This window comes from Pseudophryne corroboree, chromosome 1, assembly GCF_028390025.1.
Source record: "Pseudophryne corroboree isolate aPseCor3 chromosome 1, aPseCor3.hap2, whole genome shotgun sequence".
Lineage (NCBI taxonomy): Eukaryota > Metazoa > Chordata > Amphibia > Anura > Myobatrachidae > Pseudophryne > Pseudophryne corroboree.
Window position 1 is genome coordinate 22435740 of NC_086444.1, and position 72089 is coordinate 22507828.

The following is a 72089-nucleotide window of genomic DNA, read 5'->3' on the forward strand; positions in this document are numbered from 1 at the left end:
ATGGTAATTGGGAAGATCTGAGGAGCAGTAATCAGGTAGATTGGAGGAATGGTAATTGGGAAGATCTGAGGGGCAGTAATCATGCAGATTGGAGGAATGGTAATTGGGAAGATCTGAGGAGCAGTAATCAGGTAGATTGGAGGAATGGTAATTGGCAAGATCTGAGGGACAGTAATCAGGTAGATTGGAGGAATGGTAATTGGGAAGATCTGAGGAGCAGTAATCAGGTAGATTGGGGGAATGGTAATTGGCAAGATCTGAGGGACAGTAATCAGGTAGATTGGAGGAATGGTAATTGGGAAGATCTGAGGGGCAGTAATCAGGTAGATTGGAGGAATGGTAATTGGGAAGATCTGAGGAGCAGTAATCAGGTAGATTGGGGGAATGGTAATTGGCAAGATCTGAGGGACAGTAATCAGGTAGATTGGAGGAATGGTAATTGGGAAGATCTGAGGGGCAGTAATTAGGTAGATTGGAGGAATGGTAATTGGGAAGATCTGAGGAGCAGTAATCAGGTAGATTGGGGGAATGGTAATTGGCAAGATCTGAGGGACAGTAATCAGGTAGATTGGAGGAATGGTAATTGGGAAGATCTGAGGGGCAGTAATTAGGTAGATTGGAGTAATGGTAATTGGGAGATCTGAGGAGAAGTAATCAGGTAGATTGGAGGAATGGTAATTGGGAAGATCTGAGGGACAGTAATTAGGTAGATTGCAGGAATGGTAATTGGGAAGATCTGAAGAGCAGTAATCAGGTAAATTGGAGGAATGGTAATTGGGAAGATCTGAGGGGCAGTAATCAGGTAGATTGGAGGAATGGTAATTGGGAAGATCTGAGGGGCAGTAATCAGATAGATTGGAGGAATGGTAATTGGGAAGATCTGAGGGGCAATAATCAGGTAAATTGCAGGAATGGTAATTGGGAAGATCTGAGGGGCAGTAAACAGGTAGATTGGAGGAATGGTAATTGGGAAGATCTGAGTGACAGTAATCAGGTAGATTGGAGGAATGGTAATTGGGAAGATCTGAGTAGCAGTAATCAGGTAGATTGGAGGAATGGTAATTGGGAAGATCTGAGGGGCAGTAATCAGGTAGATTGCAGGAATGGTAATTGGGAAGGTCTGAGGGGCAGTAATCAGGTAGATTGGAGGAAAGGTAATTGGGAAGAACTGAGGGGCAGTAATCAGGTAGATTGGAGGAATGGTAATTGGGAAGATCTGAGGGGCAGTAATCAGATAGATTGCAGGAATGGTAATTGGGAAGATCTGAGGGGCAGTAATCAGATAGATTGCAGGAATGGTAATTGGGAATATCTGAGGGGCAGTAATCAGGTAGATTGCGGAAATGGTAATTGGGAAGATCTGAGGGGCAGTAATCAGGAAGATTGGGGGAATGGTAATTGGGAAGATTTGAGGGGCAGTAATCAGGTAGATTGCGGAAATAGTAATTGGGAAGATCTGAGGAGCAGTAATCAGGTAGATTGGGGAAATGGTAATTGGGAAGATCTGAGTGGCATTAATCAGGTAGATTAGAGGAATGGTAATTGGGGAGATCTGAGGGGCAGTAATTAGGTAGATTTCAGGAATGGTAATTGGGAAGATCTCAGGGGCAGTAATCAGGTAGATTGGATTAATGGTAATTGGGAAGATCTGAGGGGCAGTAATCAGGTAGATTGGAGGAATGGTAATTGGGAAGATCTGAGGGACAGTAATCAGGTAGATTGGAGGAATGGTAATTGGGAAGATCTGAGGGGCAGTAATCAGGTAGATTGGAGGAATGGTAATTGGAAAGATCTGAGCGGCAGTAATCAGGTAGATTGTGGGAATGGTAATTGGGAAGATCTGAGGGGCAGTAATCAGGTAGATTGGAGGAATGGTAATTGGGAAGATCTGAGGGGCAGTAATCAGGTAGATTGCAGGAATGGTAATTTGGAAGATCTGAGTGACAGTAATCAGGTAGATTGGAGGAATGGTAATTGGGAAGATCTGAGTAGCAGTAATCAGGTAGATTGGAGGAATGGTAATTGGGAAGATCTGCGGGGCAGTAATCAGGTAGATTGCAGGAATGGTAATTGGGAAGGTATGAGGGGCAGTAATCAGGTAGATTGGAGGAAAGGTAATTGGGAAGAACTGAGGGGCAGTAATCAGGTTGATTGGAGGAATGGTAATTGGGAAGATCTGAGGAGCAGTAATCAGGTAGATTGCGGAAATGGTAATTGGGAAGATCTGAGGGGCAGTAATCAGGTAGATTGCGGAAATGGTAATTGGGAAGATCTGAGGAGCAGTAATCAGGTAGATTGGGGAAATGGTAATTGGGAAGATCTGAGGGGCAGTAATCAGGTAGATTGGAGGAATGGTAATTGGGAAGATCTGAGGGGCAGTAATCAGGTAGATTGAAGGAATGGTACTTGGGAAGATCTCAGGGGCAGTAATCAGGTAGATTGGATTAATGGTATTTGGGAAGATCTGAGGGGCAGTAATCAGGTACATTGGAGGAATGGTAATTGGGAAGATCTGAGGGGCAGTAATCAGATAGATTGCAGGAATGGTAATTGGGAAGATCTGAGGGGCAGTAATCAGGTAGATTGCAGGAATGGTAATTGGGAATATCTGAGGGGCAGTAATCAGGTAGATTGCGGAAATGGTAATTGGGAAGATCTGAGGGGCAGTAATCAGGAAGATTGGGGGAATGGTAATTGGGAAGATTTGAGGGGCAGTAATCAGGTAGATTGCGGAAATGGTAATTGGGAAGATCTGAGGAGCAGTAATCAGGTAGATTGGGGAAATGGTAATTGGGAAGATCTGAGTGGCATTAATCAGGTAGATTAGAGGAATGGTAATTGGGGAGATCTGAGGGGCAGTAATTAGGTAGATTTCAGGAATGGTAATTGGGAAGATCTCAGGGGCAGTAATCAGGTAGATTGGATTAATGGTAATTGGGAAGATCTGAGGGGCAGTAATCAGGTAGATTGGAGGAATGGTAATTGGGAAGATCTGAGGGACAGTAATCAGGTAGATTGGAGGAATGGTAATTGGGAAGATCTGAGGGGCAGTAATCAGGTAGATTGGAGGAATGGTAATTGGAAAGATCTGAGCGGCAGTAATCAGGTAGATTGTGGGAATGGTAATTGGGAAGATCTGAGGGGCAGTAATCAGGTAGATTGGAGGAATGGTAATTGGGAAGATCTGAGGGGCAGTAATCAGGCAGATTGCAGGAATGGTAATTTGGAAGATCTGAGTGACAGTAATCAGGTAGATTGGAGGAATGGTAATTGGGAAGATCTGAGTAGCAGTAATCAGGTAGATTGGAGGAATGGTAATTGGGAAGATCTGCGGGGCAGTAATCAGGTAGATTGCAGGAATGGTAATTGGGAAGGTATGAGGGGCAGTAATCAGGTAGATTGGAGGAAAGGTAATTGGGAAGAACTGAGGGGCAGTAATCAGGTTGATTGGAGGAATGGTAATTGGGAAGATCTGAGGAGCAGTAATCAGGTAGATTGCGGAAATGGTAATTGGGAAGATCTGAGGGGCAGTAATCAGGTAGATTGGGGGAATGGTAATTGGGAAGATCTGAGGGGCAGTAATCAGGTAGATTGCGGAAATGGTAATTGGGAAGATCTGAGGAGCAGTAATCAGGTAGATTGGGGAAATGGTAATTGGGAAGATCTGAGGGGCAGTAATCAGGTAGATTGGAGGAATGGTAATTGGGAAGATCTGAGGGGCAGTAATCAGGTAGATTGAAGGAATGGTACTTGGGAAGATCTCAGGGGCAGTAATCAGGTAGATTGGATTAATGGTATTTGGGAAGATCTGAGGGGCAGTAATCAGGTAGATTGGAGGAATGGTAATTGGGAAGATCTGAGGGGCAGTAATCAGATAGATTGGAGGAATGGTAATTGGGAAGATCTGAGGGGCAGTAATCAGGTAGATAGGAGGAATGGTATTTGGAAAGATCTGAGCGGCAGTAATCAGGTAGATTACGGGAATGGTAATTGGGAAGATCTGAGGGGCAGTAATCAGGTAGATTGGGGGAATGGTAATTGGGAAGATCTGAGGGGCAGTAATCAGGTAGATTGGAGGAATGGTAATTGGGAAGATCTGAGCGGGCAGTAATCAGTTAGATTGCAGGAATGGTAATTGGGAAGATCTGAGTGGCAGTAATCAGGTAGATTGGAGGAATAGTAATTGGGAAGATCTGAGGAGCAGTAATCAGGTAGATTGCAGGAATGGTAATTGGGAAGATCTGAGGGGCAGTAATCAGGTAGATTGTAGGAATGGTAATTGGGTATATCTGAGTGGCAGTTATCAGGTAGATTGGAGGAATGATAATTGGGAAGATCTTAGGAGCAGTAATCAGGTAGATTGCAGGAATGGTAATTGGGAAGATCTGAGGAGCAGTAATCAGGTAGATTGCAGGAATGGTAATTGGGAAGATCTGAGGAGCAGTAATCAGGTAGATTACGGGAATGGTAATTGAGAAGATCTGAGGAGCAGTAATCAGGTAGATTGCGGGAATGGTAACTGCGAAGATCTGAGGGTCAGTAATCAGGTAGATTGGAGGAATGGTAATTGGGAAGATCTGAGGGGCAGTAATCAGGTAGATTGCAGGAATGGTAATTGGGAAGATCTGAGTGACAGTAATCAGGTAGATTGGAGGAATGGTAATTGGGAAGATCTGAGTAGCAGTAATCAGGTAGATTGGAGGAATGGTAATTGGGAAGGTCTGAGGGGCAGTAATCAGGTAGATTGGAGGAAAGGTAATTGGGAAGATCTGAGGGGCAGTAATCAGGTAGATTGGAGGAATGGTAATTGGGAAGATCTGAGGGGCAGTAATCAGGTAGATTGCAGGAATGGTAATTGGGAAGATGAGGGGCAGTAATCAGGAAGATTGCAGGAATGGTAATTGGGAAGATCTGAGGGGCAGTAATCAGGTAGATTGCGGAAATGGTAATTGGGAAGATCTGAGGGGCAGTAATCAGGTAGATTGGGGGAATGGTAATTGGGAAGATCTGAGGGGCAGTAATCAGGTAGATTGTGGAAATGATAATTGGGAAGATCTGAGGAGCAGTAATCAGGTAGATTGGGGAAATGGTAATTGGAAAGATCTCAGGGGCAGTAATCAGGTAGATTGGAGGAATGGTAATTGGGAAGATCTGAGGGGCAGTAATCAGGTAGATTGGAGGAATGGTAATTGGGAAGATCTGAGGGGCAGTAATCAGGTAGATTGGGGGAGAGGTAATTGGGAAGATCTGAGGGGCAGTAATCAGGTAGATTGCCGGAATGGTAATTGGGAAGATCTGAGGGGCAGTAATCAGGTAGATTGGAGGAATGGTATTTGGGAAGATCTGAGGGGCAGTAGTCCAGGTAGATTGGAGGAATGGTAATTGGGAAGATCTGATGGGCAGTAATCAGGTAGATTGGGGGAATGGTAATTGGGAAGATCTGAGGGGCAGTAATCAGGTAGATTGGAGGAATGGTAATTGGGAAGATCTGAGGTGCAGTAATCAGGTAGATTGGAAAAATGGTAATTGGAAAGATCTAACGAGCAGTAATCAGGTAGATTGGAGGAATGGTAATTGGGAAGATCTGAGGAGCAGTAATCAGGTAGATTGCGGGAATGGTAATTGGGAAGATCTGAGGGGCAGTAATCAGGTAGATTGCGGGAATGGTTATTGGGAAGATCTGTGGGGCAGTAATCAGGTAGATTGGGGGAATGGTAATTGGGAAGATCTGAGGGACAGTAATCAGGTAGATTGCCCGAATGGTAATTGGGAAGATCTGAGGAGCAGTAATCAGGTAGATTGGAGGAATGGTAATTGGGAAGATCTGAGGGGCAGTAATCAGGTAAATTGTGGGAATGGTAATTGGGAAGATCTGAGATGCAGTAATCAGGTAGCTTTGAGTAGAGTGGCAATAATCATGTAGATTAGAATATAGGGGTGGTAATCAGGTAGATTTTAGGGATTGAAATCTGGTATTGTAGAGTAGAGGGGTGGTAATCGGGTAGATTAGAGGGGAGGTAATCTGGTATTTTAGAGTAATTGGATAGATTAGAGGGGCGGTAATCGGGAAGGTTAGAGTAGAGGGGCGGTAATCGGGAAGATTAAAGTAGAGGGTGGTAATCGGGAAGATTAGCGTAGAGTGGCAGTAATCAGACAGATTAGAGTAGAGGGACAGTAATTGGGCAGATTAGCGTAGACGGGCGGTAATCGTGAATTTTATCGTAGAGGGGTAGTTATCGGGTAGATGAGAGTAGATAGGTGGTAATCGTAAATTCTAGCGTAGAGGGGTGGTAATTAGGTAGATTAGAGTAGAGGTCTGGTAACCGTGTAGATTAGAGTAGAGGGGCGGTAATCAGGAATATTAGAGTAGAGGGGTGGTAATTGGGTTGATTAGAGAGGTGGTAATTAAGCACAATGTGTAATCAAGCAATACTGTACATGGAAGAAGGACGTGCAAGGATAAAATGAGCAGTGAACAAACAGAATACCCACAGTGTAATCAAGTCCATGTATCCCCATCCTGCCTTTGTTAGTACCAGGCGAGGCAGCCATGTAGGCCTCACTACATAGGTTATAGCTGGCAGGATGACAGTCCATAGAAGTGCACCACGCAGTGGGAGAGTGCAGAGATAATGGAGCAGTTGCAGTGGGGGGACAGTAGGTGGCAGTATCAGCACAGGGTAAGCAAAAGTACAACAGTGTTGAAACGATAAAGATAAATGATATTTCTGAGGCAGTGTGTTGCACATGGGTTCCAATGTATAGCTAGACCCTGTCTAGTTAGACAGTCAATAGGTCAAAAGATCGACAGTGAAAAGGTTGACTGTGTCTAAGGTCAACAGGTACAAAACGTCGACTGGTTTAAAAGGTCAACATTATAATGGTCGACACAAGTTTTTATTCTTTTTGTGTGTGTCGACCGTTCCCATGTCAAACTTTCAACCCTCTTAATCTTTTGCACCTGTCGACCTTTGACACACTGGACCTTTTCACTGTCTTTTGACGACCATATGGGGGTGACCAATTGTCTGTCTGTCTAATTTGTGAAGAGTCATTATACCACAGCCGTTGCCTGTGGTCTCCTCAGCAGTGGCACAGAGCAGGATGTGTACGGAACAAGAGCAATACGAAGGGGAGTCCGGCCAAATGACAGTGTGCAGAAATAAATGGCAGAATTATAACTGAGAGCAATTAGGAGGGGAGGGCCCTAAACCCAGCCTATGAGCAGTGGCGTATCTATAATGGTTGCAGTGTGTGCGGTGCAAACGGGCCCCTGGGTCCAGAGGGGGCCCACACAGCACACACTGCACCCATTTCTTCTATACTCACCTTTCCGGGGTCCATCGGTGACTGTGTGCGGGTCCCCTCCGCTCCTGTAGCCAGCACCGCCGCTGCTAGCACACTGAGCACTAGAGACTCTGGCACGGCGGCCATTTTAACGGAGTCCTGCGCATGCGCTGTAGACTCTGGCACTGTGCCAGAGTCTCAGCGCTGAGAGCGTTAGCAGCGGCGGTGACGGCTACAGGAGAGGAGGGGGCCCACACACGGAGACTGCACACGGGTCCCCCCCTCTCTAGAAACGCCTCTGCCTACGAGCCTGGTCTTCCTATATACTGTAGGTGAGCGTCTTGTCCCAGTGTTCCGATCTTCCCTGGGTGAATTGGAACTGATCCACATGGATAAAAAGACTACTGTATAAAGTCAAGCAGAATGGCCGTCGGAAGTAAGACACCGGCGGCCATTTTCCTGGTGTTTTGCGCATGCGCAGTTGGAAAATGATTGGAGCATGGGGCAGCGCATATATATAAGGCCCCTTTTTAAAACAAGTGATACCACCCGTATGTCTACACAGAGGGTTCTTTTGTGGGGCATCACACGAGCCTCTCCAGTCTCCTCTGCCAGAGCGCAGCAGATACGGAAGTGTGACCCCACTCTGTGCCCAGCAGCTGTCCCCTCTGTGCCCTGTCACTGTTACTCTGTACTCAGTTACTGGCCCCTAAAATAAGGTTACCATCAGATCATCGAATCATTACCATTCGATGGTGACAAACATTGGAACGCTACCATCTAATGGTAAAAATACCGCCATTGAAAGAAAAACATTGAGGGTCTATAGCCATCACATTTTGATGTCCATCCCTATTACACTATGAACAACACACACCACCTGACAATACACAGGTCACAATAGACTGTACAGCAGACATCCCTATTCACAGGGATTTTTGATTGCTTCATCTATATTCTGACGCCTGCAGGTTGACAAGGTTCCACCTGGATGGCTTGTCTATGGGATGTTCTGCATCCTGTGCCTATTTTGAACGTTTTAGCACCTTTTTGCACTGGTGTGTTGAGACCGATACCGGAGGTTGAGGGATACCTCATTATCTTCATGTCTTCCTTTGCTCTGGGCCCTGCCGAGTCTCCTAGATGTTCTCAGTTGGTGTTTTCCATTCAGGCTTTGTTTTATTGTGTTGGAGTTCCAGTAGAAGGTCAGATGGAGTGTCCCACTTTACGTTTGTCTTATTTTGGTATCAAAATTGATACCGAGGCAGGATGAGGATGTTGCCGATGGCCTTTAGAGAAAGTTGTTAATATTCAGAATGCCATAGGGGCTGCATTAGTGGAAGGGATGGTTACTCTGCGGCAGGTACAGCCCCTTCTGAGCCTGCTTAACTTTGCATGGCGCGTTATACCGATGGGGTGTGTTTTTTGGTGTAAACTAGACACAGCAATGGCATGGGTGGTTTGGCCCCATCATTTAATCTGCTTTTCGGTGGAAATGAAGAGGGGCTTCATTTCTAGCCGACTTCAATTCATAGCCAGATTAAGCGGGGGAGGGGGGGGGGCACAGGACATACTGTACCCTGGGCACCCCTTTCTCAGGGGGCCCCACGGCCAGAGCAGACTGACATCACTAGCTTTCCCTCTTATGCAGCAGCAGAACCAGGCAGCCACAATGCGAGCATGACAGTATGCAGTGCAGGCAGAGACACAGGAGCATCATGTTTCATGAGCTACCAATGGAGCTTTCTGACCAGAGGAGAGATAGGAGGGTGGAGAGAGCTGTAAGTGACACAGGGATCCCAGCTTCTCCTCCTCCCCACCTGGGTGTCTGAGTCCTGTGTAACCTGATTTCTAATGAGAGCATTTGAGTCTAGAGAGAGACACACAGAAAGTCCTCCTGAGTCCTGTCCCAGTGTGTAAGTAGTACAGAGGCTGCTGCTATTCTTGCATGTGACAAGATAAATTATAGATTTTATTTCTCTATGTGCATTTAAAGGTTGTTTAAGTTGTCTTTGTTCCACTATAAGAAAATTTTATAAAATTGTCTCGCAATTAGGTGGAGCTACAGATGGAGCCATGCTAATCGTGGCTGCGTCTGTGCCTAGTCGCGCCTGGCGAGGTGGACCGCCGGGAGCGAATGGGGCACGCGTGCGTCGTAGATGCGCACGCGCCCCATTCAAAGTACCTAGGCATTGTTACACTATTAGTTTAAATCTAATATACACCATGAGTTTAAATTTAATATACACAATCCATACCTCCCACCATGACCCATTCCAGGAGGGATATAATGCTCTCTACCCGGACTTGCTTCTTATGATTTCTTATCAATTAAATACTTCAACACAGGTGACGCCAATCATATATTAAAGAAGTCCAGACAGAGAGTATTTTGTCCCTCCTGGAAAGGGTCATGTTGGGAGATATGCACAATCTAATATAGCCCCAGGCACCCCCAAGGCTTGATCTGGCCGTGCTTCAATGGCATTCTCATTTGGATGGCTCTGACGGCCCCTTTCATGGAGCTGCAGCTATTCACAGACACAGGTTTCGGCTGTTACCTTGATGGATCCTGGTGTGTGTCCCCCTGGCCTGTTGACTGGATTTCCAAGGGCTTCACAAAGTATCTCTCTCCTTTTTGGATCTATTTCTGATCACTGTGGTATCGGAGATTTTGTGCGATCAGCTGCACAACCTTTCCCTGAGTCCCCAGTTCCAGGTTCAATACAAACTCTCCCTCACGCAGCCTAAACCTAATCTCCCCACATATAGCCTGACCGTAACCTTCCCCTCCCATAGGTTGACCCTAACCATCCCCCTAGTGCCTAAGCCTAACCGTTCTGTTTTATATCCTAACCCTCCCTCTCCCGTAGACTAAACCTCCACAGCTACAACCTATCCCTAACCTGTGCCGTCTTTTCGTATGGTCTCAATGGGCAGTTGCCCAAGGGCCCCAGTAGTTTAACCCCTTCAGTGGTGAGTTTTTAATTTAAAAATACACCCTGGGGTGTGTGCTTTTAAACTGGCATGGGAGCAGAGGGGAAGGTGCAGAGAGGGGACGAGTGATGGGGCAGGGCGAGGTTATCGCCTGGTGATCACCTGTGGCGCCCGGGAATCAGCATAAGCCATTATACAGCTATGGCTTATTGCCATAATAGAGTATGCTGATTCCCGGGCGCTTTGCACGCTGCACCGCTGTCCCCGGGGAATCAGCAGGAAGTTGCATACCACCGAAGGGGTTAAGGGCCTTAGGCTGATAGCCGAGGGTCCCCTTTTTCCAGGGGTACCAGATTTTTGAAAATCGGCCCTGAGGAACCAAGGACATCCAACTTCAAAGCAGTGGTCCCCATCTGAGCTGTTAATTGCTCTTCCCAGCCAGATATCTTAGGTTCTGCCTAACCTACTGTGCCCAGACCCAGAGATTTCAGCCTTCCAGCAGCTGGTCCCTGCTCCAGCACCACATGCCTGGTATGCAGTTTTATCTTTTCGTTGGTGGATTGCTCTGGCTCCTGAACTCTGACCTCAAAGTCCCCAGTACCTCCTGAAAGGTGTCCCCAGTACCTCCTGACAGGTGTCCCCAGTACCTCCTGAAAGGTGTCTCCAGTACCTCCTGACAGGTGTCCCCAGTACCTCCTGAAAGGTGTCCCCAGTACCTCCTGACAGATGTCCCCAGTACCTCCTGAAAGGTGTCCCCAGTACCTCATGAAAGGTGGCCCCAGTACCTCCTGGCAGGTGTCCCCAGTACCTCCTGAAAGGTGTCCCCAGTACCTCCTGGCAGGTGTCCCCAGTACCTCCTGACAGATGTCCCCAGTACCTCCTGAAAGGTGTCCCCAGTACCTCCTGAAAGGTGGCCCCAATACCTCCTGGCAGGTGTCCCCAGTACCTCCTGACAGGTGTCCCCAGTACCTCCTGAAAGGTGTCCCCAGTACCTCCTGGCAGGTGTCCCCAGTACCTCCTGAAAGGTGTCCCCAGCACCTCCTGACAGGTGTCCCCCGTACCTCCTGACAGGTGTCCCCCTCACCTCCTGACAGGTGTCCCCAGTACCTCCTGACAGGTGTCCCCCTCACCTCCTGACAGGTGTCCCCAGTACCGACTGACAGGTGTCCCCAGCACCTCCTGACAGGTCCCCCCCAGTACCTCCTGACAGGTGTCCCCAGTACCTCCTGGAAGGTGTCACCAGTACCTCCTGACAGGTGTCCCCAGTACCTCCTGAAGGTGTCCCCAGTACCTCCTGAAAGGTGGGACTCTCTAGTTATCCCATTGAAAGCTAAGAAATCTATTTCCAGGAACTGGAGATATCTGCAGTCAAGCAATCTGCCCTCCCACCTGAATGGTGAATATTAAGCCCACTCCACTATCCACCCCTCCCCTGCATATTAAACACCCCCTACCACCCTGGAAGTCATGTACCGGGGCCCCTTCATTCAGCCCAATGCCCCCTTCTCCAGTTTAGTGTTCTCCCTCCCGCCCCATCTCCCACCATCTGTGCAGTAAAGGAGTAATTAGCAGAAATGGCTGCTCAGGTCCTACATGCTGAGTAGAAGATAGAACACCCCCTACCACCCACGGGACATCAAAGCTGCCGCTGATTGCACCCCCCACCCCTACCGCTGCAGGATGGGTAGGGGGCCCAGTGCATTGCTGTTCCCAGGAGCCTACACTGCTGTTAACATGACGCTGTCCCTAACCATCTGGTCCATCCAGAATGTCAACATTTTGAACATGTCGACAGATGCTTACATCATTTTCATCATTTCGACAATGTCGGCATGATAACTGTTGACATTGTGCACACAGGATCTTGCTCATAAATAGCAGCACATGCGTTCCAATTCCTGAGCAACAAGGTGTTACACAAGACCTTCCAACATGACACTGTGGCCAGTATTTACTAAAAATCCGAGTTTTGCCGATTTGTGTTTTTTTTTCTAAGTCCCAATCCGGGAATTCACTAAGCAGAAAACTCGGCAGTGTCTGGTATATTTGTAATGGTTTGATTGGCAAAGTTCTGAAATACGAATGAATAGACCATCGGTCAAACGCGGTTGTTATTTCATACAATACGGGTATTCACTATTCATTCGTATTTGGGTGTTAGTCTCTGAGTGCTCAAGTGCGGGTCTATCTTTTTCCGAATCGTTAAAAAAAGCAGCAAAAAAATAGACCTGCTTTTTCCAGTCGAGTTTGGATAACCATGCACGGATCAGTGAGATCTGTGCATGGTTATCTATGGGAAAGGGTCTGTTTAGTGTAAAAACAGAAAAAAAAAATTGCGTGGTGTTTCCTCTCCTAAGCACAACCAGCCTCGGGCTCTTTGAGCCGGTCCTGGTTGACAAAATATGGGGGGGGGAATGACAGGGGTTCCCCCATATTTCATCAACCAGCACCGGGCTCTGCGCCTGGTCCTGGTTCCAAAAATACGGGGGACAAAAAGAGTAGGGGTCCCCCGTATTTTTAAAACCAGCACCGGGCTCCACTAGCCAGGTACATAATGCCACAGCCGGGGGACACTTTTATAGTGGTCCCTGCGGCCCTGGCATTACATACCCAACTAGTCACCCCTGGCCGGGGTACCCTGGAGGAGTGGGAACCCCTTAAATCAAGGGGTCCCCCCCTCCAGCCACCCAAGGGCCAAGGGTGAAGCCCGAGGCTGTCCCCCCCATCCAAGGGCGGCAGATGGGGGGCTGATAGCCTTGTGTACAAAATGTGAATATTGTTTTTAGTAGCAGTACTACAAGTCCCAGCAAGCCTCCCCCGCAAGCTGGTACTTGGAGAACCAAAATTATACTCACATAATCCAGTGTAGATTCTGTCCTTTGTATAATCCACGTACTTGGCAAAACAAAAAAACGGAAACCCTGTAGTGTCTGTGAGGCAGCACACGGCAGAGATACAATGTAGCGCCTATGCGCTCCATTGTATCCAATGATGGGAACTTTGCGGTCAGCGGTTGACCGAAAGTAACCTCACCGCTGACCGCAAAGTTCCCACCATTGGATACAATGGAGCGCATAGGCGCTACATTGTATCTCTGCCATGTACTGCCTCACAGACACTACAGGAGCACACAGCCAATCAGGAGAGTGCCACGATTGGCTGAAGGGACCCTCTTTGACAGGAGTCAGGGGGGTCCTGGCAGTCGGGGAAAGGGGTCCCATGTGTAAACATGGGACCCCTTTCAGTGCGTGGTCGAGTTTCCGTTTTTTTGTTTTGCCAAATACGTGGATTATACAAAGGACAGAATCTACACTGGATTATGTGAGTATAATTTTTTTCACAGGTACCCCAAGGATTCCTCAGGGAGAAGAGGACCGAGCCTTGTGGGAACATAGGTAAGTATGTGTGTATGTAGGTGTGCATGTATGTAATAAACTTATACTTTCACGGTGTGTGTGTCCTGTTTTTTGGGGGGTATTTTTTTAGTAGTAGTACTACAGGTACCAGCGGCCCAGGTTTTCCACCGCATGCTGGTACTTGTGGTTCTCCAAGTACCAGCTTGCGGGGGAGGCTTGCTGGGACTTGTAGTACTGCTACTAAAAACAATATTCACATTTTGTACACAAGGCTATCAGCCCCCCATCCGCCGCCCTTGGATGGTGGGGACAGCCTCGGGCTTCACCCCTAGCCCTTGGGTGGCTGGAGGGGGGGGACCCCTTGATTTAAGGGGTTCCCACTCCTCCAGGGTACCCCGGCCAGGGGTGACTAGTTGGGTATATAATGCCAGGGCCGCAGGGACCACTATAAAAGTGTCCCCCGGCTGTGGCATTATGTACCTGGCTAGTGGAGCCCGGTGCTGGTTTTAAAAATACGGGGGACCCCTACGCTTTTTGTCCCCCGTATTTTTGGAACCAGGACCAGGCGCAGAGCCCGGTGCTGGTTGATGAAATATGGGGGAACCCCTGTCATTTTTTTCCCCATATTTTGTCAACCAGGACCGGCTCAAAGAGCCCGAGGCTGGTTGTGCTTAGGAGGGATGAACCCACGCAATTTTTTTCAGAATTTTAAAGACTTTAAACACCTTTTTAAGGTACACAATGAAGCCCTGCATGGATCTCACAGATCCGGCCGGGATTCCTTGTGTTTTGTCAGGCAGTGTTTACTCATCACTCCCGTAAAACACTGCCTGATATTACGAATCACATCGACATCGGAAAATACGAATTGGGAAAAGTCGGCAGCTTAGTGAATGACCGTATCAGGATTCAAAAAGTTGCAGTAAAATGCACCCGATACCATTCGAGATCAAACACCCTTCAAAATGGCCAAAACACGAATCTTTGTAAATATACCCCTGTGGCTGGTGACCCGGCACACATGGTCAATATGGCGGCCGCGACACTGATGGATTTTAACCCTTGTGCTGCTGCGTCATTTTCATATGATCTATCGGTGCTAGGCGCCATGTACTGTATATGTATATTTATGTATTTTAACAAGTTCTATTTATTGCGCTGTGCGCTGTTGTAGAATTGTGTAAATGCATGTATAAATGTATGGATTGTGCACTTCTATTATTTATCCAGTATTTTATTTTGTAAGGACTTGCCATATGAGGCATAGGAAGTGATAGGGTAATTTTCCTGGCCCTAGCAAAGGTTTGCGGCTATGTCCCAGAAAACACTCGTTTTATGGGGTTAGTCGCAAATATTAGGTATCCCTAATATTCCACCGGATGGACACACAAGCTGATCACAGTATAAAGAAACAAAAACATACCAGTCCCAGGAGCTAGTGATCAGTGCTCTGGTGCGAGCTGCCTGGCATCGGGTCCTCCATATGCTGCGCTGTGACCCCGGTGCAGTAAAGTGATGCTGCAAAGCGGTAGCTCACTTTACAGCACCTGGGGTCACAGCACAGAAGAAGGATTCGGCACCCAGCAACCTCCTTTAAGCAGCGGACACCGGCTCCTGCGATTGGTAAATATAAGCCGGGGGGGGGGTCTCTTCTGCGGAGGGAGGGTAGTAGCGATGTGGAGGGGGGAGCGGGAACCTGACGACGGCGGTAGCAACGGGCAGCGACACATGTGCAGCAGGACATCTGGGTATTTTTTTCAATAAAATACCCAGATGATGCTGCGGAGAGGCATCGCAGTGACAGATAATGATAATCAGTGATAATTGATACATCCATGCAATGTACTCAATTATCGCAGTGCGTGTTTGGTCTAGTTTATCACCTGTCATCCGCAACATCAGATGCAGATGGTGATAAATAGATCTCTAAGCAACCTGCATCTGCTTGTATACTGTGACCACCAGAATAGCGCCAAATGCTACTCCGTCCTCCGGCTGTACTGGATTGAGCGCAGTGTCCCCAGGCTGAAACCCTTTGCCAGGTACTCAGTGCAGACTGTTCCATAGTGAGGGGCCAGTGGGAATTAGCCGACACTACCCAGTAGATGTTGCAGCAGCGTGTTCACACACATACCCAGAAGTCGGCGGTTACAGGTTCTGATGCTCGGAGCCTGTGTGTATAGCAGAGGCGTCACTAGGGTTGGTGTCACCCGGTATGGTAACTCATGGTGTCACCCCCATGGACCTCCTTCTGTATCACACCACACAGAACCCTTAGTAATGTTTTTGTACTAGTTTTACTTGTAAATCATAATTCCCGTGTATATATTCCGTGCTCTAACTGGCGCAACATTTATAACGTGCTCTACCTGGCGCAATGTGTATAACGTGCTCTACCTGGCGCAACATTTATAACGTGCTCTACCTGGCGCAATGTGTATAACGTGCTCTACCTGGTGCATTGTGTATAACGTGCTCTACCTGGCGCATTGTGTATAACGTGCTATACCTGGCGCATTGTGTATAACGTGCTCTATCTGGCGCAATGTGTATAACGTGCTCTACCTGGTGCAATGTGTATAACATGCTCTACTTGGCTCAATGTGTTTAATGTGCTCTACCTGGCGCATTGTGTATAACGTGCTCTATCTGGCGCAATGTGTATAACATGCTCTATCTGGCGCAATGTGTATAACATGCTCTACCTGGTGCAATGTGTATAACATGCTCTACCTGGTGCAATGTGTATAACATGCTCTACCTGGTGCAATGTGTATAACATGCTCTACCTGGTGCAATGTGTATAACATGCTCTACCTGGTGCAATGTGTATAACATGCTCTACTTGGCTCAATGTGTATAATGTGCTCTACCTGGTGCATTGTGTATAACGTGATCTACCTGTCGCATGTGTAAAAAATAATAATGTGTAATATTATATATATATATATATATATATATATATATATATATATACATACACACACTTTAAAAAAAATAATAATACTGGATTATATTGAAATTAACCATTTGTTTGTACAAACAAATGGTACTAATTTCAATAAAATCCATGTTTACTTCAGGAAAAAAAATTAATTAATTGACTATATAATATTTTTTTTTACTGTAAATACTAACTTATTATTGAAGTTTCCACAAACGAATTGCAGCCAGCCAAGGAGTGACAGCAGGAGGCTGAGAATGAGCCTGAGGTGCGCAACCAACTTCAAGGCAGACCGTAGGACCCTAGGCTCCCTGTAGTAACCGCAGCACTAACCTCCTCCCACTTCTCCCTCCCAGCAGTGCAAGCGGGCGAGCGGCGGCGTGATGACGTCACGGGACTTGCATGATGAAGACGTGATCATGTGTATGGACCCGGCCGCGGCGGAGTCTCCCAGCCGGGAGGAAGGTATGCAATGATAATTGTGCTGTAGTGGAGTCTTCTTGTTGCAGGCGGGGATGTAGGATTTTGAGTTGATGGGGGCGCGATCGTAAATGTTGTGCTTGGTGCCAGACGGCAAATAGAGCAATGTAGTTACGATCGTACCCCCGTCGACTCAAAATCCTACACCCCCGCCTGCAACAAGAAGACTCCACTACGGCACAGTTTTAATCGCATACCATCCACCCCCTCCCGGCTGGAAGACTCCGCAGCGGCACAGTTACAATTGCTCCCCCAATGCCTCCCCCGCCCCGCTGACTGAAAGTCACACCCCCCGCCTGGAAGACTCCGCCGGGTCCGTGCTGTGTGACAGTGTCATGAAGCAGGGGATGCAGCAGGTGTGAGTGTGCAGCTTAATTTGGTGTCACCCCATTGAAGGGTGACACCCGGGTGCGGGCCGCACCCCCCGCACCCGCCTCATGACGCCACTGGTGTATAGAGTGGTTCCAAGTACCGATGTAGGAGCCTGGTGGTGGCATCGAGTTACCCGCCACTACGCAGTGGGAGGAGTCAGTAACAGGCACTTACTGAAGATGAGAGGGAATCCCTAGGAGTGGTGAAGTAAGCCCACTCAACCCTCCTGGTTTCAGGGGCCAACCCGCTATCAACATGTTCATCCTGATTTACATGGAGGTAAACCTTGGTCAGACAGTCTCAGGCGCCTCCACTGCCTGTACCCTGAAATCAGTACACGGGGGGTAATTCAGATGCGTTTTCACACAGCGGGCGGTCAGATCCGAACTGCATATGAACCGCAATGCGCAAGTGAGACGGACGGCTGCAACGGGGATTAGCGCCCTGCGACGGGATTGTGCAAAGTATCTATTTGCACGGGCATTCGCAAGGAGATTGACAGGAAGAAGGCGTTTGTGGGTGGCAACTGACCGTTTTCAGGGAGTGTCCGGAAAAACGCTGGTGGGCTCAAGCATTTGCAGGGAGGATTCCTGACGTCAATACCGGTCCCAGACAGGCTGATGTGATCGCAGCGGCTGAGTAAGTCCTGGGCTGCACAGAGATTGCACAAAATCTGTTTGTGGAGCTCTGCTACACATGCGTTTGCAATCTTGCACACCTAAAATACCCTCCACCTGTAGGCGGTGTCAATCTGATCGCAGCAGTGCAAAAATCGCCTGTTAGCGATCAGATCTGAATGACCCCCCACTGTTGGGAGACAGGATTTATGGATAAATGGAGAGAACACACACACTCCAAACAGATGCCCCATGACTGGGAATTAAACTCATTACTTAAGTGCTGTGAGCCAGCAATGCTAACCACTGTGCCACCATGCCATCCAAATGAGCAAGGGTCATAGTATATAGAGCAGCGATACCTAATTAACTACAAAACGACCACGGTAAACTCTTCTGCGCTTAGTTTGGGATCTGGGATTAATTATAGTGAATGCGTTACATTTTTCTGGTTGCCTTCTGTGTTTTTCAGCAGTGTGTGTATAACATAAGGCAGATTACGCCTTCTATTGTAGCTGCTACGGGATATGACGCCGTTTTAGTCAACTGTTTGCATTTACACTCCAGGAGCATTTCCGTGTTCATTGGCAAAGGAAATGAACAACTCTGCGCGATGATATAAGAACATTGCTGCCAAGCACAGAGCAATGCCAAATTACTTATGGCAACATATGCAGTCAGGGCATGTACAGTATACTATAAATCAATAAAAAGTCATGCAAAGGTGGAAGACCCTTCCGCTGTAAGACCGTCTTCCATCCTATTATCCTGGTGGTGGTAATGCTGCGTGCAGAGAAATGAAGTCATACAGGGGTTTAATATTAGTTTACAGCAAATCGGCAACAATCAACGCAGATGCTAAATACGTTATCAACATGTTTATATCGATACAGTACAAAGATCTCTGCAGCATTATTAGAGGCTAGAGGAGGCTGGGCACTTACTGTATATTCATTCATAGAGGTATTTATAGTCAAATTACTTTAGGGGAAATCTGATGAGCTGTATTACATAACTAAGTAACAGAGGTAGGTCATGTGACGGCCGTCGGTCACGCATATCACATCCGCTTAGGGCACGTATGTTCCCAAATATACCACTATATGCTGCTATATCCTGATTATATTATCTGGCGTTATATATAAAACGACTGCAGAATCATCTCAGAAGTGGATGATAGAATTAAAGTGCAAATCCTGTCATTGAATCTATATATGCGTATATATATTTATATGTACATATACACCACTGCACACACACACATACACAATGGGGGTAATTCCAAGTTGATCGCAGCAGTATTTTTGTTAGCAAATGGGCAAAACCATGGTGGTCATTCCGAGTTGTTCGCTCGGTAATTTTCTTCGCATCGCAGCGATTTTCCGCTTATTGCGCATGCGCAATGTTCGCACTGCGACTGCGCCAAGTAAATTTGCTATGCAGTTAGGAATTTTACTCACGGCATTACGAGGTTTTTTCTTCGTTCTGGTGATCGTAATGTGATTGACAGGAAGTGGGTGTTTCTGGGCGGAAACTGGCCGTTTTATGGGAGTGTGTGAAAAAACGCTACCGTTTCTGGGAAAAACGCGGGAGTGGCTGGAGAAACGGAGGAGTGTCTGGGCGAACGCTGGGTGTGTTTGTGACGTCAAACCAGGAACGACAAGCACTGAACTGATCGCACTGGCAGAGTAAGTCTCGAGCTACTCAGAAACTGCACAGAGAAGTCTTTTCGCAATATTGCGATTCTTTCGTTCGCAATTTTGAGAAGCTAAGATTCACTCCCAGTAGGCGGCGGCTTAGCGTGTGCAAAGCTGCTAAAAGCAGCTTGCGAGCGAACAACTCGGAATGAGGGCCCATGTGCACTGCAGGTGGGGCAGATATAACATGTGCAGAGAGAGATAGATTTGGGTGGGGTGTGTTCAATCTGCAATCTAATTTGCAGTGTAAAAATAAAGCAGCCAGTATTTACCCTGCACAGAAACAAAACAACCCTCCCAAATCTAACTCTCTCTGCACATGTTATATCTGCCTCCCCTGCAGTGCACATGGTTTTGCCCAACTGCTAACAAAATTCCTGCTGCGATCAACTTGGAATTACCCCCATTGGGTATAATAGGACAGGAGGCTCTGTGGAATGTTCTGTAATGGTCTCTGAAGCCCATGTACAACATAGTGACACAGGAGTAGACGAGGGTGGACGGCCTGCTCAGCAGTAATAGGCGTCTTTCATGCAGGATATCGGGTCCCCACTATGACGTCACAGCTTTCCCGCAAGAATCCACTATCTGGACGAACACATTGGTTGGATCTATCTTTTTTTAGTTTTTGTTGTTTTCTTTTTAATAAATGTATGGACGGAAGGTGGAGGATGAGAATCCGGGCTCGTGCCATTTTCCCAGACTTGTTTCTGGGCTGACACCGGATTTGAACATATTGTTAATGTAAGATTGCTATGATTGGATGAATGTTCTTACTGTGTGTTCTATTGTACTCATATGGAAAATATTTCTTTGCTGACATATATGTAACTGTCATGCTTCAATAAAGAAAGAATCCAGTATCTACTACACACATTGATAGTTCCATATGTCAGGGGTCCCCAGCTCTTCCCTGTGGCCCAGGAACCTCTAGCCGGATATCTGGTGTATGCACCCTGCAATAATCATTCTTCTGTGTTGGAATGGGATCCGGTTGGGATACTGTGAGTAAGAATACCGACACAGGAATCTCAACACTACTTGGAATGCCAACACCTGGCATCCCCAATAGGGTCACTAGCCCAGCGCCCGAACCCCAAACGAGCATCCACCGGGGACACGGGAGAGGTAAGCTGCAGGGGGTGTTTAGGTGTAGGCTGCAGGGAGGGGGGTTAGGGATAGGCTGCGCCCGGTGATTAGGTTTAGGCTGCAGGGAGGGGGTTAGGTTTAGGCACCACCGGGTTGGGTTAGGTTTAGGCTGTTAGAAGGAAGGGTTGGGGGGCTAGGAGGGGAAGGTAAGTATACTTACCTTCCCCTGTCGGGATTCTGATCATCGGGATGCCGCGGTCGGTATTCTGACCACCAGCATTTCAATCCTAACCCACTGGAACGAGACATCTAAGAGCCCAATATTAACGGACGATAAGTGACTCTGATAACCAGTCCATGAAACAAAGGTTGCGATTAGTCAGTGTTCCAAGACATCGCAGAAAACTCCTTTTCAAAAACTCCCAATCAAGGGCCCCATTTAACAACGAGACATAACCCTGTTAGCACTGACTACAGGAGTTACGTCCTCCTTTCAGTATTTAACAGACAGCTGTAACTCTGTCACTGCAGCGCTTACGCCATATATAGATGGCAATGGCGATACATTCCCCAACGCCAGCAAAGGGGATTTATCAGCAGCCTTTCAGGCTCCGGCAAAGCCTTCCAGGCACTGGCGAGCCCCCGCCAATGGTGCCGGGGGAAAGTGGAGGCACAGCAGCCCGTTGCGTGGAGGGTGCCGCTGAGGTGGGAGACGACGCTGGACCTCGCTGGAGAGCTAAGTAATGTTAAATACCAACAGCATATTCATTAATATCCCTGTAATACTAATGAAATAGGCCGCTAGTAATAAGATTAATTATTACATGGCGCTACTGTAGCTGCAATGTCTGAGAAGGATGAATAAATAAATCCTTTGTAGTATATATCTGGTAGGCGGAGTCACACATTTCTATAAACCTGCTTCTCAGGGCCACTGACAACGCCAGCTGACCGGACTAGAAGGTGAATGATTAAACTAATAGGGATCAGAGCTGTTGTGAGATTGGTATGTCCTACAAACATGAGTCATTAGCAGTCACAGGGGCTATTGCTGACTAAGCACTGTGTATTATATTATTATAATTCCCATCTACTAGAATATAATACATATTTATGCCTCGAGTAGAAGCAGGAACTGGTGCTAACCCCTGCGGACCACATGATACACCGGATCCCCCACTCTCAGTCTTCCGGTTTGCTCCACACCGTAGTACTGGCCAAAGAGGGGTGAGGTCTTGTACAGGTGGCTCAGGGAGGGATCACTCTGACGGAAGGTTCTCAGGGTGTCCAGGGGTTCCTTGCGGCTCAGAACTCCAGTGTTTGGGTCCACAGTGGTCAAGATGCATCGACCACAGGCCATGACCCGCTTTAGCCTGGTTGTGCCCACTTTCACATCATCCCAACCATCCTCCGCAAAGGCCTGGCAGCCGGACACGACGATGCAGGGTCTGAAGTTCCCCAGAGACACGGGCTGCTCCATACGTTTGTTCAGATCTTCTAGGGACGTCTCAGAAAGCAGCATGATGGGGCTGGCATCAGGATAAGCAATCAAGTCTTTGTCTCTGAACAGTTTCTCCTTATCGTTGGACTTGCGAGGCTTCATCATTCCGGACTCGAAATGCACCAACCGGTAAGGCTTGCTGCTTTGGAAATAGGAAGTGAGCCAAATAGAAGCCTCCTCTCCACTGTCCCGCCCCTGGATGTCGCTCCCAAATACCCGGCAGTCCAGCACTTTGTTGCTCTTGGGCAATGGCACTGGTACCACTAGCTTCTCCATCCCTGGGGCTTCCAGACAGAGGGAGTCACCACAGCCAGTCACAGAAATGAGGACCATCCGTGGCTCCTGCCTACCTGTCACCATGTGCCCATCCTCTGTCACCACCAGCCAATGGCGATCTTCCAGTTCTTCATTTACCAAACCCAGGTCTATACACTCAGCTTCTTGCACTGAGACCCCTCGGCAGGACTTGATGGGGTATATGATGAGCTGGGACACCGTGCCGACATGTCGCAGCTCCAGGCGATTCCTCTTCCACCACATCCAGGAGGCGACGGCTGTGACTCCCAGGCCCGCTGCGCAGAGCAGAGCTAAGCGATGACGCGAGAGGTTCTGCACTGCAGATTGTGCAACTCCAGAGATGCTCCCAAGAGGGGAATGGAGGGAGCTGGACATTTTCCCAGAGAATTCCTGCAGAATGACAATGGCGGAATGCAGAAATGTACTTCGCTCCAGTCACTTTGCTGTAGTGGCCTACGATGAAAAATGAGTTCAACACAGTGAGAAGATATGATGGACTGAGTAGGCACAACAAAGTCACATGCAATAGCTACTGCAAATCTATAGTAATGTACATGCAGGACTTCTGCTGGCCATATACTGCACTATATAGAAACATAGGATGTGACGGCAGATAAGAACCACTTGGCCCATTTAGTCTTCCTCTTTTTTTTTTTTTTTACCATACTGTTACCTCAAACCGTATTTGATCCTTATGTCTATCCCATGCATGTTTACATTGATCTACGGTCTTAGCCTCTACCACCTCTGATGGGAGGCAATTCCACTTGTCCACTACCCTTTCTGTGAAGTAATGTTTCCTCACATTTCCCCTGAACCTCCCCCCCTCCAGTCTCAGTGCATGTCCTCGTGTCCTATTGCTTAATTTGGAGAATGTTTCTCTCCTGGACCTTCGTAAAACCCTTGATATATGTGACAGTTTCTATCATGTTCCCCCATTCCCTTCTCTACTCCACACTGTACATATTGAGATTTTTTAGTCTTTCTGGGTATGTTGTGTGATGTAGGCCATGCACTATTTCATACCCTCCAACATGAGCCGCCCCACTAGGTACAAAATGCTCTGTTTCTGGACTTCCCTCTTAATTTATTATTGCCATCACCTGTGAAGAAACAGCTTTCTTATCATTTAACTAGTTCAACACAGGTGATGGAAATCATAAATTAAGAGGGAAGTCCAGAAACAGAGCATTTTGTACCTAGTGGGGCGGGTCATGTTGGAGGGTCTGCTATTTTAGTTGCCCTTCTCTGTACAGTCTCTAATGCAGGCATTCCCAACCACGGTCCTCAAGGCACACCAACAGTGCAGGTTTTAGTGATATCCAGGCTGCAGCACAGATGGTTAAATCAAAATAACTGAGCTACTAATTAAGTCACCTGTGCTGAAGCCTGGATATCACAAAAACCTGCACTGTTAGCGTGCCTTGAGGACCGTGGTTGGGAATGCCTGCTCTAATGTATTAATATAATTTTGAAGATATGGCCTCCAAAACTGGACACAGTATTCTAGATGAGGCCGTACCAATGACCTATACAGGGGCATTATTACTTCTTTCTTTCTGCTGCTGATTCCTCTCCCAATGCACCAAGCATCTGACTTGCCTTTCTCATTGCTTTGTTACATTGCTGACCTGTCTTTATGTCACCTGAGATAGTGACTCCTAGATCCCTTTCCTCCTCAGTAGTTCCAGTATAGTGCCATTAATACTATATTTATCCTTTATGTCACCTGAGATAGTGACTCCTAGATCCCTTTCCTCCTCAGTAGTTCCCAGTATAGTGCCATTAATACTATATTTATCCTTTATGTCACCTGAGATAGTGACTCCTAGATCCCTTTCCTCCTCAGTAATTTCCAGTATAGTGCCATTAATATTATATTTCTCTGACGTCCTAGTGGATGCTGGGGACTCCGTCAGGACCATGGGGAATAGCGGCTCCGCAGGAGACAGGGCACAAAATTTAAAAGTTTGACCACTAGGTGGTGTGTACTGGCTCCTCCCCCTATGACCCTCCTCCAAGCCTCAGTTAGGTTTTTGTGCCCGTCCGAGCAGGGTGCAATCTAGGTGGCTCTCATAAAGAGCTGCTTAGAGTAAAAGTTTTGATAGTTTTATTATTTTCAGTGAGTCCTGCTGGCAACAGGCTCACTGCAACGAGGGACCTAGGGGAGAAGAAGTGAACTCACCTGCGTGCAGGATGGATTTGCTTCTTAGGCTACTGGACACTAGCTCCAGAGGGACGATCACAGGTACAGCCTGGATGGGTCACCGGAGCCGCGCCGCCGACCCCCTTGCAGATGCCGAAGTAAGAAGAGGTCCAGAAACCGGCGGCTGAAGGCTTTTCAGTCTTCATGAGGTAGCGCACAGCACTGCAGCTGTGCGCCATTGCGCTCAGGCACACTTCACACCGGCGGTCACTGAGGGTGCAGGGCGCTGGGGGGGGCGCCCTGGGCAGCAATGTTAATACCTTCTGGCTAAAAAGAATACATCACATATAGTCCATGAGGCTATATGGATGTATTTCACCCCTGCCAGGTCTCAGAAAAACCGGGAGAAGAGCCCGCCGGAATAGGGGGCGGGGCCTATCTCCTCAGCACACAGCGCCATTTTCCTACACAGCTCCGCTGCTAGGAAGGCTCCCAGGCTCTCCCCTGCACTGCACTACAGAAACAGGGTAAAAAACAGAGAGGGGGGGCATTTTTTGGCGATATTATATATATTTAAGCAGCTATAAGGAAACAACACTTATATAAGGTTGTTCCTATATAATTATAGCGCTTTGGTGTGTGCTGGCAAACTCTCCCTCTGTCTCCCCAAAGGGCTAGTGGGGTCCTGTCTTCTATCAGAGCATTCCCTGTGTGTCTGCTGTGTGTCGGTACGTGTGTGTCGACATGTATGAGGACGATGTTGGTGTGGAGGCGGAGCAATTGCCGGTAATGGTGATGTCACCCCCTAGGGAGTCGACACCGGAATGGATGGCTTTGTTTATGGAATTACGTGATAATGTCAGCACGCTGCAAAAGTCGGTTGACGTCATGAGACGACCGGCAAACCAGTTAGTACCTGTACAGGCGTCTCAAACACCGTCAGGGGCTGTAAAACGCCCTTTGCCTCAGTCGGTCGACACAGACCAAGACACGGACACCGAATCTAGTGTCGACGGTGAAGAAACAAACGTATTTTCCAGTAGGGCCACACGTTATATGATCACGGCAATGAAGGAGGCTTTGCATATCTCTGATACTGCAAGTACCACAAAAAGGGGTATTATGTGGGGTCTGAAAAAACTACCTGTAGTTTTTCCTGAATCAGAGGAATTGAATGACGTGTGTGATGAAGCGTGGGTTACCCCTGATAAAAAACTGCTAATTTCAAAGAAGTTATTGGCGTTATACCCTTTCCCGCCAGAGGTTAGGGCACGCTGGGAAACACCCCCTAGGGTGGACAAGGCGCTCACACGTTTATCCAAACAAGTGGCGTTACCGTCTCCTGATACGGCCGCCCTCAAGGATCCAGCTGATAGGAGGCTGGAAAATACTCTAAAAAATATATACACACATACTGGTGTTATACTGCGACCAGCAATCGCCTCAGCCTGGATGTGCAGTGCTGGGGTGGCTTGGTCGGATTCCCTGACTGAAAATATTGATACCCTGGATAGGGACAGTATTTTATTGACTATAGAGCAATTAAAGGATGCATTCCTTTATATGCGAGATGCACAGAGGGATATCTGCACTCTGGCATCAAGAGTAAGTGCGATGTCCATATCTGCCAGAAGAAGTCTATGGACACGACCGTGGTCAGGCGATGCGGATTCCAAACGGCATATGGAAGTATTGCCGTATAAAGGGGAGGAATTATTTGGGGTCGGTCTATCGGATTTGGTAGCCACGGCAACAGCCGGGAAGTCCACCTTTTTACCTCAAGTCCCCTTCCAGCAGAAAAAGACGCAGTCTTTTCAGCCGCAGTCCTTTCGTTCCTATAAGAACAAGCGAGCAAAAGGACATTCATATTTGCCCCGAGGCAAAGGAAAGGGTAAGAGACTGCAGCAAGCAGCCCCTTCCCAGGAGCAGAAGTCCTCCCCGGCTTCTGCAAAGGCCTCAGCATGACGCTGGGACCTTACAAGCGGACTCAGGGGCGATGGGGGGTCGCCTCAAGAATTTCAGCGCACAGTGGGCTCACTCGCAGGTGGACCCCTGGATCCTGCAGGTAGTATCTCAGGGTTACAGGTTGGAATTCGAGAAGTCTCCCCCTCGCCGGTTCCTAAAATCTGCTTTGCCAACGTCTCCCTCAGACAGGGCGACGGTATTGGAAGCCATTCACAAGCTGTATTCTCAGCAGGTGATAATCAAGGTACCCCTTCTACAACAGGGAAAGGGGTATTACTCCACGCTATTTGTGGTACCGAAGCCGGACGGCTCGGTAAGACCTATTCTAAATCTGAAATCTCTGAACCTGTACATACAAAAATTCAAGTTCAAGATGGAGTCACTCAGAGCAGTGATAGCGAATCTGGAAGAAGGGGATTTTATGGTGTCCTTGGACATCAAGGATGCTTACCTTCATGTCCCAATTTGCCCTTCACAACGGCAAAGGGGAGTAAGAACGATACTAGTGGCTCCGGACTGGCCAAGAAGGACTTGGTACCCGGAACTTCAGGAGATGCTCACGGAAGATCCGTGGCCTCTACCTCTAAGAAGGGATCTGCTTCAGCAGGGACCGTGTCTATTCCAAGACTTACCGCGGCTGCGTTTGACGGCATGGCGGTTGAACGCCGGATCCTAAGGGAAAAAGGCATTCCGGAAGAGGTCATCCCTACCCTGGTCAAAGCCAGGAAGGAGGTGACTTTCCTCCTCAGTAGTTCCCAGTATAGCGCCATTACTACTATATTTATCCTTTATATCACCTGAAATAGTGACTCCTAGATCCCTTTCCTCCTCAGTAGTTTCCAGTATAGTGCCATTAATACTATATTTATCCTTTATGTCAGCTTAAATAGTGACTACTAGATCCCTTTCCTCCTCAGTAGTTCCCAGTATAGTGCCATTAATACTATATTTATCCTTTATGTCACCTGAAATAGTGACTCCTAGATCCCTTTCCTCCTCAGTAGTTCCCAGTATAGTGCCATTAATACTATATTTATCCTTTATGTCACCTGAAATAGTGACTCCTAGATCCCTTTCCTCCTCAGTAGTTTCCAGTATAGTGCCATTAATACTATATTTATCCTTTATGTCACCTGAAATAGTGACTCCTAGATCCCTTTCCTCCTCAGTAGTTCCCAGTATAGTGCCATTAATACTATATTTATCCTTTATGTCACCTGAAATAGTGACTCCTAGATCCCTTTCCTCCTCAGTAGTTTCCAGTATAGTGCCATTAATACTATATTTATCCTTTATGTCACCTGAAATAGTGACTCCTAGATCCCTTTCCTCCTCAGTAGTTTCCAGTATAGTGCCATTAATACTATATTTATCCTTTATGTCACCTGAAATAGTGACTCCTAGATCCCTTTCCTCCTCAGTAGTTTCCAGTATAGTGCCATTAATACTATATTTATCCTTTATGTCACCTGAGATAGTGACTCCTAGATCCCTTTCCTCCTCAGTATCTCCCAGTATAGTGCCATTAATACTATATTTATCCTTTATGTCACCTGCAATAGTGACTCCTAGATCCCTTTCCTCCTCAGTAGTTCCCAGTATAGCGCCATTACTACTATATTTATCCTTTATATCACCTGAAATAGTGACTCCTAGATCCCTTTCCTCCTCAGTAGTTTCCAGTATAGTGCCATTAATACTATAGTTATCCTTTATGTCACCTGATATAGTGACTCCTAGATCCCTTTCCTCCTCAGTAGTTCCCAGTATAGTGCCATTAATACTATATTTATCCTTTATGTCAGCTTAAATAGTGACTACTAGATCCCTTTCCTCCTCAGTAGTTCCCAGTATAGTGCCATTAATACTATATTTATCCTTTATGTCACCTGAAATAGTGACTCCTAGATCCCTTTCCTCCTCAGTAGTTCCCAGTATAGTGCCATTAATACTATATTTATCCTTTATGTCACCTGAAATAGTGACTCCTAGATCCCTTTCCTCCTCAGTAGTTTCCAGTATAGTGCCATTAATACTATATTTATCCTTTATGTCACCTGAAATAGTGACTCTTAGATCCCTTTCCTCCTCAGTAGTTTCCAGTATAGTGTCATTAATACTATATTTATCCTTTATGTCACCTGAAATAGTGACTCCTAGATCCCTTTCCTCCTCAGAAGTTTCCAGTATAGTGCCATTAATACTATATTTATCCTTTATGTCACCTGTAATAGTGACTCCTAGATCCCTTTCCTCCTCAGTAGTTTCCAGTATAGTGCCATTAATACTATATTTATCCTTTATGTCACCTGAAATAGTGACTCCTAGATCCCTTTCCTCCTCAGTAGTTTCCAGTATAGTGCCATTAATACTATATTTATCCTTTATGTCACCTGAGATAGTGACTCCTAGATTCCTTTCCTCCTCAGTATCTCCCAGTATAGTGCCATTAATACTATATTTATCCTTTATGTCATCTGAGATAGTGACTCCTAGATCCCTTTCCTCCTCATTAGTCCCTAGTATAGTGCCATTAATACTATATTTATCCTTTATGTCACCTGCAATAGTGACTCCTAGATCCCTTTCCTCCTCAGTAGTTCCCAGTATAGCGCCATTACTACTATATTTATCCTTTATATCACCTGAAATAGTGACTCCTAGATCCCTTTCCTCCTCAGTAGTTTCCAGTATAGTGCCATTAATACTATAGTTATCCTTTATGTCACCTGATATAGTGACTCCTAGATCCCTTTCCTCCTCAGTAGTTCCCAGTATAGTGCCATTAATACTATATTTATCCTTTATGTCAGCTTAAATAGTGACTACTAGATCCCTTTCCTCCTCAGTAGTTCCCAGTATAGTGCCATTAATACTATATTTATCCTTTATGTCACCTGAAATAGTGACTCCTAGATCCCTTTCCTCCTCAGTAGTTCCCAGTATAGTGCCATTAATACTATATTTATCCTTTATGTCACCTGAAATAGTGACTCCTAGATCCCTTTCCTCCTCAGTAGTTTCCAGTATAGTGCCATTAATACTATATTTATCCTTTATGTCACCTGAATTAGTGACTCCTAGATCCCTTTCCTCCTCAGTAGTTCCCAGTATAGTGCCATTAATACTATATTTATCCTTTATGTCACCTGAAATAGTGACTCCTAGATCCCTTTCCTCCTCAGTAGTTTCCAGTATAGTGCCATTAATACTATATTTATCCTTTATGTCACCTGAAATAGTGACTCCTAGATCCCTTTCCTCCTCAGTAGTTTCCAGTATAGTGCCATTAATACTATATTTATCCTTTATGTCACCTGAAATAGTGACTCCTAGATCCCTTTCCTCCTCAGTAGTTTCCAGTATAGTGCCATTAATACTATATTTATCCTTTATGTCACCTGAGATAGTGACTCCTAGATCCCTTTCCTCCTCAGTATCTCCCAGTATAGTGCCATTAATACTATATTTATCCTTTATGTCACCTGCAATAGTGACTCCTAGATCCCTTTCCTCCTCAGTAGTTCCCAGTATAGCGCCATTACTACTATATTTATCCTTTATATCACCTGAAATAGTGACTCCTAGATCCCTTTCCTCCTCAGTAGTTTCCAGTATAGTGCCATTAATACTATAGTTATCCTTTATGTCACCTGATATAGTGACTCCTAGATCCCTTTCCTCCTCAGTAGTTCCCAGTATAGTGCCATTAATACTATATTTATCCTTTATGTCAGCTTAAATAGTGACTACTAGATCCCTTTCCTCCTCAGTAGTTCCCAGTATAGTGCCATTAATACTATATTTATCCTTTATGTCACCTGAAATAGTGACTCCTAGATCCCTTTCCTCCTCAGTAGTTCCCAGTATAGTGCCATTAATACTATATTTATCCTTTATGTCACCTGAAATAGTGACTCCTAGATCCCTTTCCTCCTCAGTAGTTTCCAGTATAGTGCCATTAATACTATATTTATCCTTTATGTCACCTGAAATAGTGACTCCTAGATCCCTTTCCTCCTCAGTAGTTTCCAGTACAGTGCCATTAATACTATATTTATCTTTTATGTCACCTGAAATAGTGACTCCTAGATCCCTTTCCTCCTCAGTAGTCTCCAGTATAGTGCCATTAATACTATATTTATCTTTTAGGTCACCTGAAATAGTGACTCCTAGATCCCTTTCCTCCTCAGTAGTTTCCAGTACAGTGCCATTAATACTATATTTATCTTTTATGTCACCTGAAATAGTGACTCCTAGATCCCTTTCCTCCATAGTAGTTCCCAGTATAGTGCCATTAATACTATATTTATCCTTTATGTCACCTGAAATAGTGACTCCTAGATCCCTTTCCTCCTCAGTAGTTCCAGTATAGTGCCATTAATACTATATTTATCCTTTATGTCACCTGAAATAGTGACTCCTAGATCCCTTTCCTCCTCAGTAGTTCCCAGTATAGTGCCATTAATACTATATTTATCCTTTATGTCACCTGAAATAGTGACTCCTAGATCCCTTTCCTCCTCAGTAGTTCCAGTATAGTGCCATTAATACTATATTTATCCTTTATGTCACCTGAAATAGTGACTCCTAGATCCCTTTCCTCCTCAGTAGTTTCCAGTATAGTGCCATTAATACTATAATTATCCTTTATGTCACCTGAAATAGTGACTCCTAGATCCCTTTCCTCCTCAGTAGTTCCCAGTATAGTGCCATTAATACTATATTTATCCTTTATGTCACCTGAAATAGTGACTCCTAGATCCCTTTCCTCCTCAGTAGTTCCCAGTATAGTGCCATTAATACTATATTTATCCTTTATGTCACCTGAAATAGTGACTCCTAGATCCCTTTCCTCCTCAGTAGTTCCCAGTATAGTGCCATTAATTTAATACTATATTTAGCCTTTGGATTTTTGAGACCCAAGTGAATGATTTTGCATTTTTTGGCATTAATCTGCAATTGCCGCACTCTTACCCATTCCTCTAGTCTACCTAGATCCTCAATCATTTGTTTTACCCCGCCTGTTGCATATCTTTGTTCCAACGTGACAACTAAACAGCAAGTTGGAACGATTATAGCGCAATGTTTGGTAATGAGTGATAATAGGCTGTTAGCATGAAAGTCAGAAAACGTCCGTTCCAACTTGTTTGTTAACTCAAACATGTTTCACCTACAAACCAGCCAATTATCATTCCAGTGCAGGGGGGAACAGAATGATGTTCAGCATAGGATTACGCAGACTCTGCATGTTTACAAGAACAAATCTGGAAAAACTGGCATGCGGCCCCACCTGATTTAAGGATAACTAGTACTGGGCATTGCCAGCTTGGGCTGATGGAAATATGGGAGGTACCCATAGTGCCACCAGCCTGGTTTCTCCAGGTGTGGTCGGGCACACAAAAATAGGTGTGAGGCTCCCACCTAGGTATAACCAGCCCTGGTGCCAATAGCACCAGGGTCCTTCTCTATGCTCAATGCCTAGTGGATATGGGGGTAATAGTAATAAAATAGATTTGAACACTTTTTCTTTAGGTGAACTATAAGTCCAAGCATAGCCTGGTTGCCAAACAGGGCTGCTGGGACAGGCTAGCACTTGGAAAACTGCAAGTGCCAGCGTGCTCTTGCACCAGGGCCAACTGGTACCTGTAGTTTGCTGAATAAAAATGGAAATAAAAATACACAGGGGGATACTTATCAAAGCTTGGAGAGAGCAAAAGTACAAACCAATAAGCTTCGAACTGTCGTATTACAGGCTGTGATAGAAAAATTTCATTAGCTGATTGGTTGGTACTTTATCTCTCTCCATTTTAACTCTCCCCAAGATATGCTAAATCTCCCCCACACACAGTTTAAGGGGAAAAAACACTAGTAAATAAGAGCACACTGTTTTCTTATAAACATCTTCTACAAATTCTTCCCTTTGGACTTCCTCAGGACCTTTGGACTTAGCAACTGTTTAACGAAAGATGTTTATTTATTAGTGGGTTTTTCTTGGCAAAGCCTAGTGTTAGATACCCTGCAATCAGGGGGCGTCTGCGTGGGTTTTCCTCTTGAGTTTGGTCACCAGCCTAAAGGTGTGTACACACGGTAAGATATTTTCTTCCGATTCTGACTATATAGTCAGAATCGGAAGAAAAGATAGTGCAGATCGCAAAGTGACAGTCACCTTGTGATCCCGATCCGATGCCGATGCGCGGCCCCGCGCGGTCGGCATCGGCAGAAAAAATAGGCTGTGCAGGCAAGTCAATCCTGGCTATCTCTATAGAAGAGATAGTCAGGATTGACATCGCACATAGCCAGCATCGCAAGCACACTCATTATGTGCTTGCGATACTGGCTAAGTGCCGACCCGGCCCCCTGTCGCACGGTGAGAATCGGATAAGTCCGAATCTCACCGTGTGTATGCACCCTTAGGGTGAACGCGCCCGCGCTGGTTAATAAGTGAACGTTATTTGTATTTAATGTTTTCGCATACAGAAGTAGGTGGACTGTGTCTGTCTATTTATGAGGCATCAGAAAACAGTTTAATTGGCTGAAAAGTTGTTTAGTTGGCTGATCTAATGACACAGGGGGGAGATTTATCAAAGCTTGGAGATAAAGGGAGGAGATGTATCAAGCGTTTGAGAGAGATGAAGTGGAGAGAGATAAAGTATCAGCCAATCAGCTCCTAGCTGCCATGTTACAGGCTGTGTTTGAAAAACGTCAGTTAGGAGCTGGTTGGCTGGTACTTTATCTCTCTCCAAGGCTTCGTACATAGACCTCACATAAGAGATTTTAAATGAATAAGATAATGCAGCCTGAGTGCATGAAGTTACCCCCGGATACATTATCATTATGAAGGACATTCCTTCGGATAGGAGAGAAGAGCAGAAAGCATTGTATATTCCAGGGCACAATGGAACATGGGGGCTTATCCCCTAAATCACTCCGCCCGCTAATTGTGCAGAATAGCGGGTGAGGAAGATTTGGCCACAAAACGGGTGTAAACTACTCTGGGGAAAAGCATACGCACAAATAACATATTTCTGGCGGTATGCAAGCGTGTGTACATCATGTGTAGCAGGTGATACCCCTCCTGACCGGCACACGCGTGTGTGTTTATATAGGCCTCCATAAGCCGCATGGGCGTGGGCGCACTACTTACTGTTGCATCTCTCCCTCCCCCATCCCGCCTCTTCATCCGTAAGCACGCACGAGCGGTAGATACATCCTAGTCTGCATTGGAGCATATGCGTGCGTTCTCTATGTGCAGTGCGAATATGCGCAATCTACTCTACGCCAAGTGGTGTGAGCTCCTCTCAGCGTCCGGCCAATAGTCTCGCAGTGTTCATCCCCTGAGGACATGCGCAGACATACAGGCTAAGGGGGTTGTACTGTCTGAGCGGAGTGTTGTGGGAATGCCATGGCGTGTTTCGGCACGCGGCTGCGATCTCTTTCGCAGCACCACAGCGACAGTGACCATATAATGAGAGAGTTACGAGGAAGACTCGTCGCCGTTACGACAGATGGTGCGTCGATGACTGAGTGATTGGAAGCACCAGCGCAGCTGAGCACTGCTCACATAAGCAAAGTGGGTGTCGCAGGGTTTGCGAGTCCGTCACACGGAAGTGCATTTGCACTTGGGAACCTGTGACAACTCGCACTTCTGCATCAGGCCCAGTAAGATCTGTTGTGGTTTCCCCTGAACCCTAGCTGAGGACAGATGTGTACATTTATCTATAGCATGTCAGGATTTCCAGATCTACTGAATAAAACCACAGAGGACTGACGAGCGGACTCACCGTTGCACAGCCACAGCTGCTGCAGATTTCCTCCTGTGTAATCCTCGGCTGAACCCAGTTCCGTGAGACCAGGAATGGGAGAGAGGTCTGGCCCGGCCCCTCGGCTATTCACAGATATGGAAATTTACTCTGACGAGCAAAGTCCAACATTCATAAGGCGGGCTGTATAGTACAGTGCTATTCCCATGTATGTAGGCTCAGGGATTACATCTGCGCACATTGGGGCAGATGTATTAACCTGGAGAAGGCATAAGGAAGTGATAAACCAGTGATAAGAGCAAGGTGATAAACACACGAGCCAATCAGCTGCTAACTGTCATTTTATATATTGGAGCTGATTGGCTGGTGCGTTTATCACCTTACACTTATCACTGGTTTATCACTTCCTTATGCCTTCTCCAGGTTAATACATCTGCCCCTAAGTATGCTGCGGACAGCGACCGGCCCAGACACTGACATCTGCGGAGTATAACTTACATGGTCGGTTACTTGCTCTGCAGTTACACATGCAATGCAAAGGGAGGACACGCGTGGTACACTTTCCACAGGACAGTAACAATCCTGCAGCAGAATAGATTTAATCAATACCAGTCATCAGGGCCACAGCAATAGACATATCTATCTAGGCAGCCCTAGATCTAGGCTAGGAGGTGAATGATAAAAGGTGATATGTATCAAGACTTCAAAAGATGACAAAAGAGGTATTGCCCTAAATAGCCAATCAGATTCTAGCTATCATTTTATAGAATGTAGAAGATAAATGATACCTATCACCTGATTGGCTGCTATGGGCGTTACGTCTACTTGTACTTTTTTAGGTTTGAAACATCTCCCCCTAAACCACTAGCCATTAGGGCTGTTCTCAAACTGGGAAACCTGGGATATATTCTTGTTTACTAGGCTATAATATACATGTATGCCCCGAGTGTTCCCCAGTAGCTGCAGGAACTGGTGCATGTGGTGTATGTAGTTCCTGTTGTTGTTTGTGTGTTCGGCGGAGGGATATACCGGATCTCATTTTGTGCTGTATATATAGTTGGTGTATAAATCTATTTTCTGTGTAATGTGCAGTTTTTTTACAGTAAAGGAGCGTGCAACAACCACTGTGTCATGGTGACTAGGGTCTATTTACTAAGCCTTGGATGGAGATAAAATACCAGCCAATCAGCTCCTAACTGTCATTTTTCAAACACAGCCTGTGACATGTCAGGAGCTGATTGGCTGGTACTTTATCTCCAGCGACTTTATCTCCATCCAAGGCTTAGTAAATAGATCCCTCAAGACCTTATTGGAAATATAAGTCACAAGGGCAGATGCATTAAAGCGTGGAGAGAGATAAAGTAGCAGCCAATCAGCTCCTGCCATGCTACAGGATGTGTTTGAAAAATGGCAGTTAGGAGCTGGTTGGTTGGTACTTTATCTCTCTCTTCAAGCTTTAATACATGTGTCCCATTGACTTGACACTGGTGACAAGGATTAAAGGCTCCTTCTCCCACAGTCAGCATACTGGAGATCTCAATAAGCAAATGGTTCCATAAAGGGTTCCCAGGATTCCATGTACCTGATGCGTTTCACTGTCTAGCGCAGCTTTCAAACTGTTAAATTCCAGGCGCTCAATTCCAAATGAAAAATACCTTCACAGTGTATCTGCAGGGTGTAATTATGCCTGTGTAATTAGTGAGACACGCCGCTGGCGTCCTTACACCCGTAGCACAAAACGGTTGGGTAGGGGGTTCCATTCAGTACCTGGCATAAGATATCAAGCGGCGGCATTTATAAGTGAAACCTAGTGGTGATCTATATTTGCAGACCGATATACGGAATCAAGGAACGGTATTATTTCGACTATCTGTTCTCTATATACATATTATTGGATAAACATCAGGACGTATTCATTCCATCCTTTACTTTTTTTTAACCATTTTTTTTTTTTTTTTTACTGTGCACAGATAAAACTCTAATTGATCCACCTTCAGGGTCTATAGACATTTGTATGAACCTCTACAGCAAGTTACTGATTGTGTATGTACTTTTATATGTGGTTTAATACCTTGGAGAATATTGAAGACCGTCTCTTTTTCTCTATATGCAAGTACCTTGATTTGGACCATCGCTAAATGGAAAACTTTCAGCATCACCACTGGATCGGTAAGTATTTACCAAAAGCTGGATATTTACTCTCCAAGGGATAAGCGCCCCCTTATTTGGATGTACTAGATTCTCCCAGGCCTGGGAATGATTTGCATTTGCCCAGAGACTGAGCTCATATGAGCAGATCAGAGATTATCCATATAGCCTTACCATATTATGAGTTTTATTAATTCTATTTGTGACCGGACGCCTCCGAAAGCCCTCACCGCCTCGCGTCCCGCGGTCACAGAATGGAGTTTAGGTCACACGGGACCTGGCCAATTAGGGGATTCCGGCTTACCATTAGTAACCGCCTGTTACTGACTCCACCCACTGCGCAGTGGGCGGGTACTATGCTGCCACCACTAGACTCTGGCATCTGGAACCATGGTTCTGCTCTGTATGTGTCAACATGCTGTCTTACCACACCTGTGTGGCGTTGACTGATCCCCACTAGTTGCTTGCCCAAGCACGTAGCTGGCAGAAGGCGGAGCTTGGAGACGTTAGGTGTACCCAAAACAGCCGGAGAATGGGGCTATGTTTGGCATACCCCTGCTGGTCACAAGATGAAGCGGGCATCTTGAGGCAAAAGATGTTTATTCGCTCAAAATAAGCCCTGAAAAGGACACCCTCCATGTTTCCAGGGTAACAGTAATACAGTTCATAGCAGAAGAAGATGGTATAATACACCACACACAGGGCAGCTTCCCTCGATCTTACTCCAATACACAATACCACATGGGGTAAGCCCACCCTGTTGTTCTCAACCAATAAGAGCGCCAAGTGGTACACATAATATGAGCTGCACACTATAGCGGCATAAGAGCACCAAGTGATACACATAATATGAGCTGCACACTATAACGGCATATGAGCGCCAAGTGGTTTATATAATATGAGGTGCACACTATAGCGGCATAAGAGCGCCAAGTGGTACACATAATATGAGCTTCACACTATAGCGGCATAAGAGCGCCAAGTGGTACACATAATATGAGGTGCACACTATAGCGGCATAAGAGCGCCAAGTGGTACACATAATATGAGGTGCACACTATAGCGGCATAAGAGCGCCAAGTGGTACACATAATATGAGGTGCACGCAATAGCGGCATAAGAGCACCAAGTGAGACACACAATATGAGCTTCACACTATAGCGGCATAAGAGCGCCAAGTGAGACACATAATATGAGGTGCACACTATAGCAGCATAAGAGCGCCAAGTGGTACACATAATATGAGGTGCACACTATAGCGGCATAAGAGCACCAAGTGGTACACATAATATGAGGTGCACGCAATAGCGGCATAAGAGCACCAAGTGAGACACACAATATGAGCTTCACACTATAGCGGCATAAGAGCGCCAAGTGAGACACATAATATGAGGTGCACACTATAGCGGCATAAGAGCGCCAAGTGATACACACAATATGAGCGTCACACTATAGCGGCATAAGAGCGCCAAGTGGTACACATAATATGAGGTGCACACTATAGCGGCATAAGAGCGCCAAGTGGTACACATAATATGAGGTGCACACTATAGCGGCATAAGAGCGCCAAGTGGTACACATAATATGAGGTGCACGCAATAGCGGCATAAAAGCACCAAGTGAGACACACAATATGAGCTTCACACTATAGCGGCATAAGAGCGCCAAGTGAGACACATAATATGAGGTGCACACTATAGCGGCATAAGAGCATCAAGTGAGACACACAATATGAGCTTCACACTATAGCGGCATAAGAGCGCCAAGTGGTACACATAATATGAGCTTCACACTATAGCGGCATAAGAGCGCCAAGTGGTACACATAATATGAGGTGCACACTATAGCGGCATAAGAGCACCAAGTGGTACACATAATATGAGGTGCACGCAATAGCGGCATAAGAGCACCAAGTGAGACACACAATATGAGCTTCACACTATAGCGGCATAAGAGCGCCAAGTGAGACACATAATATGAGGTGCACACTATAGCGGCATAAGAGCGCCAAGTGATACACACAATATGAGCGTCACACTATAGCGGCATAAGAGCGCCAAGTGAGACACATAATATGAGGTGCACACTATAGCGGCATAAGAGCACCAAGTGATACACATATGAGGTGCACACTAAAGCGGCATAAGAACGCCAAGTGATACACATAATATGAGCTTCACACTATAGCGGCATAAGAGCGCCAAGTGGTACACATAATATGAGGTGCACACTATAGCGGCATAAGAGCGCCAAGTGGTACACATAATATGAGGTGCACACTATAGCGGCATAAGAGCGCCAAGTGGTTTATATAATATGAGGTGCACACTATAGCGGCATAAGAGCGCCAAGTGGTACACATAATATGAGCTTCACACTATAGCGGCATAAGAGCGCCAAGTGGTACACATAATATGAGGTGCACACTATAGCGGCATAAGAGCGCCAAGTGGTACACATAATATGAGGTGCACACTATAGCGGCATAAGAGCGCCAAGTGGTACACATAATATGAGGTGCACGCAATAGCGGCATAAGAGCACCAAGTGAGACACACAATATGAGCTTCACACTATAGCGGCATAAGAGCGCCAAGTGAGACACATAATATGAGGTGCACACTATAGCGGCATAAGAGCACCAAGTGAGACACACAATGTGAGCTTCACACTATAGCGGCATAAGAGCGCCAAGTGGTACACATAATATGAGCTTCACACTATAGCGGCATAAGAGCGCCAAGTGGTACACATAATATGAGGTGCACACTATAGCGGCATAAGAGCGCCAAGTGATACACACAATATGAGCGTCACACTATAGCGGCATAAGAGCGCCAAGTGAGACACATAATATGAGGTGCACACTATAGCGGCATAAGAGCGCCAAGTGATACACATATGAGGTGCACACTAAAGCGGCATAAGAGCGCCAAGTGATACACATAATATGAGGTGCACACTATAACGGCAAAAGAGCGCCAAGTGGTTTGGGGCAGTATGGAAGTGGCAGGCATTGACTTACAAATAGAGTCAGCTACAGGTTCTGCTCGGTCAGTGATAAATGCAAGTGATTACAAATGCCTGCAGCAGAGATTCCTTTTAAAGAAAAACGAGTTTTATGGCAACTTTCTGCGAGGTACACTGGGCTCCACAAGGATAGACATTGGGGTGTAGAGTAGGATCTTGATCTGAGGCACCAACAGGCTCAAAAGTTTTGACTGTTCCCAAGATGCATAGTGCCGCCTCCTCTATAACCCCGCCTCTCTGCACAAGAGCTCAGTTTTTAGTTAACCAGCCCAATGCAGTAGCAGGAAAAGAGATGACAACAGTTCGTAGCCACATATACCAGACTCTCACGACAGGAGAAGTGTCAGCGGCTATTGCCATACCAACCCAAAGAAGCTAAGTGCGTCAGGGTGGGCGCCTTGTGGAGCCCAGTGTACCTCGCAGAAAGAGTTTTAACAAAGGTAAGTTCTTACCATAAAACTCGTTTTCTGCTGCGGAGTACACTGGGCTCCACAAGGATAGACATTGGGGATGTCCTACAGCAGTTCCTTATGGGAGGGGACGCACTGTAGCGGGCACAAGAATCCGGCGTCCAAAGGAAGCATCCTGGGAAGCGGCAGTATCGAAGGCATAGAACCTTATGAACGTGTTCACTGAGGACCATGTAGCCGCCTTGCACAATTGTTCAAGGGTCGCATCACGGTGGGCCGCCCAAGAAGGTCCAGCAGACCGAGTAGAATGGGCTGTAATGTGAGCAGGAGCTGACAGACCAGCCTGTACATAAGCATGTGCAATCACCATTCTAATCCATCTAGCCAAAGGTTGCTTGTGAGCTGGCCAGCCCCGTTTGTGAAACCCAAACAGAATAAAGAGAGAATCAGATTTTCCTAATAGAAGCAGTTCTCTTCACATAGATACGGAGAGCCCGTACCACATCCAAAGACCGCTCTTTGGGAAACAAGTCAGGAGAGACCAGGGCCGGAACCACAATCTCCTGGTTAAGGTGGAACGAAGAACCGCCGGGTCACGGTGAAAAATCAGATATGGGGAACTACAGGACAAGGCACCCAAATCCGACACTCTTCTAGTGGAGGCAATAGCCAGCAAAAACACCACCTTAAGGGAAAGCCACTTAAAGGTCAGCTGAGCCCAGAGGTTCAAATGGGAACTCTTGCAACGCCTCCAACACCACCGACAAGTCCCAAGGAGACACAGGCGGGACATAGGGAGGTTGGATACGCAACACACCCTGAGTAAAGGTATGAACATCAGGCAAGGTCGCAATTTTTCTCTGAAACCGCACCGACAAGGCAGAAATATGAACCTCGAGGGAAGCCAGACGCAGGCCTACATCTAGGCCCTGCTGCAGAAAAGCCAAAAGTTTGGCCATACTAAACTTGGAAGCGTCATAATTGTTAGATGCGCACCAAACAAAGTAAGAATGCCAGACCCATTGGTAAATCCGAGCAGAAGCCGGTTTCCGGGCCCGCAACATAGTTTTAATGACCGCCTCAGAAAAACCTTTAGCCCTCAAGACGAAAGCTTCAAGAGCCACGCCGTCAAAGACAGTCGGGCCAGGTCCTGGTAGACACAGGGGCCTTGAACGAGGAGACCTGGGCGTTGTGGAAGTAGAATCGGACGCTCTGACGATAAGCCTTGCAGGTCTGAGAACCAATGCCGTCTGGGCCACGCTGGAGCTATGAGAAGCAGAATTCCTCCTTCTTGCTTGAACTTCCGAATTACCCTGGGCAGGAGTGACACCGGAGGGAAAACGTACGGCAGCCGAAACCTCCACGGCACCGCCAGCACATCCACGAATGCTGCTTGAGGATCCCTTGTCCTTGCTCTGAAGACCGGAACCTTGTGATTGTGTCGAGACGCCATCAGATCCACATCTGGAAGGCCACACCCTTCCACTATGAGTTGAAACACTTCTGGATGGAGGCCCCACTCTCCGGCATGTACGTCCTGACGACTGAGAAAGTCCGCTTCCCAATTCAGGACTCCCGGAATGAATATTGCCGATATGGCCGGTAGATGGTGCTCCGCCCATTGAAGAATCCGTGAGACTTCCTTCATTGTCAAGCAGCTGCGAGTGCCGCCTTGATGATTTATGTAAGCCACTGTGGTGGCGTTGTCCGACTGTACTTGAACAGGATGGTTTATTATTATTTTCTGGGCCAGGTTCAATGAGTTGAAGACCGCCCGCAATTCCAGAATGTTGATTGGGAGGAGAGACTCCTCCTTGGTCCACCGACCCTGAAGGGAGTGTTGCTCCAACACCGCGCCCCAACCTCTTAGACTGGCATCCATCGTCAACAGGACCCAGTCGGATATCCAGAAGGGACGGCCCCTGCACAATCGTTGGTCCTGGAGCCACCAGTGCAGCGACAGACGGACCTCCGGAGTCAATGAGATCATTTGAGACCTGATCCGGTGAGGCAGGCCGTCCCACTTGGCCAGAATCAGCCTCTGGAGAGGGCGAGAATGAAATTGAGCATACTCCACCATGTCAAATGCCGACACCATGAGGCCCAGCACCTGCATCGCCGAATGTATCAACACTTGCGGACGAGAAAGGAAGCAACGAATCCTGTCCAGGAGCTTCAGGACTTTCTCCTGAGACAAGAACAACCTCTGGTTGTGAGTGTCCAATAGCGCTCCCAGGTGCACAATGCTCTGAACAGGGACCAGGGAGGATTTCTTCCAGTTGATGAGCCACCCGTGGGCTTGCAGAAACCGGACAGTCAGATCCAAGTGACGTAGGAGAATTTCTGGGGAATTTGTCAGGATCAACAAGTCGTCCAGATACGGTAGGATCCTGACCCCTTGACGGCGGAGTACCGCACAGTACAATTGTCAGCAGCACAATACCTCTTGCCCAAACCCTTGCGCAGTGTAGTCAGCACAAGCAGGGATACAGGAGAGATATGGTGACTAAAATCACAGAGAAAAATACAATTAGAGTATATCTTGTGAATATCCTATATTACAGTATTATAAACCTGACGCACCAAGCCCCCTCAGGTTATAGAATATAGGGATAGCAAGTTGAGTGAGAGACATGAAATGAAATTCACCCAGCAAGCTAATGCACACACATATAGTCACAGTTGTACAATGCAGAGGTTATTACTAACAATAATACTGCACTGGACTAGCTTATATATAGCTATGTAGTCAATAGATATAACACTGCACAGTAAAAAAAACTGGATGTATATCACAGGGCACTTGTACCAGAAAACCCTGACTAAATGCACTCTCTCTTAACTATCACTGTCTAAATGACAGGTAGAATACTTAAGTGTCTTGTAAAGTCACAGCGCTGACTATAAGGCGGCTTTACAAAGGAGGATTTGTCCAAGCAGTCCCAGGAACAGTGTAGCTGAGAGAAATGGCGCCCAAACACGGACTGGGAGTGAGGGAGAGACAGATATGCAGCTCCAGGCGGGAACATTTACTGTAAATGGCGCCCTGGGGCTGGGGGAGGGGCTACAGGTATAAGCCTTATCCCCTCTGCTGGCTTAACCACCTGGTACTGCGGGCCAATATAAATAGGTTTATGAGAGAAAACCTGACCTGTACCCTTGCCCAGGGCCGGATTAACAATGGGGCGGATGGAGCTGCAGCTCCAGGCCCCCCACTGAAAATAGGCCCACAGGATCCAATGCAGTGCAGCCAGTGTTGACAGGAAAAAAAAAATCCTGTCACCACCAGCGCAGCAACCGCACTCACCCCCCAGATGCCCAACTGTACTGTAGCACCCGCTTGCCGAACTGTCTACACCCGGCGGCCCATTGCCTTTCTCATACTCTGCTCAGTCTGCTTCACGGCGCCACCCGAAGCTCCGCCCCCAATCCCGCCTAAGCTCCGCCCCCAGACCAGTCAAAGTGAAGTCCTCATTACAACAGAAGCCCTGCCCCCAGGCCTGTCTAAGCTCCGCCCCAGGACCCGCATAAGCTCCTCCCCCCGGACCAGTCAGAAGCTTTTTTCAACTGAAGCTCCGTACCCGGACCTTCCAAAGCTCCGCCCCTGGACTTTCTGAAGCTCCGCCCCTGGACCAGTCTCAAGCTTCATCCTCATAGATCAATGCAAGCATCGTTCTCTGGCTGGTCTGAAGTGTGTGATGCACAATGAAAAAGGGGAAAGACCTGTCCTGGGGGAGTAGGCCACTATCTGTGTGAAAAGCATGGTCGTGTATTTTGGAGCAGATGTGCAACACCTGGCGAGTCGCAGAACACATCAGGATCTCCCTCTCCCCATATTTTAGTAAGTGGTCTGTGTAAGTAAGTTGTCTGTCTGTGTGTGTGAGTAAGTAATGTCTGTCAGTAAGTGGTCTGTGTCGGTAAGTAAAGTCTGTCAGTAAGTGGTCTGTGTCGGTAAGTAAAGTCTGTCAGTAAGTTGTCTGTGTGTGTCAGTATGTAATGTCTGTCGGTAAGTGGTCTGTGTCAGTATGTTGTGTATGTGTGTTGCTAAGTAATGTCTGTCGGTAATTGGTCTGTGTCAGTATGTTGTCTGTGTTAGTGTGTGTGTCGGTAAGTAATGTTTGTCAGTAAGCGTCTGTCAGTATGTTGTCTGTGTGTCTGTCAGTAAGTGGTCTGTGTGTGTGTGTCGGTAAGTAATGTCTGTCAGTAAGTGGTCTGTGTGTGTGTGTTGGTAAGTAATGTCTGTCAGAAAGTGGTCTGTGTCAGTAAGTTGTGTGTGTGTCGGTAAGTAATGTCTGTCAGTAAGCGGTCAGTGTCAGTAAGTTGTGTGTGTGTGTGTGTGTGTCGGTAAGTGATCTGGGTCAGTAAGTTGTGTGTGTGTCTGTAAGTAATGTCTGTCAGTAAGCGGTCTGTGTCAGTAAGTTGTCTGTGTCGGTAAATAATGTCTGTGTCGGTAAATAATGTCTGTCAGTAAGTGGTCTGTGTCAGTAAGTTGTCTGTGTGTGTCGGTAAGTAATGTCTGTCAGTAAGTGGTCTGTGTCACCAAGTTGTCTGTGTGTGTGTCAGTAAGTAATGTCTGTCAGTAAGTGGTCTGTGTCCGTAAATTATCTGTCTGTGTGTCAGTAAGTAATGTCTGTCAGCAGGGCCGTAACTAGGTGTGTGCCATTGGTGCTTTGCCCACAGCGCAGATGCACTGAGGGTGCACCATCTGGCATCACACACCCCACCCATACAGCCGCTTTCTCACTACTTACTGCCGACTCAGCCTATCTCCCGCCTGCCGTCACCTATCTCCTACCTATCTCATCCTGCCTAATGTGTAAAAAAGGGGACTCTGCTGCGTAATGGGTAAAAAAAAAAAAGGGGGGGGGGGTCTCAGTCTGCCTTATGTGTAAAAAGAGGGACTGCCTGCATAATGTGTAATAAGGGGGACTGCCTGCAAAATGTGTAAAAAGTGGGACTGCCTGCATAATGTGTAAAAAGGGGGACTCGGTCTTCCTTATGTGTAAAAAAGGGGGGACTGTCCTGCGTAATGTGTAAAAAAAAAAAATAGGGGGATTCTGCTCCTGTAATGTGTAAAAAAGGGGGACTGTCCTGTGTAATGTGTAAAGAAAGTGGTACTCTCTGCCTGATGTTTAAAAAGAGGGACTCAGCCTGCCTAATGTGTAAAAAAGAGGACTCTGCCTGCCTAATGTGTAAAAGGGAGCTCTGCCTGACGCAATGTGTAAAATGGTGCTGTGTGGACACACCCCATCCCCATGAAGCCACGCCTCTATATTTTTGGCGCACTGGCCCTATTTTGTATTTGGGGGGGAAGGGGGGGGTGGCGCCGATGATGTTCATTGCACACAGCACTAAAATATCTAGTTACGGCACTGTAAATCAGTAAGTTACATAGTCTTTGAGATTGAAATAAGACAATTTGTCCATCGAGTTCAACCCATTTGGGGGCTCCTACGCTGTATTATTTTTAGGATTTTTTTAAAATTCTTATTATTTTTTACATTTTATTTTAGTGCGTGACCTACCACCATAACCCTGTATATCCTTATCCATTAGGAATTTATCTAACTCATTCTTAAAAGTATAGACTTGGGCCCTCATTCCGAGTTGTTCGCTCGCAAGCTGCTTTTAGCAGCTTTGCACACGCTAAGCCGCCGCCTACTGGGAGTGAAACTTAGCATAGTAAAATTGCGAACGAAAGATTAGCAGAATTGCGAATAGACACTTCTTAGCAGTTTCTGAGTAGCTCCAGACTTACTCGGCAACTGCGATCAGTTCAGTGCTTGTCGTTCCTGGTTTGACGTCACAAACACACCCAGCGTTCGCCCAGACACTCCCCTCGTTTCTTCAGCCACTCCCGCGTTTTTCCCAGAAACTGCAGCGTTTTTTCGCACACACCCATAAAACGACCAGTTTCCGCCCAGAAACGCCCACTTCCTGTCAATCACATTACGATCACCAGAACGAAGAAAAAACCTCGTAATGCCGTGAGTAAAATATCTAACTGCATAGCAAATTTACTTGGCGCAGTCGCACTGCGGATATTGCGCATGCGCATTAGCGACTAATCGCTCCATTGCGAGAAAAAAAATAAGATTTTACTTACCGATAAATCTATTTCTCGTAGTCCGTAGTGGATGCTGGGGACTCCGTCAGGACCATGGGGAATAGCGGCTCCGCAGGAGACAGGGCACAAAACTAAAGCTTTAGGATCAGGTGGTGTGTACTGGCTCCTCCCCCCATGACCCTCCTCCAAGCCTCAGTTAGGATACTGTGCCCGGACGAGCGTACACAATAAAGAAGGATATTGAATCCCGGGTAAGACTCATACCAGCCACACCAATCACACCGTATAACTTGTGATCTAAACCCAGTTAACAGTATGACAAACGTAGGAGCCTCTGAACAGACGGCTCACAACAAATAACAACCCGATTTTTTTGTAACAATAACTATGTACAAGTATTGCAGACAATCCGCACTTGGGATGGGCGCCCAGCATCCACTACGGACTACGAGAAATAGATTTATCGGTAAGTAAAATCTTATTTTCTCTGACGTCCTAAGTGGATGCTGGGGACTCCGTCAGGACCATGGGGATTATACCAAAGCTCCCAAACGGGCGGGAGAGTGCGGATGACTCTGCAGCACCGAATGAGAGAACTCCAGGTCCTCTTTAGCCAGGGTATCAAATTTGTAGAATTTTACAAACGTGTTCTCCCCCGACCACGTAGCTGCTCGGCAGAGTTGTAATGCCGAGACCCCTCGGGCAGCCGCCCAGGATGAGCCCACCTTCCTTGTGGAATGGGCCTTGACAGATTTTGGCTGTGGCAGGCCTGCCACAGAATGTGCCAGTTGAATTGTGCTACAAATCCAACGAGCAATCGTCTGCTTAGAAGCAGGAGCACCCAGCTTGTTGGGTGCATACAGTATAAACAGCGAGTCAGATTTTCTGACTCCAGCCGTCCTTGAAATGTATATTTTCAATGCCCTGACAACGTCCAGCAACTTGGAATCTTCCAAATCGCTAGTAGCCGCAGGCACCACAATAGGCTGGTTCAGGTGAAACGCTGACACCACCTTAGGCAGAAACTGAGGACGCGTCCGCAGTTCTGCCCTGTCCGAATGGAAAATCAGATATGGGCTCTTATACGATAAAGCCGCCAATTCTGATACTCTCCTGGCTGAAGCATGGTTACTTTCCATGTAAGATATTTCAAATCCACCGATTTGAGTGGCTCAAACCAATGGGATTTGAGAAAATCCAAAACTACATTCAGGTCCCACGGAGCCACTGGGGGCACAACCGGGGGCTGTATATGTAGTACTCCTTTTACAAAAGTCTGGACTTCAGGAACTGAAGCCAATTCTTTCTGGAAGAAAATCGACAGGGCCGAAATTTGAACCTTAATGGACCCCAATTTGAGGCCCATAGACAATCCTGTTTGCAGGAAATGTAGGAATCGACCCAGTTGAAATTCCTCCGTGGGGGCCTTCCTGGCCTCACACCACGCAACATATTTTCTCCAAATGCGGTGATAATGTTGTGCAGTCACCTCCTTCCTGGCTTTAACCAGTGTAGGAATGACCTCTTCTGGAATGCCTTTTTCCTTTAGAATTCGGCGTTCAACCGCCATGCCGTCAAACGCAGCCGCGGTAAGTCTTGGAATAGACACGGTCCCTGCTGAATCAGGTCCCGTCTTAGAGGTAGAGGCCACGGATTTTCCGTGAGCATCTCCTGAAGTTCCGGGTACCAAGTTCTTCTTGGCCAATCCGGAGCCACGAGTATCGTTCTTACTCCCCTTTGCCGTATAATTCTCAGTACTTTGGGTATGAGAGGCAGAGGAGGAAACACATACCAGAGCGTCCACAGCTATTGCCTGAGGGTCTCTTGACCTGGCGCAATACCTGTCCAGTTTTTTGTTGAGGCGAGACGCCATCATATCCACCTTTGGTTTTTCCCAACGGTTCACAATCATGTGGAAGACTTCTGGATGAAGTCCCCACTCTCCCGGGTGTAGATCGTGTCTGCTGAGGAAGTCTGCTTCCCAGTTGTCTACTCCCGGAATGAACACTGCTGACAGTGCTATCACATGATCTTCCGCCCAGCGAAGAATCCTTGCAGCTTCTGCCATTGCTCTCCTGCTTCTTGTGCCGCCCTGTCTGTTTACGTGGGCGACTGCCGTGATGTTGTCCGACTGGATCAACACCGGCTGACCCTGAAGCAGGGGTTTTGCCAGGCTTAGAGCATTGTAAATTGCTCTTAGCTCCAGTATATTTATATGAAGAGACATCTCCAGGCTTGACCATACTCCCTGGAAGTTTCTTCCCTGTGTGACCGCTCCCCAGCCTCTCAGACTGGCATCCGTGGTCACCAGGACCCAGTCCTGTATGCCGAATCTGCGGCCCTCTAACAGATGAGCACTCTGCAACCACCACAGAAGAGACACCCTTGTCCGTGGCGATAAGGTTATCCGCTGATGCATCTGCAGATGCGATCCGGACCATTTGTCCAGCAGATCCCACTGAAAAGTTTGTGCGTGGAATCTGCGGAATGGAATTGCTTCGTAAGAAGCCACCATCTTTCCCAGGACTCTTGTGCATTGATGCACAGACACTTTTCCTGGTTTTAGGAGGTTCCTGACAAGTTCGGATAACTCCTTGGCTTTCTCCTCCGGAAGAAACACCTTTTTCTGAACCGTGTCCAGAATCATTCCCAGGAACAGCAGACGTGTTGTCGGGGTCAACTGAGATTTTGGAAAATTCAGAATCCACCCGTGTTGTTGCAGCACTACTTGGGTTAGTGCTACTCCGTCCTCCAGCTGTTCTCTGGACCTTGCCCTTATCAGGAGATCGTCCAAGTAAGGGATAATTAATACGCCTCTTCTTCGCAGAAGAATCATCATTTCGGCCATTACCTTGGTAAAGACCCGAGGTGCCGTGGACAATCCAAACGGCAGCGTCTGAAACTGATAATGACAGTTTTGCACTACGAACCTGAGGTACCCTTGATGTGAAGGGCAAATTGGGACATGCAGGTAAGCATCCTTTATGTCCAGGGACACCATAAAGTCCCCTTCTTCCAGATTCGCTATCACTGCTCTGAGTGATTCCATCTTGAACTTGAATTTTTGTATGTACAGGTTCAAAGATTTCAGATTTAGAATAGGTCTTACCGAGCCGTCCGGCTTTGGTACCACAAATAGCGTGGAGTAATACCCCTTTCCCTGTTGTAGGAGGGGTACCTTGACTATCACCTGCTGAGAAAACAGCTTGTGAATGGCTTCCAATACCGTCGCCCTGTCTGAGGGAGACGTTGGCAAAGCAGACTTTAGGAACCGGCGAGGGGGAGACTTCTCGAATTCCAACCTGTAACCCTGAGATACTACCTGCAGGATCCAAGGGTCCACCTGTGAGCAAGCCCACTGTGCGCTGAAATTCCTGAGTCGACCCCCCACCGCTCCTGAGTCCGCTTGTACAGCCCCAGCGTCATGCTGAGGGCTTTGCAGAACCCTGAGAGGGCTTCTGTTCCTGGGCAGGGGCTGCTTGCTGCCCTCTCTTACCCCTTCCTCTGCCCCGGGGCAGATATGACTGTCCTTTTGCCCTCTTGTTCTTATAGGACCGAAAGGACTGGGGCTGAAAAGACGGTGTCTTTTTCTGTTGGGAGGGGGTCTGAGGTAAAAAGGTGGATTTTCCGGCAGTTGCCGTGGCCACCAGATCCGATAGACCTACGCCAAATAATTCTTCCCCTTTATACGGCAATACTTCCATATGTCGTTTGGAATCCGCATCACCTGACCACTGTCGCGTCCATAAACTTCTTCTGGCAGATATGGACATCGCACTTACTCTCGATGCCAGAGTGCAAATATCCCTCTGAGCATCTCGCATATAAAGAAAAGCATCCTTTAATTGCTCTATAGTCAATAAAATACTGTCCCTATCCAGGGTATCAATATTTTCAGTCAGGGAATCCGACCAGACCACCCCAGCACTGCACATCCAGGCTGAGGCGATGGCTGGTCGCAGTATAACACCAATATGTGTGTATATACTCTTTAGGGTAGTTTCCAGCCTCCTATCAGCTGGATCCTTGAGGGCGGCCGTATCAGGAGACGGTAACGCCACTTGTTTTGATAAGCGTGTGAGCGCCTTATCCACCCTAGGGGGTGTTTCCCAGCGCGCCCTAACCTCTGGCGGGAAAGGGTATAATGCCAATCACTTTTTTGAAATTAGCACTTTTCTATCTGGGTTAACCCACGCTTCATCACATCATTCAATTCCTCCGATTCAGGAAAAACTACAGGTAGTTTTTTCACCCCCCACATAATACCCCTTTTTGTGGTACTTGCAGTATCAGAGATATGCAAAGCCTCCTTCATTGCCGTGATCATATAACGTGTGGCTCTACTTGAAAATACGTTTGTTTCTTCACCGTCGACACTAGATTCAGTGTCCGTGTCTGGGTCTGTGTCGACCGACTGAGGTAGAGGGCGTTTTACAGCCCCTGACGGTGTCTGAGACGCCTGGGCAGGTACCAACTGGTTTTCCGGCCGTCTCATGTCGTCAACTGATTTTTGTAATGTGCTGACATTATCACGTAATTCCATAAACAAAGCCATCCATTCCGGTGTCGACTCCCTGGGGGGTGACATCACCATTACCGGCAATTGCTCTGCCTCCACACCAACATCGTCCTCATACATGTCGACACACACGTACCGACACACAGCAGACACACAGGGAATGCTCTTATCGAAGACAGGACCCCACTAGCCCTTTGGGGAGACAGAGGGAGAGTTTGCCAGCACACACCCAAGCGCTATAATATATATGGGAACAACCTTATATAAGTGTTGTATCCTTATAGCAGCTTAAATATATAAAATATCGCCATAAAAAGTGCCCCCCCCTCTCTGTTTTACCCTGTTTCTGTAGTGCAGTGCAGGGGAGAGTCCTGGGAGCCTTCCTCACAGCGGAGCTGAGCAGGAAAATGGCGCTGTGTGCTGAGGAGAATAAGCCCCGTCCCCTATTCCGGCGGGCTTTTCTCCCGTAGTTTGTAATATCTGGCAGGGGTTAAATACATCCATATAGCCTCAAGGGCTATATGTGATGTATTTTTTAGCCATAAAAGGTATTTACATTGCTGCCCAGGGCGCCCCCAGCAGCGCCCTGCACCCTCTGTGACCGTTGGTGAGAAGTGTGTGACAAACAATGGCGCACAGCTGCAGTGCTGTGCGCTACCTTCAAGAAGACTGAAGAGCCTTCTGCCGCCGGTTCCTGGACCTTCAATCTTCAGCATCTGCAAGGGGGGTCGGCGGCGCGGCTCCGGGACGAACCCCAGGGTGAGACCTGTGTTCCGACTCCCTCTGGAGCTAATGGTGTCCAGTAGCCTAAGAAGCCAATCCATCCTGCACGCAGGTGAGTTGAACTTCTCTCCCCTAAGTCCCTCGATGCAGTGAGCCTGTTGCCAGCAGGACTCACTGAAAATAATAAACCTAAAAACTTTTTCTAAGCAGCTCCTTAAGAGAGCCACCTAGATTGCACCCTGCTCGGACGGGCACAAAAACCTAACTGAGGCTTGGAGGAGGGTCATGGGGGGAGGAGCCAGTACACACCACCTGATCCTAAAGCTTTAGTTTTGTGCCCTGTCTCCTGCGGAGCCGCTATTCCCCATGGTCCTGACGGAGTCCCCAGCATCCACTTAGGACGTCAGAGAAATACAGAGCGAACAACTCGGAATGACCACCTTAGTCCGCCATTACTACTCTCTCAGGCAGGGAATTCCAAATTTGTATTGTCCTTACTGTGAAAAAACCTTTTCGCCTCAATGTGCGGAAACTCCTCTCCTCTAACCTAAGCGAGTGACCACGTGTTGACCACGTGTTCTCTGTGCTGATCTTATAGAAAACAGGTCCCTCCCGAGCTCTGTGTATTGACCCCTTATATATTTGTAGATGTTGATCATGTCCCCTGTGTCAGTAAGTTATCTGTCTGTGTCAGTAAGTAATGTCTCTCAGTAAGTGGTCTGTGTCCAGTAGCGGATCTTGCCACGGGCAAGCAGGACTTTTGCCCGGGGTGCCGCCTTCCGGAGGGCGCCGCACCATGGCAAGATCCGCTGCTGCTGTCAGTGCTGTGTCCCCCGCTGGCGCTGTCCCCCGCCGTGAAGAGAACAAGACGCCTAGCGTCTAGTTTCTCTTCGTGGAGAGGACCTTTACTGTGCGGTGAGCGATGACGTCATCGCGCACCGCACATTTCAGCCACGCCCCTATTGCCCGCCCTGGGCGCTGCAAACCGTGGAACCGGCCCTGCCTGTGTCAGTAAGTTATCTGTGTGTCTGTAAATAATGTCTGTCTGTAAGTGATCTGTGTCCGTAAGTTGTCTGTGTGTGTCAGTAAGTAATGTCTGTCAGTAAGTGGTCTGTGTCAGTAAGTTTATCTGCTGTGTGTGTGTTAGTAAGTTTGTCAGTGTTTATCAGTTAGTGGAATCTATGTTAGTATGTATCTGTCAGTAAAGGTGGTCCGTGTCAGAAATACTGGGTGCACACTGGACGATATATCGGCCATTCAGTTGAACAGCCGATATATATCGTTTACTGATCGGCGCGTGTGTACCAGCAATATGTCTGTGAACGACGACATTCACAGACATATCTCGTCGGCCCTGCAGCACAGGGTGGAGGGGTGCATGCAGGTACTGTGACCATAAGGGATTGTGGTGTGGATACTGTAACCATTGGGGGTTGCAACGGGGAAGGGATTTTGCGAATGCTGTGACCATTAGTGAAGAAGAAAGGTGAAGTGGTGCAAGTACTGTGACCATTTGGGTGTGCCTGTGCTATGACTATAACTACGGATGTAGATTCTCGATTTTGCCATACAAAAAATATACAGTTTCTAATTGTTAATTATTTAATGTGTCAAAAACATATGTTAAAATGGGTATCCGAGCTCTGGGTTGACACCACTTAGGTCAACACCCATTGGTCGACAGTGAATAGGTTGACACTAGAAATAGGTCAACATGAAAAAGGTTAACATGCAAAAAGGTCGACATGAGTTTTTCACATTTTTCCTTTTTCATACTTTACGATCCACGTGGACTACGATTGGGAACGGTAACCTTGCTGAAGCATGATGAGCGAAGTGACCCATGCGAGGGGACGCGGTGCACTAATTGGGGTTCCCGGTCACTTTGCAAAGTAAACGACACCAAAAACACATATAAAAAAAACTTGTGTCGACCTTTTTTCATGTCGCTCTTGTTCATGTGGACCGAATCGCAGTGTCGATCTATTTCTAGTGTCCACCTAGCCACTGTCAACCAATAGGTGTCGACCTATGAGTGTCGACCTAGACACTGTCGACCCTGGGTCCCGTACCCGTTAAAATGTATATAAAAAATGTATTTAAACATTTTCCATTGTTCATCGCTGCTGACCAGGAATGCCTGATGCTTCCGGGTGTGCAGTCACGTGATCAGACCTAGGCCTCGCTTTACTCAGAGGCACTTCACCCCCTGCAGCTGGGGGGAGACTGGGGATTCCTGCTAGTAAAGGTGCCTGTGGAGGTGGAGTAATAGGTCTTGGGAGTTCTGTATATAATATGTCATTCATTGCAATGGAGATCACTCTAATAATTGGTGTATTATATGGCAGTCACTGCAAAGCTCTGTGTATTATAATTTGGTCACTGTAACTATTTTCTTTATGTGGCAGTCACTGTGATGCGGTCTGTATTATATGATATTCACTGCAGTGCTCTCTTTGTCACATGGCAGTCTGTGTGATGCACTTTGTATTATATGGTGATCACTGCGATGCTCTATGTATCATATCACCGATTCTTTGTATTATATTGTGGTCACAAACATTTTCTTGTTATAGCTGCAATATTAAGTAGTTGAAGGTAGGCGCTAGCTATGTTCATCATGGAGATAGCCAGGCCCTTATGTAAACCACACCCACACCACATTGGTCACCCCCCCACATGACTAGTCATACCGCCACAGCGCTTGTCACACATCCTGCCAAGGCACAAAATAGGCCCTTCATAATTTTCAGCTCCAGGCCCATGTGGACCTTAATCTGGCACTGCCCTTGCCCTGGTAGCCTAGTGGGGTCGCCTGTATGCCACAGTGTCCACCGCCAGCGCGCGCGGCCCGCCTCCCACGCCAGATCGCGATACAGAGCGGGTCCCGCGAACGGGACCCACTTACCACCTCCCGAAGCGCGGCCACGCGATCAAAGAGAGCCCCAGCCGTGTGTGTCTAACTGGAAGAAAACCGGAGCCTCCTGCTGTAGTTACCCGGCAACCAGGACACGGGAGTGTACAGCGCCGCTGGGGAGAGATGGAGCTGCAGCAGTGAATGTCTCTGACATTTACACACCGCTGCTGCCCTTGTAGTCTTCACTTTTTCTTCACAAAGAGCTCTTCTTAGGGCTGCCTGGAGCAGCCCCTCTGTTATGTGCCTGTTATCTGCAGCACCAACTACAAAACTGAGCTCCTGTGCAGGGAGGTTATAGAGGAGGCGGCGCTATGCATCTTGGGAACAGTCAAAGCTTTTGAGCCTGTTGGTGCCTCGGATCAAGATCCTACTCTACACCCCAATGTCTATCCTTGTGAAGCCCAGTGTACCCCGCAGCAGAAACATTGGTTATACTCCTTACGTATAGCAGCAAACTGGTGTCCCTGCTGCGGAAAGTAAGGGTGTTGGTGAAATACAGGGTGATTCAAAAGTCGCAGTACACCCTTTTGTTTCAAAAACTGCAGGAAATGGGAAAACGGAATACTCCAGTAAGGTATGGGTGAGGTGGGCCATCTTTTAGGGTATGTACCGAACATGGGCGCCATCTTGAAATTGGCCATCTTGAATCTAAGTCAGCTTTTTCAAAAGGAGGTCGTGTAACATGTCACACAACATCAGAACTTTTCTGAAAATTTTATTGCTGCAAACAGATTTGAAATAGTTGTTATGGTTCAAAAAAGTTACAACACGTTTTTTGTTCCAGGTAACTGAAGATCGCTTTGACAAAAGAGGAGAGAATTTAGGTAATTTTGATGTCTGGAGAACGAAGTTTTCGTGTCATAGCTGCAGATTTTAACAACCGGCACCCAGAAAGACCTCCCATTTCACATAACACTGTCAGGTGCCTAATTTCCAAAATCCGAGAAACTGGGACTGTGGCTGACAAGTCACGGAGTGGTCGTCCAAAAAGTGCTACTGACAAGACAACCTCAACAATGGTTTTGGCATCCTTCGTGAAGAGACCACAACGCAGCACAACGCCCACACATTAAATGACTGTCCTTTGTGGAGAACAGTTCAGCCTATAATTCCAACAACAAAAGTGTGGTAACTTTTGAACCATAACTGCCATTTCAAATCTGTTTGCAGCAATAAACTTTCCAGCAAATTTTGATGTTGTTTGACATGTTACACAACCCCCTTTCTTTTTGAAAAAATAAGATTTTACTCAACGGTAAATCTATTTCTCGTAGTCCGTAGTGGATGCTGGGAACTCCGAAAGGACCATGGGGAATAGCGGCTCCGCAGGAGACTGGGCACAACTAAAAGAAAGCTTTTAGACTACCTGGTGTGCACTGGCTCCTCCCACTATGACCCTCCTCCAAGCCTCAGTTAGGATACTGTGCCCGGAAGAGCTGACACAATAAGGAAGGATTTTGAATCCCGGGTAAGACTCATACCAGCCACACCAATCACACCGTATAACTCGTGATACCATATCCAGTTAACAGTAGAGATGTGCACTTGAAATTTTTCGGGTTTTGTGTTTTGGGTTCGGTTCCGCGGCCGTGTTTTGGGTTCGACCGCATTTTGGCAAAACCTCACCGAATTTTTTTTGTCGGATTCGGGTGTGTTTTGGATTCGGGTGTTTTTTTCAAAAAAAACACTAAAAAACAGCTTAAATCATAGAATTTGGGGGTCATTTTGATCCCAAAGTATTATTAACCTCAAAAACCATAATTTCCACTCATTTTCAGTTTATTCTGAACACCTCACAATATTATTTTTAGTCCTAAAATTTGCACCGAGGTCGCTGGATGACTAAGCTAAGCGACCCTAGTGGCCAACACAAACACCTGGCCCATCTAGGAGTGGCACTGCAGTGTCACGCAGGATGGCCCTTCCAAAAAACACTCCCCAAACAGCACATGACGCAAAGAAAAAAAGAGGCGCAATGAGGTAGCTGTGTGAGTAAGATAAGCGACCCTAGTGGCCGACACAAACACCTGGCCCATCTAGGAGTGGCACTGCAGTGTCACGCAGGATGGCTCTTCCAAAAAACACTCCCCAAACAGCACATGACGCAAAGAAAAAAAGAGGCGCAATGAGGTAGCTGTGTAAGATAAGCGACCCTAGTGGCCGACACAAACACCTGGCCCATCTAGGAGTGGCACTGCAGTGTCACGCAGGATGGCCCTTCAAAAAAATACTCCCCAAACAGCACATGACGCAAAGAAAAATTAAAGAAAAAAGAGGTGCAAGATGGAATTGTCCTTGGGCCCTCCCACCCACCCTTATGTTGTATAAACAGGACATGCACACTTTAACCAACCCATCATTTCAGTGACAGGGTCTGCCACACGACTGTGACTGAAATGACGGGTTGGTTTGGACCCCCACCAAAAAAGAAGCAATTAATCTCTCCTTGCACAAACTGGCTCTACAGAGGCAAGATGTCCACCTCATCATCATCCTCCGATATATCACCGTGTACATCCCCCTCCTCACAGATTATCAATTCGTCCCCACTGGAATCCACCATCTCAGCTCCCTGTGTACTTTGTGGAGGCAATTGCTGCTGGTCAATGTCTCCACGGAGGAATTGATTATAATTCATTTTAATGATCATCTTCTCCACATTTTCTGGAAGTAACCTCGTACGCCGATTGCTGACAAGGTGAGCGGCGGCACTAAACACTCTTTCGGAGTACACACTTGTGGGAGGGCAACTTAGGTAGAATAAAGCCAGTTTGTGCAAGGGCCTCCAAATTGCCTCTTTTTCCTGCCAGTATAAGTACGGACTGTCTGACGTGCCTACTTGGATGCGGTCACTCATATAATCCTCCACCATTCTTTCAATGGGGAGAGAACCATATGCAGTGACAGTAGACGACATGTCCGTAATCGTTGGCAGGTCCTTCAGTCCGGACCAGATGTCAGCATCAGCAGTCGCTCCAGACTGCCCTGCATCACCGCCAGCGGGTGGGCTTGGAATTCTGAGCCTTTTCCTCGCACCCCCAGTTGCGGGAGAATGTGAAGGAGGAGATGTTGACAGGTCGCGTTCCGCTTGACTTGACAATTTTCTCACCAGCAGGTCTTTGAACCCCAGCAGACTTGTGTCTGCCGGAAAGAGAGATCCAAGGTAGGTTTTAAATCTAGGATCGAGCACGGTGGCCAAAATGTAGTGATCTGATTTCAACAGATTGACCACCCGTGAATCCTTGTTAAGCGAATTAAGGGCTCCATCCACAAGTCCCACATGCCTAGCGGAATCGCTCCGTGTTAGCTCCTCCTTCAATGTCTCCAGCTTCTTCTGCAAAAGCCTGATGAGGGGAATGACCTGACTCAGGCTGGCAGTGTCTGAACTGACTTCACGTGTGGCAAGTTCAAAGGGCAGCAGAACCTTGCACAACGTTGAAATCATTCTCCACTGCGCTTGAGACAGGTGCATTCCACCTCCTATATCGTGCTCAATTGTATAGGCTTGAATGGCCTTTTGCTGCTCCTCCAACCTCTGAAGCATATATAGGGTTGAATTCCACCTCGTTACCACTTCTTGCTTCAGATGATGGCAGGGCAGGTTCAGGCGTTTTTGGTGTTGCTCCAGTCTTCTGTACGTGGTGCCTGTACGCCGAAAGTGTCCCGCAATTCTTCTGGCCACCGACAGCATCTCTTGCACGCCCCTGTCGTTTTTTTAAAAATTCTGCACCACCAAATTCAAGGTATGTGCAAAACATGGGACGTGCTGGAATTTGCCCATATTTAATGCACACACAATATTGCTGGCGTTGTCCGATGCCACAAATCCACAGGAGAGTCCAATTGGGGTAAGCCATTCCGCAATGATCTTCCTCAGTTGCCGTAAGAGGTTTTCAGCTGTGTGTGTATTCTGGAAACCGGTGATACAAAGCGTAGCCTGTCTAGGAAAGAGTTGGCGTTTGCGAGATGCTGCTACTGGTGCCGCCGCTGCTGTTCTTGCGGCGGGAGTCCATACATCTACCCAGTGGGCTGTCACAGTCATATAGTCCTGACCCTGCCCTGCTCCACATGTCCGTGGTTAAGTGGACATTGGGTACAACTGCATTTTTTAGGACACTGGTGAGTCTTTTTCTGACGTCCGTGTACATTCTCGGTATCGCCTGCCTAGAGAAGTGGAACCTAGATGGTATTTGGTAACGGGGGCACACTACCTCAAGAAATTGTCTAGTTCCCTGTGAACTAACGGCGGATACCGGACGCACGTCTAACACCAACATAGTTGTCAAGGCCTCAGTTATCCGCTTTGCAACAGGATGACTGCTGTGATATTTCATCTTCCTCGCAAAGGACTGTTGGACAGTCAATTGCTTGGTGGAAGTAGTAAAAGTGGGCTTACGACTTCCCCTCTGGGATGACCATCGACTCCCAGCAGCAACAACAGCAGCGCCAGCAGCAGTAGGCGTTACACGCAAGGATGCATCGGAGGAATCCCAGGCAGGAGAGGACTCGTCAGAATTGCCAGTGACATGGCCTACAGGACTATAGGCATTCCTGGGGAAGGAGGAAATTGACACTGAGGGAGTTGGTGGGGTGGTTTGCGTGAGCTTGGTTACAAGAGGAAGGGATTTACTGGTCAGTGGACTGCTTCCGCTGTCGCCCAAAGTTTTTGAACTTGTCACTGACTTATTATGAATGCGCTGCAGGTGACGTATAAGGGAGGATGTTCCGAGGTGGTTAACGTCCTTACCCCTACTTATTACAGCTTGACAAAGGCAACACACGGCTTGACAAATGTTGTCCGCATTTCTGTTGAAATACTTCCACACCGAAGAGCTGATTTTTTTGGTATTTTCACCAGGCATGTCAATGGCCATATTCCTCCCACGGACAACAGGTGTCTCCCCGGGTGCCTGACTTAAACAAACCACCTCACCATCAGAATCCTCCTTGTCAATTTCCTCCCCAGCGCCAGCAACACCCATATCCTCCTCATCCTGGTGTACTTCAACACTGACATCTTCAATATGACTATCAGGAACTGGACTGCGGGTGCTCCTTCCAGCACTTGCAGGGGGCGTGCAAATGGTGGAAGGCGCATGCTCTTCACGTCCAGTGTTGGGAAGGTCAGGCATCGCAACCGACACAATTGGACTCTCCTTGTGGATTTGGGATTTCGAAGAACGCACAGTTCTTTGCTGTGCTTTTGCCAGCTTGAGTCTTTTCATTTTTCTAGCGAGAGGCTGAGTGCTTCCATCCTCATGTGAAGCTGAACCACTAGCCATGAACATAGGCCAGGGCCTCAGCCGTTCCTTGCCACTCCGTGTGGTAAATGGCATATTGGCAAGTTTACGCTTCTCCTCCGACAATTTTATTTTAGATTTTTGAGTCCTTTTTTTACTGATATTTGGTGTTTTGGATTTGACATGCTCTGTACTATGACATTGGGCATCGGCCTTGGCAGACGACGTTGCTGGCATTTCATCATCTCGGCCATGACTAGTGGCAGCAGCTTCAGCACGAGGTGGAAGTCGATCTTGATCTTTCCCTATTTTTGGAACCTCAACATTTTTGTTCTCCATATTTTAATAGGCACAACTAAAAGGCACCTCAGGTAAACAATGGAGATGGATGGATACTAGTATACTTATGGATGGACGAGCGACTGCCGACACAGAGGTAGCTACAGCCGTGGACTACCGTACTGTGTCTGCTGCTAATATAGACTGGATGATAATGAGATAAAATTATATATATATATATATATATATATATATATATATATATATATCACACTAGTACTGCAGCCGGACAGGTATATATTATGTAATGACGGACCTGCTGGACACTGTCTGCAGAATGCGTTTATAAAAACACCACACGACGAGTGTTTAACTTTTTCAGGCAGACAATCACAATATACTGGTGGTCAGCAGACAATCACAATACTGGTGGTCAGTGGTCACTGGTCAGTCACACTGGCAGTGGCACTCTGGCAGCAAAAGTGTGCACTGTACTTAAAATATGTACTCCTGCTATAACTGCTCCCCAGTCTCCCCCACAATTAAGCTGTGTGAGCAGTGAGCACTCAGCAGTCAGATAATGATATACAGTATATGATGCAGCACACTGGGCTGAGCACAGATATGGTATGTGTGACTGTGTCACACTGTGTATCGTTTTTTTTCAGGCAGAGAACGGATTAATTAAACTGGTGGCACTGGTCACACTATCAGCAGCAAGTAGTACTCCTCCTATATGCTCCCCAAAATTTGTGTCTCTCTCTAGTACTCTAGTCACTCTAAACGGAGAGGACGCCAGCCACGTCCTCTCCCTATCAATCTCAATGCACGTGTGAAAATGGCGGCGACGCGCGGCTCCTTATATAGAATACGAGTCTCGCGATAGAATCCGAGCCTCGCGAGAATCCGACAGCGGGATGATGACGTTCGGGCGCGCTCGGGTTGACCGAGCAAGGCGGGAAGATCCGAGTCGCTCGGCCCCGTGTAAAAAAACCTGACGTTCGGGCGGGTTCGGATTCCGAGGAACCGTACCCGCTCATCTCTAGTTAACAGTATGAAACATAACTGAGCCTCTCAACAGATGGCTCATAACAATAACCCTTTAGTTAACAATAACTATATACAAGTATTGCAGACAATCCGCACTTGGGATGGGCGCCCAGCATCCACTACGGACTACGAGAAATAGATTTACCGGTGAGTAAAATCTTATTTTCTCTAACGTCCTAGTGGATGCTGGGAACTCCGAAAGGACCATGGGGATTATACCAAAGCTCCCAAACGGGCGGGAGAGTGCGGATGACTCTGCAGCACCGAATGAGAGAACTCAAGGTCCTCCTCAGCCAGGGTATCAAATTTGTAGAATTTAGCAAACGTGTTTGCCCCTGACCAAGTTGCAGCTCGGCAAAGTTGTAAAGCCGAGACCCCTCGGGCAGCTGCCCAAGGTGAGCCCACTTTCCTCGTGGAATAGGCTTTTACTGCTTTAGGATGCGCCAATCCAGCCGCAGAATGCTCCAGCTGAATTGTGCTACAAATTCAGCGAGCAATAGTCTGCTTAGAAGCAGGAGCACCTATTTTGTTGGGTGCCTACAGGATAAAAAGCGAGTCAGTTTTCCTGACTCCAGCCGTCCTGGAAATATAATTTTTTAAGGCCCTGACTACGTCCAGTAACTTGGAATCTTCCAAGTCCCTAGTAGCCGCAGGCACTACAATAGGTTGGTTCAAGTGAAAAGCTGATACCACCATAGGGAGAAACTGGGGACGAGTCCTCAATTCTGCCCTATCCATATGGAAAATCAGATAAGGGCTTTTACCTGACAAGGTCGCCCATTCTGACACACGCCTGGCCGAAGCCAAGGCCAATAACATGACCACTTTCCACGTGAGATATTTCAAATCCACAGTTTTAAGTGGCTCAAAACAATGTGATTTTAGGAAACTCAACACCACGTTGAGATCCCAAGGTGCCACAGGAGGCACAAAAGGGGGCTGAATATGTAGCACTCCCTTAACAAATGTCTGAACTCCAGGCAGTGAAGCCAGTTCTTTCTGGAAGAAAATCGACAGAGCCGAAATCTGGACCTTAATGGAACCCAAGTTTAGGCCCATAGTCACTCCTGACTGTAGGAAGTGCAGAAAACGACCCAGCTGAAATTCCTCTGTTGGGGCCTTCCTGTCCTCACACCACGCAACATATTTTCGCCAAATACGGTGATAATGGTTTGCGGTTACTTCTTTCCTGGCTTTTATCAGCGTAGGAATGACTTCCTCCGGAATGCCCTTTTCCTTTAGGATCCGGAATTCAACCGCCATGCCGTCAAACGCAGCCGCGGTAAGTCTTGGAACAGACAGGGCCCCTGCTGTAGCAGATCCTGTCTGAGCGGTAGAGGCCATGGGTCCTCTGATATCATTTGTTGAAGTTCAGGGTTCCAAGCTCTTCTTGGTCCATCCGAAACCACAAGTATCGTTCTTACTCCTCATTTTCTTATTATTCTCAGTACCTTTGGTATGAGAGGCAGAGGAGGGAATACATAAACCGACTGGTACACCCACGGTGTCACTAGAGCGTCCACAGCTATTGCCTGAGGGTCCCTTGACCTGGCGCAATATCTAGTTTTTTGTTTAGGCGGGACGCCATCATGTCCACCTGTGGCCTTTCCCAACGGTTTACCAACAGTTGGCAGACTTCTGGATGAAGTCCCCACTCTCCCGGGTGTAGGTCGTGTCCGCTGAGGAAGTCTGCTTCCCAGTTGTCCACTCCCGGAATGAACACTGCTGACAGTGCTAAGACGTGATTTTCCGCCCATCGGAGAATCCTTGTGGCTTCTGCCATCGCCATCCTGCTTCTTGTGCAGCCCTGTCGGTTTACATGGGCGACTGCTGTGATGTTGTCTGATTGGATCAGTACCGGCTGGTGTTGAAGCAGAGGCCTTGCCAAACTTAGGGCATTGTAAATGGCCCTCAGTTCCAGAATATTTATGTGTAGGGACGACTCCTGACTTGACCAAAGTCCTTGGAAATTTCTTCCCTGTGTGACTGCCCCCCAGCCTCGAAGGCTGGCATCCGTGGTTACCAGGACCCAGTCCTGTATGCCGAATCTGCGGCCCTCTTGAAGATGAGCACTCTGCAGCCACCACAGTAGAGATACCCTGGTCCTTGGAGACAGGGTTATCAGCCGATGCATCTGAAGATGCGATCCCGACCACTTGTCCAAGAGGTCCCACTGAAAGGTTCTTGCATGGAACCTGACGAATGGAATTTTGCTTCGTAAGAAGCTACCATTTTTCCCAGGACTCGTGTGCAGTGATGCACCGATACCTGTTTTGGTTTCAGGAGGTCTCTGACTAGAGATGACAGCTCCTTGGCTTTCTCCTGCGGGAGAAAACTTTTTTCTGTTCTGTGTCCAGAACCATCCCCAGGAACAGTAGGCGTGTGGTAGGAACCAGCTGTGACTTTGGAATGTATAGAATCCATCCGTGCTGTTGTAGCACTTCCCGAGATAGTGCTACTCCGACCAACAACTGCTCCTTGGACCTCGTCTTTATAAGGAGATCGTCCAAGTACGGGATAATTAAAACTCCCTTTTTTCGAAGGAGTATCATCATTTCTGCCATTACCTTGGTAAAGACCCTCGGTGCCGTGGACAGTCCAAACGGCAGTGTTTGGAATTGGTAATGGCAATCCTGTCCCACAAATCTGAGGTACTCCTGGTGAGGATAGTAAATGGGGACATGTAGGTAAGCATCCTTGATGTCCAGGAATACCATGTAATCCCCCTCCTCCAGGCTTGCAATAACCGCCCTGAGCGATTCCATCTTGAACTTGAATTTTTTTATGTATGTGTTCAAGGATTTCAAATTTAAAATGGGTCTCACCGAACCGTCCGGTTTCGGTACCACAAACAGTGTGGAATAGTAACCCCGTCCTTGTTGAAGTAGGGGCACCTTGACTATCACCTGCTGGGAATACAGCTTGTGAATTGCCTCTAGCACAGCCTCCCTGCCTGAGGGAGTTGTCGGCAAGGCAGATTTGAGGAAACGGCGGGGGGGAGATGCCTCGAATTCCAGCTTGTACCCCTGAAATACTACTTGAAGGATCCAGGGATCCACCTGTGAGCGAGCCCACTGATCGCTGAAATTTTTGAGGCGGCCCCCCACCGTACCTGGCTACGCCTGTGGAGCCCCCGCGTCATGCGGTGGACTCAGAGGAACCTGGGGAAGAATTTTGATTCTGGGAACTGGCTGACTGGTGCAGCTTTTTCCCTCTTCCCTTGTCTCTGTGCAGAAAGGAAGCGCCTTTTACCCGCTTGCTTTTCTGAAGCCGAAAGGACTGTACCTGATAATACAGTGCTTTCTTAGGCTGTGAGGAAACCTGAGGTAAAAAAAATTTCTTCCCAGCTGTTGCTGTGGATACGAGGTCCCAGAGACCATCCCCAAACAATTCCTCACCCTTATAAGGCTCTATGTGCCTTTTAAAGTCACCATCACCTGTCCAGTGTCGGGTCTCTAATACCCTCCTGACAGAATGGACATTGCATTAATTCTGGATGCCAGCCGGCAAAATATCCCTCTGTGCATCCCTCATATATAAGACGACGTCTTATGTTCGCAAAATAGTATCCCTGTTTGACAGGGTTACAGACCACGCTGCAGCAGCACTATCTGCAGGTCTCAGTCTAGTACCTGAGTGTGTAAATACAGACTTCAGGATAGCCTCCTGCTTTTTATCAGCAGGTACCTTCAAAGTGGCCGTATCCTAAGACGGCATTGCCACATTTTTTGACAAACGTGTGAGCGCCTTATCCACCCTAGGGGATATCTCCCAGCGTAACTTATCCTCTGGCGGGAAAGGGTACGCCATCAGTAACTTTTTAGAAATTACCAGTTTCTTATCGAGGGAACCCACGCTTTTTCACACTTCATTCACTCATTTGATGGGGGAACAAAACACTGCCTGCTTTTTCTCCCCAAACATAAAACCCTTTTTTAGTGGTACTTGGGTTAATGTCAGAAATGTGTAACACATTTTTTATTGCCGGGATCATGTAACGGATGTTCCTAGTGGATTGTGTATATGTCTCAACCTCGTCGACATTGGAGTCAGACTCCGTGTCGACATCTGTGTCTGCCATCTGAGGGAGCGGGCGTTTTTGAGCCCCTGATGGCCTTTGAGACGCCTGGGCAGGCGCGGGCTGAGAAGCCGGCTGTCCCATAGCTGTTACGTCATCCAGCCTTTTATGTAAGGAGTTGACACTGTCGGTTTATACCTTCCACCTATCCATCCACTCTGGTGTCGGCCCCACAGGGGGCGACATCACATTTATCGGCATCTGCTCTGCCACCACATAAGCCTCCTCATCAAACGTGTCGACACAGCCGTACCGACACACCGCACACACACAGGGAATGCTCTGACTGAGGACAGGACCCCACACAGCCCTTTGGGGAGACAGAGTATGCCAGCACACCCCAGAGCGCTATATAATTTAGGGATTAACACTATATTGAGTGAATTTTTCCCAATAGCTGCTTGTATATACAATATTGCGCCTAAATTTAGTGCCCCCCCGCTCTTTTTAACCCTTTGAGCCTGCAAACTACAGGGGAGAGCCTGGGGAGCTGTCTTCCAGCTGCACTGTTAAGAGAAAATGGCGCCAGTGTGCTGAGGGAGATAGCTCCGCCCCTTTTTGCGGACTTTTCTCCCGCTTTTTTATGGATTCTGGCAGGGGTATTTATCACATATATAGCCTCTGGGGTTATATATTGTGATATATTTGCCAGCCAAGGTGTTTTTATTGCTGCTCAGGGCGCCCCCTCTCAGTGACCGGAGTGTGAAGTGTGCATGAGGAGCAATGGCGCACAGCTGCAGTGCTGTGCGCTACCTTGGTGAAGACTGATGTCTTCTGCCGCCGATTTTCCGGACCTCTTCTTGCTTCTGGCTCTGTAAGGGGGACGGCGGCGCGGTTCCGGGAACGAACACCAAGGCCAGTTCCATGCGGTCGATCCCTCTGGAGCTAATGGTGTCCAGTAGCCTAAGAAGCCCAAGCTAGCTGCAAGCAGGTAGGTTCGCTTCTTCTCCCCTTAGTCCCTCGATGCAGTGAGCCTGTTGCCAGCAGGTCTCACTGTAAAATAAAAAACCTAAAATAAACTTTCTTTCTAGGAGCTCAGGAGAGCCCCTAGTGTGCATCCAGCTCGGCCGGGCACAGAAATCTAACTGAGGCTTGGAGGAGGGTCATAGTGGGAGGAGCCAGTGCACACCAGGTAGTCTAAAAGCTTTCTTTTAGTTGTGCCCAGTCTCCTGCGGAGCCGCTATTCCCCATGGTCCTTTCGGAGTTCCCAGCATCCACTAGGACGTTAGAGAAAATGGACTTAGATTCAAGATGGCCGATTTCAAGATGGCGCCTATGTTCGGTACATACCCTAAAAGATAGCCCACCTCACCCATACCTTACTGGAGTATTCAGTTTTCCCATTTCCTGCACAGTTTTTGAAACAAAAGGGTGTACTGCCACTTTTGAATCACCCTGTACAAAGGCAATACACATAATATGTATAAATACGCATCTCCTCAGCCCCGGCCTACCCTGTGGAGATACGTATAAATACATATGCACATTAAAGGGCATTAAGGCCAGTATAGAGTTGGATCCACAAAGTTTGATAAAGTCCATACGGTACCAGCAGGGGCATTTCAACAGAGGAGGGGGCCCGTGTGCATGTTCCGGATGGGCCCCCTCCTCTTAGTGGCGAAGTAGACGCTGGCATTCTGCCAGAGTCTACTGTGAATGCGCAGGTCTCCAGAAACATGTCACCCGTCATGTTTCGGAGTCTAAATCTCTACTGTGCATGCGTGGCAGTCATTTTGGCAGCGATTTTTGCACCGCAGCTGCGACGCGGAAGTCGGGAAAGGTAAGTAATAAAAACATGGTACAATGTGTGTGGTGTGGGCCTCTGGATCCAAGGGCCCGTGTGCATCGTACAGATTGCACCCATTCTAGGTAGAGGAGGAAATACAGAAACTGGAAGACTCTGGTATGCTCTCTCCCATAGAATTAAGTAAATGGGTTGCGTCTCAAGTTCCTGTGGTGAGGAAGGATAGGATATGGGAAGTGTCCACATCTGCAGAGATTTAAAAACGACAATAAATCCAGAACTACACACTGGGCGGTATCCTTAGCCTAAAATAAAGGACATTTTTGCAGTACTCTCAGGAGGCGACCGTTTCTCCAAAATTGACCTAGCTCAGACATACTTACAGATGGAAATAGAGGAAGTGTCCAAGATATACCTGACTATCAATACACTTATAGGCTTATTCCAACATAACTGTCTTGTGTTTGGACTATCTACTGTCCCAACGCTATGACAGAGAGCAATCAAGTACTACAAATACCGTAAAGAAGTGTACAACAACCACTGTGTCATGGTTTGTGAAGACTTTATTGAAATATAAAAGTCACAGACTTAACAGGGCTAACCCCTACGGACAACATGATACACCGGGTCCCCCACTCTCAGTCTCCCAGTTTGCTCCACACCGTAGTACTGGCCGAAGAGGGGTGAGGTCTTGTATAGGTGGCTCAGGGAGGCATCACTCTGACGGAAGGTTCTCAGGGTGTCAAGGGGTTCCTTGCGGCTCAGAACTCCAGTGTTTGGGTCCACAGTGGTCAAGATGCATCGACCACAGGCCATGACCTGCTTGAGCCTGGTTGTGCCCACTTTCACATCATCCCACCCATCCTCCGCAAAGGCCTGGCAGCCGGACACGACGATGCAGGGTCTGAAGTTCCCCAGAGACACGGGCTGCTCCATACGTTTGTTCAGATCTTCTAGGGACGTCTCAGAAAGCAGCATGATGGGGCTGGCATCAGGATAAGCAATTTTGTCTTTCTCCCGGAACGGCTTCTCCACATCTTTGGACTTGCGAGGCTTCATAGCTTCCGACTCGAAATGCACCAAACGGTAAGGCTTGCTGCTTTGGAAATAGGAAGTGAGCCAAATAGAAGCCTCCTCTCCACTGTCCCGACCCTGGATGTCGCTCCCAAATACCCGGCAGTCCAGCACTTTGTTGCTCTTGGGTAGTGGCACTGGTACCACTAGCTTCTCCATCCCTGGGGCTTCCAGACAGAGGGAGTCACCACAGCCAGTCACAGAAATGAGGACCATCCGTGGCTCCTGCCTACCCGTTACCATGTGCCCATCCTCTGTCACCACCAGCCAATGGCGATCTTCCAGTTCTCCATTTACCAAACCCAGGTCTATACACTCAGCTTCTTGCACTGAGACCCCTCGGCAGGACTTGATGGGGTATATGATGAGCTGGGACACCGTGCCGACATGTCGCAGCTCCAGGCGATTCTTCTTCCACCACATCCAGGAGGCGACGGCTGTGACTCCCAGGCCCGCTGCGCAGAGCAGAGCTAAGCGATGACGCGAGAGGTTCTGCACTGCAGATTGTGCAACTCCAGAGATGCTCCTGAGAGGGGAATGATGGGAGATGGACATTTTCCCAGATAATTCCTGCAGAATGACAATGGGGAAATGCAGAAAGATCCATCAGTGCTCTTAAAGCTTATCTCTTTCCCCCAAGCCTCATCAATCCCACTCATAATGCTTCGGCTTCAACTACACGCACCTCTGCTCGCCACTTCCCCTTTGTGTCCACCCACAGCCCCTCTAGAATGTAAGCTCTTGTGAGTAGTTACCTTTCTCCAGAGCCATACTGGGACTAAAAATAGGCCCTGACATTTAAAGTGCACAGGCCCACCTCAGCGTCAGCATCTGTCTCCTGGCATAGACTCCTCCCCTTACTCCTCCTACTTCTTAGTCTATGCCAGAGGTTCTCAAAACGCGGTCCTCAAGGTTCCCCAATGGTCCAGGTTTTAGTTATATCCATCGCTCAGCACAGATGGTCAAATCAAATTCACTGAGGTGCTAATTAAGTCACCTGTGGCCAAGCATGGATACACCTAAAACCTGGACCGTTGGGGTGCCTTAAGGATTGCATTTGAGAACCTCTCACAAATATAATAATGTTAGAAGAACACACAAGCATACATCATTCTCTGTATTACAATACACACAACAGAGCTCATCCTGCAATGGATTCTCACATGTGCCATAGTCAGACGGAGCACAGAGGAGGACACATCGGTGCACACCAAAGCAGAGCCGTAACTGCACATTTTGGTTCCTTGTGTACATAAAGATAAAGAGCATTGGTGCCCACTCCATACTTTGAGGAGGGAGAGCGCGTGCAGAAGGTGTATGTCCAAAAAAAGCAACGTAGAGGATTAGATAATGTCTGGCTGGGAAGAGGCATAATCACAGAGCAGTACCTCCAATTCAAATAATGCCACACAGTAGTAGTGCCCCTTATAACACATTATGCCACACAGTAGTAGTGCCCCTTATAACACATTATGCCACACAGTAGTAGTGCCCCTTATAACACATTATGCCACACAGTAGTAGTGCCCCTTAGACATGCAACACTAATGCCCCTTACACATTATGCTATACAATAATGCCCCTTACACATTGCAGCCTCAAAACAGGCTGACAAGCTGCACGCTGTATTTGCCAGCATCTGCTGCATTCTTCTGGGACTACTTGCTCTCTTTGAAGGAGTGGGGAGGCTATGGATGATTCTGGCTGCAGCGGTCCTGCTTCCTCTACCAACACCCGGCCGGACCTGATGCTGCCTGCACCAGGAGAGCTGCAACACTGGCCACAGACCTCTTTGCACCAGTGTGTTAGTCATCATACCTCCCAACATAGTGGCCACCGAAGTAGGGATCCCCTCACGCGGCGAAGCCACGCCCATCCAAAAAGGGCGTGTAAAATGGGCGTGACTTTGTGGGAATGCCCGCGATTGCAAGACATCCCAACGTTTTTGGCACCGTGGGGGCATGTCCAGCGCTTGGTGAGCTGCTGGCATGCCCCCAGTTCCCCCCGTCTGTGGTGAATAGATGCTGTGCACATGCAGAGCAGAGTGACAGGAGCCTCCCAACTGCCACTCGCGGATGGGACAGTCCCGTTTTTTGGGCATCGGGACAGTTGGGAGGTATGATGTCATGACGCAGCCGCATTTTAAGGAAACCCCACCCGAGCTGCAGAAATTAATTGGCCCATCAGGACATCAGCCCTTCTGGCGTCTCTCCCTCTTTGTGGCTACATACTTACGTAATCTGCGGATTTTAATTATGTAATGGAGTTCTCTTGCGTGTAACTACGCTGCCTGGAAATCCCGGGCTTTATAATGTTTCTTTGCACGCTTACCATACTAGCCCTTTAAACCAGGACACATGGATTACACAGGTTTTGTGGCTGGCTGACGTCAAGCCTGCCTGTCACCTGGTTTTAATAAGGTAGAGAACCTGTGTAATTCATAAGTGTCCCAGTTTAAAGGGATAGTATGGTAAGCTTATTTCTATTTCCGTGCACTACATACGGCGCTGTGGAACCATTGTGGCACCTTATGAATATATTATTATTATTATCATCATCATCATCATCTAGCTGACGTGCCCGGTGTAAACCGGGCAAAGGTTTGCTGGGCGGAACATTTTACTCCTTTTTCGCCCCATTAGGAGTCGACAAATCCCTGCTTAGTGGGTGGCTGCAAATAATGGTCACAGTTTCCAGGCCACATGTTCCAGACCACCCGGCAGGGGCACAAGCAGAGTTCATCAACTGTCACATTTTCCAGAGCACAATGGTGATGCATTGTAAAGAGCAGGCAGACGTTTTGCCACATAACTCTGAAATTAAGCGACCAATCCCAGGGCCAATATAATTCTGCACATCTTCAGACCAAGGGGATCATTCCGAGTTGATCGCTCGCTGACGATTTTCGCTGCGCAGCGATCAGGTAAAAAAAATGGCAAATCTGCGCATGCGCCGCAATGCGCAGGCGCGTCGTACGGGTACAAAGAGCAACGTTGCTGTGCAATGGTTCTAGCGAAGAATCCATTCGCACAGCCGATCGCATAGAGATTGACAGGAAGAAGGCGTTTCTGGGTGTCAACTGACCGTTTTCTGGGAGTGTTTGGAAAAACACAGGTGTGGCCGGGCGTTTGCAGGGCGGGTATCTGACGTCATTACCGTGTCATTCGTTGCAGCAATCATCGCACAGAATAAGTAACTACAGGGCTGGTCTTGTTCTGCACAAAATGTGTTTCCAGGCGCTCTGCTGCACAGGCGTTCGCACTCCTGCAAAGCAAAAATACACTCCCCCGTGGGCGGCGACTATGCATTTGTATGGCTGCTAAAAGTAGCTAGCGAGCGATCAACTCGGAATGACCCCCCAAGAGCTATAAATTGGTATATGATGGGACCTGCTCAGACAACAGCTTCATACAAATAAGTCACTTAAAAAGATCATCACTGCGCTATTAATATATAGATTAAACATCTCCCCCATAGGCCCCCGGGGTATATTTACACAGGTATCCTCTGTGCAGGCTGGATGACCGGATTAGCTATTAGTGATTTGGAAACACGTCAGGCCATATTTTGCACATTACAGCGCACACAGAAAATTGGCGATCAGTAATTGGTCTGTACCCCTGAGAGTCCCGGTGATACCTGGTCTGAGGACAGATTTAGTTTTTGGTTGCATCATAATGTTTCTGGAAGTTTTGTAAACAAATTAGGGACAGTTTAAAACTTCTGTCATGTCAGGATTTCCAGATTTACTGAAACAACAGAGAGGATCTAAAAGCTGACTCACCGTAACCCGTTGGACAGGCAGCTGTAATCCACAGCTGAACTACTTCCGTGGGTCTAGGACTGGGAGAGAGGTCTGGCCTATTCCCTCAGCTGTTCATAGCTCCCCCTACAGATATGGAGATTTACTCTGCTAATACATGACACTGCCAAGTGTGCTGCTTGTGAGCAATGGAGTGGCATTCACTGTGCTGAGGAAGGACCCCTACCATACTTGCCTACCTGACCCTCTGCATAAGGGAGAAAATGCTCTGTTCCTGGACTTTCCTGGTAATGTATGATTGCCAGCACCTGTGGTGAAACACCTTTCTTATCACTAGCTCACCACAGGTGATGGCAATCATACATTACCAGGAAAGTCCAGGAACAGAGCGTTTTCTCCCTCATGGAGAGGGTCAGGTAGGCAAGTATGCCCTAAACCAGGCATTCCCAACCGCAGTCCTCAAGGCAGGGACGGATCTAGACATTTCTTTTAGGGGGGGCGGTTTAAGAATCAATGCGGACTCCTCCCCTCTCTACTCATTACTCCTCCCACTTCTAGTCCAGCCCCTCCCAAACACAAAATATGAAACTTTC

At 47.5% G+C, this 72089-nt stretch overlaps 2 protein-coding genes across 5 annotated transcripts in view; both read right to left on the minus strand.

The window, feature by feature from the left end:
* Positions 1-21825: 21825 nt before the first annotated feature.
* On the minus strand, positions 21826-34538 carry LOC135054405 (mitochondrial amidoxime-reducing component 1-like). Its single transcript, XM_063957561.1, has 2 exons — positions 34473-34538; positions 21826-23030 (listed from the first exon to the last, which is right to left on the minus strand). The coding sequence occupies exon 2, from the start codon at positions 22950-22952 to the stop codon at positions 21921-21923; it is 1032 nt and encodes a 343-aa protein (XP_063813631.1). The 5' UTR covers positions 22953-23030; positions 34473-34538; the 3' UTR covers positions 21826-21920.
* A 32666-nt stretch (positions 34539-67204) lies between these two features.
* LOC135054421 (mitochondrial amidoxime-reducing component 1-like) overlaps positions 67205-72089 on the minus strand; it is a 5496-nt gene continuing 611 nt past the window's right edge. Inside the window, exons 1-2 of one of the 4 annotated variants that reach the window (XM_063957565.1) lie at positions 71736-71786; positions 67205-68303 (exon numbers count right to left, since the gene is read on the minus strand). In XM_063957565.1, the coding sequence (XP_063813635.1) occupies positions 67257-68288 (1032 nt within the window). In that variant the 5' untranslated portion in view covers positions 68289-68303; positions 71736-71786 and the 3' untranslated portion in view covers positions 67205-67256. Of the gene's footprint in view, positions 68304-69320; positions 69535-71517; positions 71710-71735; positions 71787-72089 lie in introns of those variants that run through there. The other 3 variants (XM_063957562.1, XM_063957566.1, XM_063957564.1) reach the window with 3 other exon arrangements.

Bases quoted from the DNA above. Each gene is read 5' to 3' on its own strand.
- LOC135054405 (XM_063957561.1), bottom strand. From the start codon at position 22,952: ATGTCCAGCTCCCTCCATTCCCCTCTTGGGAGCATCTCTGGAGTTGCA.